This window comes from Arachis hypogaea, chromosome 13, assembly GCF_003086295.3.
Source record: "Arachis hypogaea cultivar Tifrunner chromosome 13, arahy.Tifrunner.gnm2.J5K5, whole genome shotgun sequence".
Classification (NCBI taxonomy): Eukaryota; Viridiplantae; Streptophyta; class Magnoliopsida; order Fabales; family Fabaceae; genus Arachis; species Arachis hypogaea.
Window position 1 is genome coordinate 33,784,924 of NC_092048.1, and position 72,089 is coordinate 33,857,012.

General features: G+C 36.4%; 1 long non-coding RNA gene, 1 other non-coding gene and 1 pseudogene across 2 annotated transcripts; all 3 read left to right on the forward strand.

Annotated features, from left to right (window-relative positions):
- Positions 1 to 13,780: 13,780 nt before the first annotated feature.
- Positions 13,781 to 19,196, forward strand: LOC114925027 (uncharacterized; annotated as a pseudogene).
- A 1,887-nt stretch (positions 19,197 to 21,083) lies between these two features.
- LOC140178132 (uncharacterized) lies at positions 21,084 to 24,018 on the forward strand. The gene is made up of 2 exons (XR_011870377.1): positions 21,084 to 21,371; positions 23,545 to 24,018. It is a non-coding gene; the product is annotated as an uncharacterized lncRNA (long non-coding RNA).
- A 24,050-nt stretch (positions 24,019 to 48,068) lies between these two features.
- LOC112739973 (small nucleolar RNA R71) lies at positions 48,069 to 48,176 on the forward strand. Its single transcript, XR_003170906.1, has one exon. It is a non-coding gene; the product is annotated as a small nucleolar RNA R71 (small nucleolar RNA).
- Positions 48,177 to 72,089: the final 23,913 nt, after the last annotated feature.

Genomic DNA, 72,089 nt, shown 5'->3' on the forward strand with positions numbered 1-72,089 from the left:
TATTACCTCTGCTATGATTATATTTGCTTGGAATGTGAGAGGTGTTGTGAATAAACCTACAACTTGCACACTTAGAGAATTTAATAATATGAATAAGATAGATATAGCCTTACTCTTTGAGACTAGGTATAGTAGAAGTAGAGCTTAGGAAACGATCAGCGCTTTGGGGTACAAATATTCTTACATTGAAGAAACTGTTAGTTTTCAGGAGGAATTTGGGTCATGTGGGATTGTGATGACCTTGGTATTACTGTGTTGGAATCAAACAAGCAATATGTTTTGTTAAATATCAAAACTGTAGGGGAGCAGGATTAGTGGTTAACTACTGTATATGCTAGTCTACAAGAACAAGAAAGAAGAGAAATGTGGAGAAATCTATGCAACATAGCAAATAGAGTTTAGAATCCCTAGATGCTAGTAGGAGACTTCAACGACGTAAAGGAAGAATATGAAAAGAAGGGTGGTGCAAGGACAGATGCGAGAGCTTGCAAAAGATTCTATGATAATATAGAAAGTTGTAATTTGATTGATTTAGGCTTCCTGGGGTCCAGATTCACTTGGAGAGGAGGTGCGATGGATAAGAGGGACAGAGTCTTTAAATAGCTTGATAGGGCTTTGGCCAATGTTGACTGGAGGATGAGGTTTTCAGAGGCTAAAATAGAGGTTCTCACATGAATTCATTCTGATCATCATCCGTTGCTTGCTACTTTGAACCCAAGAAGAGTTGACGGAGGAGAAAAACCTTTCCGTTTTGAAGCAATGTGGGAAACACATCCAAGTTTCAAGGAATTTCTAAATGAATCGTGGAAAAACTAAGAACAATTACCAGAGGCGCTGGAGGATATGGCGCATTGTTTGTGAAAATGAAACAAAGATATCTTTGGAGATGTTCTAAAGAAAAAAAAGGAGACTCATGAACCAGTTAAGAGGAATCCAGGTAGCTCTATCTTATGGTTGGAACAAATTTTTTGAGAGATTGGAAAAGGAGTTGAGTCAAGAATTGGAAATCGTGTTAGATCAAAAAGAAATTCTATGGCTCCAGAAATCCCGACAGCAGTGGCTAATTAAAGGGGACTGAAATACTAGATTTTACCACACAAAAACCTTCATACGAAGAAGAAAATATAAAATTCTGAAGCTGAGGAAAGGAGATGGATCTTGGTGCGGAGAACAAGAGGAACTGAAGATGATGGTTGATGAGAAGACTTTTGCGTGGTCTAGAAATTTACAGATAAATCCTCGTTGCAAGTATAGTTTCTAAACCAACAAAAGTCCTTTCATACAAACGTTTGGTTGTCACAAGTAACAAACCCAATAAAATTTATAAACTGAAGTATTTAAACCTCGGGTCGTCTTCTCAAGGAATTGCAGGAAAGTATAATTTATTATTGGTTATGGAAAACAGTATTTTTGGGTTTTGAAAAGGTTTGAACAAGAGAAATAAATTGCAGGAATTAGTAATTCAATAACTAAGAAAACTCTTGGCAAGGTATGAAAATTAGAAGTCATATCCTAGTTATCCTTATCAATGGTGATGAGAATTATATTTTGCTCCCCACTAAGTCAACCTCTAACTATGAAGGTAAGTCAAGTAGATAAATCAATTTATCACCTAAAGTCCTAGTCAACTCCTAAGGAAAGACTAGAGTTATAGGAATTTAAATCAATCAGCAAAGATAACAATTATCAATCACGATGAGTTTGACAACTCAAGAGTTACCAATTAATCAACCAAAACCAAAAGGGAAAAATCTAAATTATTTATATAAATAAAGGAAAGCAATCATAATTCTGAAATACCTCAAATTATATTAAATAGAAAATCAATCTAAACATAAACAGTTTATAAACTGAATTGAGAAAATAAATAAAAGGAACATTGAATCTGAGAAGAAGTTGAAATCCTAAATCCTTTAAGAGGAATCCTAATCCTAAAACCTAAGAGAGATGAGAGAACCTCTCTCTCTAAAAACTACATCTTAATTATGAAAAGTGAATAATGGAAGACCTCCCTCATCAATGGATGCATTCCCCCACTTTATAGCCTCTAATCTGAGTTTTCTGGGCCGAAAACTGGGTCAAAAACAGCCTAGAAATTGCCTCCAGCAATTTCTGTTACGTTCAGGTCGCGGCAAAGTGACGTGGAGGCATCGTCCACACGTTTGCGTGGATTGTATTTTTGCCAGGTCACGCGTCCGTGTGATCCACGCATTCGTGTCGCCTGGCATTGTGGCAGATATGGAAAATTATACATCGTTGTGAAGCCCCGAACGTTAGCTTTTCAATGCAACTGGAACCACGTCATTTGGACCTCTGTAACTAAAGTTATAACCGTTTGAATGCGAAGAGGTCAGGCTGGACAGCTGTAGCAGTTCCTTCAGTTTCTTGTATTCCTTCCACTTTTGCATGCTTCCTTTCTATCCTCTGAGCCATTCCTGCCCTGTAATCTCTGAAATCACTTAACACACATATCAAGGCATCGAATGGTAATAAGAGAATTAATATTAGCAAATATAAGTCCAAAGAAGCTTGTTTTCAATCATAGCACAAAATCAGGAAGGAGAATGTAAAACATGCATTTTGTATGAACAAGTGTATGAAAGATTGATAAAATCCACTCAATTGAGCATAAGATAAACCATAAAATAGTGGTTTATCAACCTCCCCACACTTAAACAATAGCATGTCCTCATGCTAAGCTCAAGAGAAGCTATAAGGGAGTGAAGAGGAATGGTAGGATGTATGAAATACAACCTATCTATATGAATGCAACTACATGCTAAGATGTTTCTATCTACTTGGTTAAAAGTAAATAAGCTCTTCAAGACAAACATAAATCAGATTTCACTAATTCAAATTATACAATAAAAGACAAGTAAACTTGTAAGAAGATAGCTCATGAAAGCAGGGAACATAGAATCAAGCACTGAACCCTTACTGGTAGTGTATATCACTCTAACTCTCAAGTGTCTAGGGTCAATCACTCTATTCTTCCCTAGTCATGCTTTCTCAACCTTGTTCTTCATCTAACCAATCAACAAATATTTAGTATACCAATGCAAACATCATGAAGTGTTTTCAGGGTTGTAATGGGGCTGAGGTAAAGGTAAGGATATATATATATAAGGCTAAGTGAGCTAACAAAGTGAATCCTTGATTAGTCTAAGATCTCACCTAACATATACATACTTTATATAATTTAAAATACTTTACCTAGCTACCCAAATTTTTCCTACTTTTGTATTACATGCTCATGTATCAAACTTCTTTTTGAATTTTGTCCCATGTGCATTGATCCTTTTTATTTTGCATTTGGGGTAATTCATATATAATTTTTTGTATCCCCTTATTTAATTACTTAAATTTTTTTTCAATGCACATGATAATTTAATTATTTTGATTTCACATGAGCATGCTTCCCAAATTTTCAAATAACTTATTCAATTTAATTCCCCCCTTTTTTCTATCATCCCATGTTTCCATAAAATTCCCCATACTTAAATTATATACAATATCTATCTTAAGCTAACCAAGGATTCAACTTGGGATTTTTAATTTGTTTTTCTGCTTAAGGCTAGTAATGTGGTTATAAAACAGAAGGGGATTAAAAAGCTCGAAGTGGCTAACAAGGGTGACATAAAAGGGTAGGCTTATTTGGGATAAGTGAGTAAAAACAAGTAATGGCCTCAATCATATGTAAGCATGTAAATACACTAAATAATGGACATATAGAGTGGAACAAAGTAAAGATTGTAATTATAGAGAAGAAAACACACAAGAATAAAATATTTATGGTTAACTAATGTAACCATGTAATTAATCTCAAAATTTCACAGGTTGTGTGTTCTTTGGCTCAAAAACCATGTTCCAAATACAACTTCAAACAAATTTAACACATAGAAAATTTTAATTTTTTTTAATTTAAATTAGTGAACTGGTTTTTCAAAAATAGGGTCTTAAAAAGAAACTTATTATTTTTCAATCAAGTAGTACTTAAATGCAAACAATCAACTACACATGCAATCTATTATGCAATGCAACATTGAACAAACAAAGAAAATAGAGTATTGGTGTTGAAAAGAAGGTAACTAACCCCTGGAAGTCGGTATCGACCTCCCCACACTTAAAGATTGCACCGTCCTCGGTGCATGCTAAGATGTACAAGTGGACGGGCTGCTCCAACTGATGCCTTTCTCTATAGATTGTGTAGATTGACTTGTCTGTCTCCCCATATAGAAGTTCTTCCTTTTTCCTTCCTCGGTGGCCATCCTGAAAGAAGAGGAAAAGGGAGAAAAGTAACCCAGAAATAAAGATAAGAAAAATAAATAAAATATGGGTTGGTAATGCCAAATAATAAAGGTCTCAATTACATGGAAGCTACAACATGCAGTGAGAAAATAGTAGAAGCATACGACATATCAATAGTGCAAGAATTGCAACAATGGGAAAGAGGGTGTGGGTAATGCAAAATAGTGTAAGTGCATATCAATGCAAAAGGAATATCAGTATTATAAAAATTAGCATTGACTTATGAATAATAATACCCAATTAGAATAAAACAAGTCATGAAGCACTAGAGTAATTCAAAAAGATGTAACAGTTGAATGAGAAAATTTTAACACCAATGAAAAAAAAATAATTTTAGAAAAGAAAATAAAAATATACCCAAAATTAAAATGCAATGGATGAAAGTATGCAAATAAATTAAATAAAATAGAATGAAAGTGAAGAGGGATGAGAAGTTAAAAAGATGAAGTAAGAAAGAAAGAAGAAAGAAGAAAAGATAGAAAAAAATTAGGATTAGAAAAGAAAAGATAAGATAACTGGCACTGATCAGGATAAGTTGTGCGACGCGGGCGACGCGAGCGCGTGGGTTACGCGTTCGCGCGGATAGCGCCTCTATGAAGTGACGCGGACGCGTGGGTCACGTGTTCGCGTGGAGTGATTTGTGCCATTAGCGCGAGGGCAGCCTCGCGGTCGCGCAACTCTCTGTTTTAAATGCATTTTGCCAAAAATCTGGGTGACGCGGTAGCGTGGTTGACGCGATCGCGTGAATGGCCATACTTTTGAAAAACGACACGGATGCGTGGGGCACACGTTCGCGTGATGGGGCTTGTGCTTCTAGCGCAGTTTCAGGCCCACTCCATCACAACTTGCTGCCATACACCCGTTTTACGTTGATTTTTAGGGTCATGCGTTCGCGTGGGTGACGCAGACGCGTGGGAGGCGTAATTTCCAAATGACGCGGCCGCGTGGTTGATGCAGACGCGTGGGCATGTTTGTGCCAAAGGCACGCCTCCAGCCACGCTCTCGCGTGACTCTCTGTTCAATTCTCTTTTCTTCAAAACGCACTGGTGACGCAAACGCGTCAGCGACGCTGCCGCATTGCGTGCGTGCTTTTTTTTATGCAATTATGTAGTATGCAATATGCATTGCTAATGTAGATGCTATGAATACTTCCAGGTTCAATGAAAATAAAATAAAATAAAAACAAACAACAGGAAATAAAATTGAAAAAGAAACGATCATACCATCGTGGGTTGTCTCCCACCTAGCACTTTTAGTTAGAGTCCTTAAGTTGGACATTTGGTGAGCTCCCTATTATGGTGGCTTATGCTTGTATTCATCTAGGAATCCCCACTAGTGTTTGTACTTCCAGTAACCTCCGGGATCCCAAACTAGGCGCAGAAAGCCTTCAAGTAAGTTAAAGCAAGTGACAAGGTCCCAAGAGTGTTGATTGCCAGAATGAATTCCGGGGTCCCAAATCTTGCTTTTGCACCCGTCTTCTTGTTGAGCAATATTGTTCCAACCGGGTGGCAGGCAATCTGAATTCTCACTAAAGCGGCCAAACAACTTCCTAAACCCATTCAGTTGAGCTTTACACCAACCTTTGTATTTAAACTTTGAGCTTTCCACCATATTGAACCTTTCATGACGACTCATACCACTAACCATCTCTCTCTTACTCTTAAAGCCACAAAGAGCTCTAAGCTGACCATCTGTTTCAAGCAAAGCATATTCAAGTGAGCTAATTAAGCTTAGAGATGAGAGATTTACCCACTTGAATGAAGGGATGGATGGTGATGGCTTTGGGGGAGAGGTCTCCAACAACTTTGGCAAGGTAATTTCCAGCTCCATTCCCTTGAGCTCTTCCTTGACAAATTCCACCTCTTTGCAAGCTTCTTCAATTTCAACCTCTTCCTCTTGGTAGATTTCTTCCAATTCAGTCTCTTCTTCATTACTTACCAAGGGCATAGGAGGTTGTGCTTCGTCTTCTTGAATCTCCATCTCATGTCCAATGGGAGAGGATTCAATTGTAGATAAGAATTCATTAATGATTGAATCCATCTCTTGATCATCCCCTTCAAAGTCTTCAACCATGATATGCTTTGGAGGTTGTACACCCTCCTCAACATCAATTTCAAACTCCTTAGAAGGGGGCTTTATGACTTGAGTTTCCCATGGAGGTTCCGCATCTCCCAAATCTTCAATCATTTCTTCCTCTGCAACTATTATGGCTTCCTCCACTTGTTCCAATACAAAGCCATGTTCCTCATTGTCCACCGAAGTTTCTAGTATCTCCTTCATGCTACGCTCTTCTTTTGATTCTCCACATGCAGCCATGGGAGTACTTTGAGTGCTCATATGTTGAGAAGCTAATTTATTTACTACCTCGATTAAGGCAGTCGCGAGTTCCAGCACGTCCCTTTGCATCTTCGCTTGCCCTTGAAGAAGAACACGAAGTTTGTCACCCATTGGAGATTGGGGTGGATATGAGGGTTCATTATTTTGGAGAAAGGGTTCATAATAGGAAGGTGGTTCTTCTTGATAAGGATATGGAAATGGTGAATATTGAGGTGGTGGTTCTGGGTGTGGTTCATATGGTGGTTGGTGTGGTGGATATAGGTTAGGGTCATATGGTGGTGTTTGGTGGTAAGGGGCTTGTGAGTATGGTGGTCCAGAGTTGTGTTGAGGAGATGGTTCATAAGCATATGGCGGGACTTGTTGGTAACTATAAGGGAGTCCACCATAGTCATCATTTTGGTATGCATCACAGAATGGTTGTTGGTTATAGTGCATTGGAGGGGGTTGTTACCAAGAGGGTTGATCAAATCCTTGTGGCTCCTCCCATCTTTGATTCTTCCAACCTTGATGCCTATTTTCATTATAGTTTCCATTCCTTACAACAACATTGGAACCAAACTTAAAGCAATGGGGGTGAGAACTCATAATAGCAAATAAAAATTAAAAACGAAAATAAAAACAAATTTAAATTAAAAGGTTATTGAAATTTAAATTTTGAATTTGAAAATTAAATTTTGAATTTTGAATTTTTAAATTTTGAATTTTTAAAATTTGAATTTTGAATTTTTGAATTTTGAAATTTAAAATTTGAAATTTAAATATTGAAATTTGAAATTTGATTTTGAAATAAGATAAGGTTTTGAAAAAGATATAATTTTTGAAAAAGATTTGAATTTTGAAATTTAAAACTAAGATAAGATAAGATAAAAATTTTAAAATAGAAATCTGAAATTTTTTTTATGCAAATTTCGAAAATTCAATTAAAATAAAGAGAAAAGATATTTTTGAATTAAATGAGGAAAGAGAAAAACAATAAAATGACACCAAACTTAAAATTTTAAGATCAAAACGAAGAGAACAACTAAGAACAACTTGAAGGTCAAGATGAACACGAAGAACAAATTTTGGAAAATTTTTTTAATAACTAAATAAAAACCAATAACCTCTTAATTTATGAAAAAGTAAAAAATAAAAACAAAAATAAAAACAAATAAACAAGCAAAAAGCAAATATTTACAATAACCAATAATAAGGCACACGTTTGCAATTCCCCAGCAACGGCGCCATTTTGATGAGAAGACTTTTGCGTGGTCTAGAAATTCACAGATAAATCCTCGTTGCAAGTATAGTTTCTAAACCAACAAAAGTCCTTTCATACAAACGTTTGGTTGTCACAAGTAACAAACCCAATAAAATTTATAAACCGATGTATTTAAACATCGGGTCGTCTTCTCAAGGAATTGTAGGGAAGTATAATTTATTATTGGTTATGGAAAACATTATTTTTGGGTTTTGAAAAGGTTTGAATAAGAGAAATAAATTGCAGGAATTAGTAATTCAATAACTAAGAAAACTATTGGCAAGGTATGAAAATTAGAAGTCCTATCCTAGTTATCCTTATCAATGGTGATGAGAATTATATTTTGCTCCCCACTAAGTCAACTTCTAACTATGAAGGTAAGTCAAGTAGATAAATCAATTTATCACCTAAAGTCCTAGTCAACTTCTAAGGAAAGACTAGAGTTATAGGAATTTAAATCAATCAGCAAAGATAACAATTATCAATCACGATGAGTTTGACAACTCAAGAGTTACCAATTAATCAACCAAAGCCAAAAGGAAAAAATCTAAATTATTTATATAAATAAAGGAAAGCAATCATAATTCTGAAACACCTCAAATTATATTAAATAGAAAATCAATCTAAACATAAAGAGTTCATAAACTGAATTGAGAAAATAAATAAAAGGAACATTGAACCTGAGAAGAAGTTGAAATCCTAAATTCTTTAAGAGGAATCCTAATCCTAAAACCTAAGAGAGATGAGAGAACCTCTCTCTCTAAAAACTACATCTAAATTATGAAAAGTGAATAATGGAAGACCTCCCTCATCAATGGATGCATTCCCCCACCTTATAGCCTCTAATATGAGTTTTCTGGGCCGAAAACTGGGTCAAAAACAGCCCAGAAATCGCCTATAACGATTTCTGTTACGTTTAGGTCGCAGCAAAGTGACGCGGAGGCATCGTCCACGCGTTTGCGTGGATTGTATTTTTGCCAGGTCACGCGTCCGCGTGATCTACGCGTTCGCGTCGCTTGGCGTCGAGGCAGCTATGACGAATTATACATCGTTGCGAAGCCCCGGACGTTAGCTTTCCAACGCAACTGGAACCACATCATTTGGATCTTTGTAGCTAAATTTATAACCGTTTGAGTGCGAAGAGGTCAGGCTGGACAACTTTAGCAGTTCCTTCAATTTCTTGTATTCCTTCCAATTTTGCATGCTTCCTTTCCATCCTCTGAGCCATTCCTGCCCTGTAATTTCTGAAATCACTTAACACACATATCAAGGCATCGAATGGCAATAAGAGATGATTAATATTAGCAAATATAAGTGCAAAGAAGCATATTTTCAATAATAGCACAAAATCAGGAAGGAGAATGTAAAATATGCATTTTGTATAAACAAGTGTATGAAAGATTGATAAAATCCACTCAATTGAGTACAAGATAAACCATAAAATAGTGGTTTATCAATGGTACAAAATTTCTTCAAAGAATTGTATGCACAAAATGATTATAATAGGCCGCTTTTAAATTATCCAAGTAATGTACCGATGCTGGAAGAACATATCAGGGAGGACTTGGAAAAGCTTCTCACTAAAGAAGAGGTAAGATATTCTATTTTCACCATAGGATCTTTGAAGGCTCCCGAGGAAGATGGATTCCTAGCTTTCTTTTTTAACGAAAATTAGGGACTAGTAAAAGATTTAGTTTTTTCTTTTATAAAGGAAATCTGGAAGAATTCGAAGATAATAAGAGGAATAAACCAAACTTTGATTGCTTTGATATCTAAGATACAAAACCCAAAATTTATCAACCAGTTCTATCCCATTGCCTTGTGCAATATGATCTACAAATATTTGACAAAGATCCTGGTTGCAACACTTAAGCCACTGCTCCTAGAAAGAATTTTTCCTTTTCAATCTAGTTTCATAACAGGAAGAATCATCCACGATAACATAATAATTGCAAAGGAGATGGTGCATGATATGAGATAGATTAAATGGAAGAAAGGATTCCTTACGATTAAGATCGACTTTAAAATGGCATATAATAGAGAAGTTGGGAGTTTGTTAAACAGAGCCTGCAGGAGTTTGGACTTCCAAATCAGTTGTGTTACTACCGTGTCATATAAAATTCTGTGGAATGGCTGCAAAACTGAAAAATTTGATCCTTCGAGGGGTATATGATAAAGGGACCCTCTCTCTCTCTCTTTATCTTTTTGTCATAGCTATGAACAAACTTTTAAATCTAATTGAACAACAAGTTGAAGGAGGGTAATGGTATCCGATGAGGGTAGGAAGATAGAGGCCTTTGATCTCTTATTTGCTTTTCGCCGATGATCTTCTTCTCTTTGTGGAAGCCACAGTGGGCCAAATCAAGAAGATAAAGATGATCATGGAAGAATTTGGAAAAGCTTCAGGCTTTACTATCAATGCGAAAAAGACCTCAATTTATTTCTCAAAAAATCTCCATAGAAATTTGCGAGATGAGATAACCAACGAGTGTGGATTCAAAGAAGTTCCTTGCATAGGGATATATCTGAGAGCCTACTTTTCCAATAGCTGAAAAGAAAAAGAAATATACAAAGGTGCAATTGACAGAGTTAGAAACAAACTAAAGGGGTGGAAAGCAAAGTGCTTATCATTGGCCGGAAGGATTATACTAGCAAAAATAGTTGTAAGTCTTACACTCAACTTTGACATGATGTATTTCAAAATTCCAAAAAAAAATTGTAATGAAATAGAAAGGATGAAAATGAGCTTTATTTGGGGGTGAGAAAGGAGGAAGCAGAAAAATTCATGCTATCAAATGGGAGGTCATATATAGCCCAAAGAAGGTAGGAGGTCTGGGATTTAGAAGATTGCACACTATGAATGACGCTTTCATCCTCAAGCTTCTGTGGAGGTTAGTCAGTGAAAAAGGAACATTATGGACAAAAATCATAAAGCATAAATATGCAAGACAACAAAATCTATTGCAGGCTATGAATTCAACATCAATTGATACACCCTTTTAGAAAAACTTAAGGAAGATGTGGGACACATTCAAACAAAACATTGCTCTTTCACCTGAAAACAGCACTAGGATACTTCTCTGGAAAAAGTCGTGGTTAAGGGATGAACTACCACTTACAGCAGCTATTATTAAAAGGGGCTGAATTGAACCTGAAAATGAAACTGAAATATACGGTTATGGAGAGTGGAGGATGAGACTTTTCTCTCTCTTCAATGACAATCTCCAAGACAACATAGTCCAAAAAATAAGGGCCTTGCATCCACCATGTGAAGATCTAGGAGAAGATAGATTAATGTGGAAAAGAACACGTGACTTGCTTATCAAGCTTTATGTCATCTATAAGAGGCAAACGATTAGGTTTGGAATATAATATGGAAGTGGCAAGGACCCCAAAAGATCAGAGCTTTCATGTGGCTGCTAGTGCACAAGAAACTTGTAACTTCCCAAAGGCCCAGTACGGCAGTAGGATATTTGGTGCTTCCCCTCACTGTCATATATAGACTAATGTAAAGGAATCCTTGATGCATGTTGTCCGAGACTGTCCGAAGGTAAGCAGAACTTTGCAAAAAATAGTTGCACCAAGTCATCTATCTAACTTTTATAGATCTCTCTTTGATGTATGGATCCGTTGAAATCTTACTACGGAACTTGGAATCACCAAACAAGTACGATAGATCACACAGTTCATAGTCACATGTTGGACTTGGAATTGGAAGAACAGAGAAATATTCTCCCTTTCAAGAGACCAAAAGAGACTAAAGTGGTTATATACTACTATGTAAACTCCATCATCTTAGCTTTTCGAAAAGCGAAGCTGCTGGAATCAGGCCCAAAAAGAAGGGAGGCAAATATCAAATGGAAGTGTCCACTAAAAGAATGGATCAAACTAAATACAGATGGAGCAGTGACAGGAGATATGGAAGCAGCAGGGTACGGCGGCAGGGACGGATGTATGTATATGGGTGTGGGGCAATCGCCCCCACTACGATTTGAAATTTTTTTGAGTAGTATATGATAATAATATTTATTTGCCCCCACTAAATTATTAAATTTGACCACACAATAATTTTTTACTTAACTTTTGGTACTTCATAGTCAATTTAAAAATTTTATATTAGATGTCATTAGAATGATCAATTCTCAATTTAAATAAAATTTGTGTTTTTTCTTAGAAATCAACTCGAAAGAGTGTTATTTATCTTTTTTTTATATTAGTTTTAATTTTTTTTGTAACTACATTAATTGAAAGAACTTTTTTAACTATGAATCTCAATAAGAATTGACTTCTAATTGTATAAGAAGTAATTTTCTAAATAAGTATTTACTTATATATGTAAAAGAAATACTACACATCCAAGTCTTTTTATGAACTAAGTCTAACCAAGTTAAACAATAAAATTTAAAATAATATCAGTCATAACTGATTTTTGTTGTCTTAGATAAATTTGATTGGACTTGGTTAACAAAAAAATATGAATATGTAGCATTATCCTATATAAAAGACAGATATTTATAAGGGTAAAGTATATTTTTTGTCCTTGAAGTTTGGCAAAAGTTTTAAAAATATCCCTAAGTTTTATATTGTTTCAATTTTATTCCAGAAATTTTTTATTTGCATCAAATATACCTTCGAAGGCTAAATTTTCAAAAAATTTAAGACCAATATAACAATAATACATGAAAATTATGCTTGATTTGCTTGTATTGAGGGGTTGTTCTTATGAAATTATTGTTGAATCGATCTTAAATTTTTTGAAAAATTAGCCGTCAGGAGTATATTTGATGCAAATCGAAAACTTCTGAGACAAAATTGAAACAAAATAAAACTTAAGGATATTTTTAAAATTTTTGTCAAACTTTAAGGACAAAAAATATACTTTATCCTATTTATAAATGATTATTTTAGTGTTTTAATTTGTAAAATTAGATATTATAAAAACTAATCATGTTATATATACATCGAAAATAACTACCTGTGTATATATATTGAAATAAAAAATACATATTAAAAATAAATTAAATAATATATATATATTTATATATAAATATATAATGATTAATAAATAATTTGATAACTAATTTTTATGTATACATAATATTTTTATTATAAAAATTATATATATATATATATATATATTTTTTTTTTTTTCCCCACTATCCAAAATTTTTGGATCCGTCGGCGGCCTTTTTAGAACTAAAGATGGAAGATGTATCGCGGGATATATGGTTAATATGGGAAGGTGTATCGCCTTCCAAGCTGAGCTTTGGGGTGTTTTGCATGGTTTAAAGATAGTCTGAGACTTGGGCTTTAAAAGAGTTATTATTGAAGCTGATTTCGAAACGGTTGGACGAGTGATAAATCACGAAAATAAGCTAAAGGCACATTCGGACAATATAGCTAGAGCAATAGCAACACTCAAAGAAAGGAAATGAAAAGTAAAGTTTGTTCACAACTATCGAGAAGAAAATCGGTGCGCGGACTGATTAGCAAAGAAGAGCTTGAGAACCCATCCTGGAGTTCACTTCACAGATTAACCTGCAACAGAACTTAGACAGATTTTGCTTGATGATTGTAGAAGGGCAATCTTACCCCAAAACATTGTAGATGTGTAATCTTAGGCGTTAGCCCCGTTTTCTTACCAATAAAAAATAACGAAATATTTTAAAAGTGTTTGGACTAGAAAAAAAAAATGTTTCAAAACTCAAAATATTTATTAAAACCCAAACCCAAAGCTTATTTAAGATTTTTTTTAATTGATGAAAATGAAGGTAAATGGTCCTATCTATTCCCACCACAACAATAGCTCCAACAATGAAGCCGCTTAAATAGGGTATACTTACTTTTTTGGTTTTCTTCGATTACCTTCCTCCTTTGCTTTCACATTTTACACTTGCATTCCATTTAGAATCTCAATACAGATAACTCATTTCCATCATTGTAACCCACCACAAACGAATCATTTCAACAACAACAAAAAAGTGGCACACCGTTTTTTCTCATTTTTGTCATTAGCACATGATGATAGAATCAAATAGAGTGAGACTAAGATAATATATCCTTGAAAATCTAATCAACATTATTATAGAACATGCATATTGGAGTTACGACAATATAACCCTATAAATGGGAAATGTAGCTTCAAGATTTGCATTTTATCCTCCAACCCCACCAACGTATGAAGTGCTAGAGGAGAAGGATGGGATGAAGCTCATATTCTCGCCGCTTCCCAAAGAGAAGAATGTGGAAGTGCATCGTCTAGAGACGAAGAGTGGGAACAAGATCATTGCTATATTTTGGAAACACCCTTTTGCCAGGTTTACATTCCTATACTCGCATGGCAATGCCGCTGACTTGGGTCAGATGATCGACCTTTTCATGTACCTCAGAGCTCAACTTCGCGTCAATATTATGAGGTTCCTTTCTTATTCTTCTTCTTTTTCTTCTTCTATTCACATCCATATTTATAGCTTGATCTCAATATTGTTATTCTTTGTATTTGCAATTGGTTTTATTTTCTAGAGGGATGAATATATTATACCTATATATAACGTGATCGTTGAAGTGGGAAATTTCATTATATTATTGAATTAGTGGAGATAAAATGGACAACAAAATTTTAATAGATTCATATGTAAAAGAATGCTAAAACCCTTAATTGTTAAAATCAAGTTTCAGACTTATTAATTATTCTTTTATTTTATCGTTATAAATATTATGAATTTTAATTGGTAAATATGATAATTGTGTTTCTAGCATTATATATATATATATATATATATATACACTATTTTAATACCTTATTATTAGGCCAATTATAGTGCCTTAACAGCAACGTCTTAATCTATATAATAACTTCATTATGATATAACACAATATTTGGTTTTAGTTCTTGGAATCTTGACGAATTATTAGTTGTTGAGAGTTAAAAGTACCTTGAATAATAATTAAACCAAACTATCATTATTTTTAATATTGATTTAAAAGAAACATATTAATTTTATATAGTATCCAAATCTAACGAAAAGGTAGTATTTTTAAAATGTTTTTAAAAAATAATGATAACGTACGTTTAGTTTGATTGAACTTCATCCCAATAATAAAATCAATTTTAGTTGTCTTTACCATTAATTTTATATCATCAATAAGTGTTTTTTTTTTTTTAATTTTACTCATTGATATATTATCATCATCTTTACTATCATCCCATCATTTTCCCTCTTTATCATCATCAACAACAACAACAACAACAACAACAACAACAACAACAACAACAACAACAACAACATCATCATCTTTATTATCATCACCATTCCTCTTCCGACTCCAGGATCCCACCTTCACTGTACCCTTATCTCCACCCCACTCCTTTTATTAATTTTTGACTTCGCATTTCGATAGACCATTCGTCTCGTGGCATTAGTGAATATGGTGTTGCTCATTCACCCATTACAAGAATGTTAAGTATTATCGATAGTCTTACGATTTATAGTCCAGGCGCGTAATAAATTTTATAGATGGTCGGGACAATGATAAAAGTGTGACAAGTCATAACCCTATTGATAAAATTTGATGATTTTTACCAATGCCTCGTGGCTGTTAGTAAAACTGTCGCTAAAATATAAAAAATTACTATTAAAATAGCTATACTGATGCGAGGGGCATCTATAAATAATAAAAATGACTATTTTTATCTTTTTCTTAGAAATAGCCTAATGATCAATTAAGGTTTTCTTTTTTCCTTACCTGTTGTATATATAATATAAACAAATAAATTCAATAAAAATATCAATTGTGAATAATGTCATAAAATAATGTTCACAGGTAGTCCTCGATGAGGAATTCGTTGTCATCGGCATCATCGTCAGTGTGGGTGGATCTTCGTTTTAGATCTTGCGTGTGTTACCATTACCGGTCATAAAGGGAGTTGGATGGGTTAGTTGTACACTGTTAGAAGAGCTGCTCTACATTGCGCGACTACATGAGCGTTTACAATTGGCTGACTATGCTTTTCAGGTCAGTCACCTTTGTATCGACTTAATGTGGTGCTCCCAATGGTAGCTAGCATGCCTTTAACTCCATGCACCACATCCTCATTGGTCTTGCTAACCCGTAGTAGTATGGTCCCCTAGCATCTTAGCATCATTAAATCGAGGCGCATTGCTGGTGTTGATGCACCCAATGCCATACCCCTCCCACATTTGCGACCACCAACTGTTTGTGTCCTTCTCATCCTCCAAAGTCAAAAGAGGTTTGGGCTTCTTGCAGCGATTTGGGTAGCATGCTCTTCTTCGACTTTTCTCATGTTTTTTCTCTGTCATAGATTTCATACATAGAATCAATAGATAGAAAATTATATATAAATAATGTCTAATAGGAAAAGAGAAAGTATAAGTAACAATATTTTTTCTGAACAACCTAAATAATAGGTTAAAAGAGAAAAATTAATTTTATAATAATTTTAAATTTTTTTTATTTTTGAATTATTTTTTTTTAAACGATGTGTCTGTTTGCACTGTCCTTCTGTTTTTGCTAACCGTCTGCCGTTCAGACCTCCACTGCTAGGCATCGACAGTGCGTTGTCGATCCGCCTACATAGATCTTTGTCGCCGTCAGAAGGAGAGCCGTCGCGAGGTGCCCGTCTATCCGTGAGTTGCGCACCTGGCCACGAGTGCCGTTGTATTGCATTACACGTGCATCCGCAACCGCTTTCTCGTAATCCTGTTCTACCATCGTTCTGCTGTATCGCGACCTCGGTGCCTGCAGTTACTGTCTCGTTACTTGTTTCTTATCAACTAAGTCGGATGTTCATTTTACTATGTATGCAGATGGTTCTTTTCTTTCTAAAGTGGATGTTTAGTTAGGTATACCATTGATATTTTACTTGATTTGCTTGATTATGCATGCACATGCTCTGCAGGTTTCTTTTGTGATGTGGTTTGGATTAGATTTAGTTAGTTTTTCCTGATTTCAAGTTGGGTTTAAGTTACGCCATTTAAACATGATACACGGGTGGTATTTTAGTCAACATGTTAGTTGTTTCTTATCAACTATGGCGGATGTTTATTTTACTATGTATGTGAATGGTTATTTATACTAAGATGTGGATGTCTATTTGGGTCATACCAATTGGTGAATAAAGCAAAGCGGTATGACGCAGCAGTGTGGAAGCAAGGCCAGAGGTGCAACGTTGAAGTAGCAATAGAACAAGGCCTCTAGCTCAGCAACAGTGTGACATCACTTTGTAGGCTTCAAAATGGGTAGAGCAACGGTGCATGAAGGATGGGGAGAAGACGCGACTGCGCGGTGGTAACATAGCGGCAGTGGTACAGCGTCCTAGCAACAGGAGAACTGCGATTCGTCTCGGCTGGTTAGCGACAGCGGACGAGGGCGGCGTTGGGAAGTTTCGTTTCTGGTGATAGGAGGTGGCAGTAAGGTGATGCGGTGAAAAAATAGGATTGACGTTAGGGCCTAGGGGTAGGTGAAAACAAGATTTAGGTTAATAAAAAAGGTAAAATGGGAAAGTGAAATTAGAAACACGATGGGGTAATTACATTGGATGTTATTTTCATATTTAGTAAGCTTGGAATATAGTCCATTATTTACGTTGTTCATAATTTCTGTTGTCTACCTAGCAGAATTGATAGATTCAGGTTGTGATGATTGTTTAGATCAACCATATTTACACCGTACCAATGAAAGTTGAGATATTAGTAAATCAATAATTTTATTATAGTTCGAAATAAGAAAACCAAACAGAAAAAAGAATCCAGAATTTGTTCAATGAAAAAAAGAGCTAATTTCATTTTCTATTATAATTTAGACTTAAACAATCTTTTTTCACTTCAAATACTCTGAATAATATAAAGAAGAATGCTAGGGAGCAGCAACTTTTGTGATTTGTAGCCATCAAATATCCATCAATGATGGTTTTAATAGTGTGAGATTAGTGTGAGATTTCATCCAATGGTTCACTTTTCTTTGTTGGTTATATGCTGGCCAGAATTTAACAAAGTTGCTGGCCCTCTAGACTTTTTCTAATATAAATTGTTAAAATTCGTGTAAATAATAAAGATGACAAGAAATTTAATTTTTAATTGTTAAATTGAATAAGATTAAATTTCATGAAAAATTTGTAGAGGTGGCATGAAAGTGTCTATTCTTATAATACCGTATAGTGGATGGCTGCTCCTTTTGTTCATATAGATACATCATTTTGAAGTTAAAGAATAATAGGGAAGTCTTTTTTATTTGTTTTCCTAAAATATACTACGTTTTGATTAAATTGCAGTTATGACTACTCAGGATATGGTGCTTCTACAGGTAAGGTAAGTATTATAAGATTTGATCTCTCTCAAATTTTCATTTTTATTTTTTTGTCACTTCATTGGATTATTTTTAAGAGTTTAATTTTTATAACCCTATGAAATGATAAAAAGACAAAAATAAAAATTTGAAAGAGATAACTTTTTATTACAAAGCTATTTTATAGTGATATCTAATTAATTAAATAAATTTTATGAACACCACAAAATGAACCACTATTGGTTGCTCGATATATACATAAGAAATCGACTTACAATATTAAAAAGTACAAATTAGATTTACATTTGTCATAAATTTCATAAATAATAAAATCAAATCAGATATGCAATTATAATCAAATTTTAAGACCATATATAGTCAATCAAATTTACATTTATAATAAATAAAATTTATGATTATGATGAGAATGGATATGTATATTATATACATACATTATATGAATATATACATATTGAAATACAAAATACATATTAAAAATAAATTAAACAATATATATATTTATACAAAAATATTTAATAGTTAATTTTTTATCCGCATAATATTTTTTTAATGTATTTTCATATTTTGTGATTGAATTTTGTATTCACAAAATATTTTTATATCTAATTAAATGTTGTCGTATAGGTAAAAGAAGCTAACTTTCAAATTTTCTATCATCCGAGTTCTTTATCTTTTACCAAACTTTTATATTGGCCTATCTAATTGGACAATCTTTGCATGAACACCTCTCTAACTATAATAGCCAACCGAGTTGAACACATACTATGACGTAGAAGCAGTGTATGATTGTTTGAAGAGTCAATATGGGATTAAGGAAGAAGAACTAATTTTGTATGGTCAATCAGTTGGAAGTGGCCCCACAGTACACTTGGCTTCTAAGTTAGTAAACTTGAGAGCTGTTGTTATCCACAGTGGCATCCTCTCAGGGATAAGGGTCTTATACCCTATCAAGATGACATTTTGGTTTGACATATTCAAAGTATGATTTTCTAATTATTCCTCGATTTTGATTCTAAAATTTGTTGAAATTTTGTTCTTCTTTTATGTTAACAAAACCTTTTTTTTTTGTTTCAGAATATAGACAAAATAAAGCATGTCAACAGCCCAGTGTTAATTCTGCATGTATATATACCTACATCTTTTCATATCATCTATATTTTTTTACTTTAATTCTGTTTTATTTTTCTTTTAGTATCTATCTGTTTTATATATACCTATATATATGCTAAAAGTCAACCACTAATTAGCCATTGCATATAAAAATACGTATTTAGCATCTCACAAATTTTTTTTATTATATTATTTACACAAATTTAATTATTCATTTATAGCAAGTTTGATTATATACTATGGCTTGTTTGATTATTTTGATGGTTGATTATTTAGTTAAAAAATATATAAATTAATATATATAAATATTAATCATATTATGTGTATATTAAAAATCAACTACTAAATCAATTATTGATACAAAATATATGTTAAAATATAAAATACATATTAAAAATAAGTTTAACCACATATAAATATATGTTGGCTGATTTTTGGTGTGAACATTAACATCTTTGTTTAAATATACACAAATATATAGTAGTTGACAATTTGGTGGTTGACTTTTAGTATATATAGAACATTTTTTTATAGTTTTTAATGTGATATTTGTTAGAGATATTTTTTATAATTCCTATTTGTCAATGAGATATTTCATTTTGCGGTTTGGCTGAATGAAAAGCATGGAAACTAAGATTTATTAAAATTTTGAATTGATTATTTTTTAAAATTTAAATTTATATTCATTGCTAAAAAATAGAAAAAAGTGTGTTTATATAAAAAAGTTATATAGTATTTGTCGATTTAAGCATGATATTTTTTGTTAGTTTGTGTGTCACATATAGTTATTATTTGAATAAATATTCTGTTTATTTTATTCATTGCTTGTGAGATATATAAACCCCTTTCGATAAAAAAAATTAAAAAAAATTATATTCAGTCCCTGAAAACGTTATGAATCATTTTGTAATTTTATTTTATACGGGGTTGCAGTACAAAACAAATAAAAATCGATTGGATATTTGTTCTCGTTATTTTCAAGTTATATAATTTCATCTGTTTGAAACAAAAGAATCTTCGCATCTTGTCCGTAAAGTTAAAACTGGAGTTAATCTTTATCTTCTTATGTTTGGAGGAAAAACTAAAATGACAAACTAAACATTGGATAGATACAACTTAAACAACATTTCTTAAGAGTATTTCTCAAACTTTGTTTTCTAAAATGATGTTGTACATAATCTATGATTCAAATTCAAATTTAAAATCTATACTTTGTAACATATAATGAGCTAGTTCATAGGGGTTTGATACTCTAGTTGTTAAAATCTATTCTTAATTGACAGAAAACATAAAAGTGAGGGTGAGAAAGAAGCTAAACGAGCAGAGTTTCATTGAGTTTCAAAAATGAGTTCCAACTTTAGAGTGATGAATCTTAGTGTTCTTGTGATACAATCTACCTTTAAATACTACTTTACACTGAGATCAAGTCTAACTACTTACACAAGTGTCTGACTAACAAATTCTTCTCTCTAACGTCTAACTAACTTGACATACCAACTAGCAGCTAGCTTCCACTCCTTGGCAGCTAAGTTATCCATCAACATTCCTCTTTAAGCTTGGCATCTAGAAATCTACCATACCAAGCTTGGAGTGTAATTGAGAGAACAATCTAGGATCAAGTGACTTTGTGAGGACATCAACCACCTGATTAGAAGGAGCTTTACCTTCCACTATATGACAATTAATGTCTATATCACTACAAGAAATACCCTGCTTACCAATGTCTATACATAAATATGGAGTGTTGTCTGATTGTCATAGTATAGTGTGATAGGTTGTTCCCTCATTATTTTGCTCCACATGTGGTTGAAACAGTTTGTCAACTATTTAACAGTTTAGCAATTACTGGTGGGATCTTTCTTTGGATTTGGAAAAATTTTAAAGAGAATGATACATGAACAGCTACTCTTGTGTCCAGAATCCACTTATTAGAAAAATTTGAGTGTATATAAGTGGAAAGGATTTGGAGTACACATGATGGATGAGTAGGAAACTATGCATGATGGTGGAAAAATGCAACCAAGGCCTTCTTTTGATCTTCTGAAAACAGGTTCTCAAAATCTTGACTTCCCTTTTGCTGAATTAAAATCTTGTTGCAACTAACATTGTTCTCAGCAACCTCAAAGCTATTTATGCTTGCTGTTTTTTGGGCTCTTTCCATATCATGTGTGAACCCATGTTTATGGGAACATGAGTCAGTGAGGTGTCTATTTTTGCTGTAGTGAGCACAAATCTTTGGAGAATTTTGTCCCCTATATCTACCAAATATTCCACGACCTATGCCTCTTCCTTTATTCCCAAAGTTCGAACTCCCAACTGCTCTATCTCTATAGCCAATTCTTGAATTATTTACTACTGCATTGATTAAAACCTTTGAGTTCAGCCCTCCTACTTGGCTCGACTGTCTTTCTTGTTGCAGAAGCAATGAATATGCTGCTACCACTTCAGGAAGAGGTTTTATTAACATTATTTGGTAATTTGGGATTTTACTGTGAAATATTGATCATTGAGTCCCCTTAGAAAGTATACGACGTTTTTTGCTTCTGTATTCTCTAACAACTCCAAGTCCGCAAGAACATTGGACAAAGCAATCACATGCTGGGATCAGTCTAAACTCTTCAATTTCTTCCCGAACTCATTTAAGTTTTACAAAATAAGATGTAATTGACATCTCTCTTTGTCTCGAGAATATTTCTTCCTACAATTCAGTAACTCTAAATACATCTTCTTCAAAATATCTTTGCCCCATCTCCTCCCACTAATCACATGCATTATCATACAACAGCACATTTCATAAGATTTCTTGATTTAGTGAGGCATGTAGCCGAGAAATCACAAGGGTGTTGCATCTATCCCAAGCACTGAATGTGATATAATTCTCGTCTAGTTTCGGTAATGAAGCATAGATAAATTTGAGCTTGTTTTTTAACTTGATGGAAATGCAAGCAGATCTTGCCCTTAGAGTGATAGTTATGAGTTGACAAAGCAATTGTTGTTAACATTGTTCCTGGATTCTCGTTAGGGTGCAAGAAATAGTAATTGAAAGATCTTGGTACAAATTTTGGTTTGCTTTTGGGAGAGCTTCAAATGATGAAATTTGTGAATTCATCTTTGTGAATTTTTGGAGCATGCCATGGAGAACTCTTGGTTCATCGTTCTTTTCTTTGTAACAAAATTGGGCTTAAACCACAAGAATTAGAACTCACAAAACTCGAATTAATCATTTCTTATATAAGGTACTCATAGATCTCTGCAAATACATGCTCATCATACCATGTTAAAATATGTTCTTAGTTGACACAGAATATGAGAGTGGGGGCGAGAGAATAGCTACAGGGGGTAGAGTTTTATTGAGTTTCAAAAATGAGTTTCAAGTTCAGAGTGATGAATCTTAGTTTTTTGTGATACATTCTACCATTAAATACTACTTTACAATGAGCTCAAATTTAACTAACTTTTTACACACATTTATCTGACTAACTAATTCTTCTCTCTAACGTCTAACTAACTTAACATGCCAGTTGGCAACTAGCTTCCTCTCTCTGCTAGATGAGTTATCCACTAATCGCAGTAACATCAATGTGGATTCCTATTCATTTTTAATGGTTATATTTGGTATACAAATTGATATTTCTATTATTTTGCAACTTTGAGTCAATTTTAGCATAGGAATAAAATGTGTCATTTTTCCAAAAGATTTGCCCATTAAGCTTTTTCTATATTAATTTTGATTTTGTAATATCTCAATTATTCTAATAGAGTATATGTTTTACAAATATTTAGTTCCTTTTCTAAGCAGTAACGGAGGAAAGTCCAAATAATTAATAGAGTTGTAACTATAATGGGAATTATGGTTTTGTTTTCTTACTGTAATATCCATAGTTAGAATGCAACAATATAAGTGATGCTTAGATTTAGAAGACTACAAGTGTATACCTATATTTTATTACCCAAATATAAAAAATAAAAAATATCTATTTCAAATATTAGGAATATAGTATAAGTAGCACAATCAAAATATTATTGTGAATTTGGTTTTTTTTTTTTTTTTTTTTTTTTTTTTTTTTTTTTGCAACTGTTTGTGAATTGATGATGACCCCATACAAATACTTTACGACACACATGGATATTTGTCAATGTGGGATATTTCAATCTTTGATAAAGTTGTTTAAAGTCATGTTACTAATGGTAGTTTTGTTTGTGTGCTTATGTATTCTACGTAGGGAACTAGTGATGAAGTCGTTGATTGCACCCATGGAAAGCAATTATGGGAAAATTGTAAGGAAAAATATGAACCTTTGTGGGTTAAGGGTGGGGGACATTGTGACCTTGAAGCTTATCCCGAATACCTCAAGCACATGCGCAAGTTTCTAAATGCCATGGAGAAGCCCACTACCAAAGGAGAGACAAACGAACAAGTTACCCAAAATCCTATTGATAATGAATCTAAACGAAACAAATGTTTAGGATTTGGTTAAAGTTAGCTTGGTTTCTGTGATTTGGATGTGTGAAATGTATGTGAACCAGGTTTAAAAGAAAGTTAGATCCAATGTAGGATTTTTCTTCTTTAGAAAAGGTATAAAACTCTCACTTTTGTATATAATATGTAACTTTAATATACTTTCTAGTATACACTACTATAGAACTATCTTCATGTATGGGTAAGTATTAATATGAAGAATTTACTTTATCTATTATTTTGCCTTCTTATTTTTCTTTCATCAATTCTTTTTTTAATGGTGAATTAAGAAGAAGAACTTCGTTGATTTGTTTTTCATTAAACTAACTTCCATCAAGTTGTTACTTTTAAACAAGGATTAATTACCAATTTGATATTCAAATGATTCAGTCCTTGACAAAATGGTCCCTGAAAAATGTTATCGACAAAACAACCCCTGAATGATTTGAAAATACGACAAAAAGAATTCATAAATATTATATTTTTTGTAAGTAACAAAAAAATCACATTTAGCAAATGGTTTATCCATTAAATCTAAATTTCTATGATAACATTTGAATAAATATTTAGAAGGTGCACAAAAAAAATTGGAAACAAAATTTGATCTCTAGATTTTTCTTTTTATTTTTCAAAAAATGTGGTCATTTATAATAACTTTTTTTTAAAAAAATTTCACTTGACAAAAAATTATCAAATTTTAAGAATGAAAAGATCCTATTTTTCTAATCATGGTTGTAAAAATTTATATCAAAATTTGATCTCTAAAATTATTTTTTAGAATATATATTTAATATCTAGTTCTTTTTGTCGCCTTTTTGAATTTTTCGAGAGCTTATTTGTTGTTGGCATCTTTCGGGATTTGTTTTATTAGCGATGCAAACTTTTGGGTACCATTTTAGTAGTTTACTCTTCAAACAACTATGTAACTTTCTTTTTACTTTATTACTTAATTCAATATTTATTAAACTAATAAAATAAAAAATATCACACATGAGACCGCTAAGTGGAGTGCCCATCTAGGGTTTTCTAGTGCTTTGCTAGGGCTTTCACTGGTGTTTGATTTGGAGTTACATTTCTTTGAAGAAAAAAAAACATAATTTGGTCATTCTGAACTTTCTTTTTTGTGTGCTTCTATCAACTTCTTTATTTCATTTCAACGGATCTAATTCATTGACTATGATCCAGAAGAGGGTGGTGAGGCTAATAGAACAGGGAGAACTGATCAAGATTTGGAAGAATTGGTGCAGTACAAGAATTTACCAAAATAGCGATAGATTTAGCGACTGATTTAGTGATTGATTTTGGTGGTCGCCATATCCTTGGATGCTAAATTAAAAAATAGCGACTGACTTCGATCGATGACTGTTAGCGATCGATTTTCAACCAAGGCCACCAAACTAGAACCAAGCAATATCGGTCACTAACAAAATCAGTTGTTGATTGGCTGATGCATGAGCATCTTTAGTAATTTTCCTTGGCATTTCTTAAAGAGAATTGATAACTTTTGCTTAATAATTATATGCTTTTGTGCCTTATTCAATTGGTACTTTGAGTTATTTGATTTCTTGATATTTGCAGGAGAATAATAGAAAAAGAGAAGCAAAGCATAAGCAAAGAAAATTATGAAGGAAAAGCACTTCCTAAGAGGACGAAAAGTGGGCGTGCAACATGCCAAAGGAAGGCGTGCAACACACCCTCATACCTAAAATAGAGAAGGTGGCATGCAACACGCCAATACAAGGGTGTGGCGTGCTGGACCAACTTTCCAGAGACTCCCAAAATCAAGGTGGTGCGCGGAATTACACTTCGCACAACTGAACCAACAACTGCACTGGGTCATCCAAGTAATACCTGAGTGAGTCAGGGTCGATCCCACGAGGATTGCGATTTGAAGCAAGCTATGGTTATCTTGTAGATCTTAGTCAGGCGGATAGAAAAGTTGGTTGGTTGTTTAAAGCGCATAAAAGGAAAATAAAGAAAACGTTACTCGATTGATGGTGAATGCAATGATAAGAAGATGGTTAAGGCTTGGAGATGCTTTGTTCTTCTGGATCAATTTGGTTTCACTGTCTCCTCCAACTGTGAATAATTTCTTCTATGGCAGGCTGTATGTGATCAACGCCTTTCTTGAGAGGTCGCCAATTCTCCTCCAGAGCTGAACCCCAGGGTTAGTGCGGATCCAGTTTGATTGAGGGTGAAGCTCCTGCAGTTCATTCCCCTTAGTGATCCTACTCAAAATGCCACAGACAAGGTCGAATCTTCTGGATCAGAGAATGCTGCGCCTTTGGTTCTAGCCTCTACCACAAAGACTCTAATCTCCCCATACCTCGGCTGAACTGGTGTCTCGAGAAGTCCCCAACGAAGTCGTGGATTAGCTGTCTAAGAGATGTATAATCAATCTAGTGGTTCATCATTGTCCGATGAAAGACTCACTCTGAACCCATGTAGAATGAGATAACCTTGTGCCAGTTCAACGCTTTCATAAGGATGAAGAACGAAGATACATCTTAGAATAGAGAATCAAACACGAATTGAAGTAGAACAATAATACTTTATTAATCCATAAAACTCAGTAGAGCTCCTCCCCTCAACCTAGGAGGTTTAGAGACTCATACTGATACAAAATACAATGTGAAATACGAAAATATGCTAGAAGTGTTCGGAGAAATTAGTTCCTCCCTAAAAGTATAAAAGTTCTCAAATAAATACTAGACTAATGACTAAGGATTACATAAGAAGGGAAAAACAGTCTTTTAGTGTAAAAATCCACTTCCGGGGCCCACTTGGTGAGTGTTTGGGCTGAGTCTTGAGTGTCTCCACAAGCTAGGGTGGCTCCTTGGTGTTGAACGCCTGCTTGGGGGGGTTCTTTTTGGGCGTTGGAATGCTGGCTACTCCTTTGTGGGCGTTGGATGCCTGAACTGGGGCAGATAGCTGGCGTTGAACGCCAGTTTTGGGCCTTCAATTCTGAAGCAAAGTATGAACTATTATACATTGCTGGAAAGCTCTGTATGTTAGCTTCCCATAGCCATTGAGAACGCTCCATTTAGACTTCTGTAGCTCCAGAAAATCTCCTTCGAGTGTAAGGAGGTCAGATCCTGACAACATCTGCAGTGCTTTCTCTGCCTCTGAATCAGACTTTTGCTCCAGCTCCTCAATTTCAGCCAAAAATACCTGAAATTGCATAAAAGCACACAAACTCAAAGTAGAATCCAAAAATGTGAATTTTACACTAAAACCTATGAAAACTTAATAAAACTTAAATAAAACATACTAAAAACTATATGAAAATGATACCAAAAAGCGTATAAAATATCCGCTCATCACAATACCAAACTTAAACTATTGCTTGTCCCAAAGCAACTAAAAACAAAGTAGGATAAAAAGAAGAATAAGATACAATAAATCTCATAATTTTCAATAAAGCTCAGTGTCAATTAGATGAGCGGAACTTAGTAGCTTTTTGCTTCTGAATAGTTTTGGCATCTCACTATCCATTGAAACTCAGAAGTGTTGGCATCCTTAGGAACTTAGAATCCAGATGATATTATTGACTCTCCTAGTTCAGTTCTTTTTTATTCTTGAACAAAGCTTTTTAGAGTCTTGGCCGTGGCCCTAAGCACTTTGTTTTTCAGTATTACCACCGGATACATAAATGCAACAGACACTTAACTGGGTGAACCCTTTCGGATTGTGATTCAGCTTTGCTAGAATCCCTAGATAGAGGTGTCTAGATTTATTAAGCACACTCTTTTTTGCTTTGGATCAAGACTTTAACTGCTCAGTCTCAAGCTTTTTACTTGACACCTTCACACCACAAGCATATAGTTAGGACACTTTCCATTTGGAGTGCTTAGGCCAAGATTTTATTCTTTTTAGGCCCTTCTAACCATTGATGCTCAAAGCCTTGGATCCTTTTACCCTTGTCTTTTGGTTTAAAGGGTTATTGGCTTTTTGCTCTTGCCTTTTAGTTTAAAGAGCTATTGGCTTTTATTTCATTTTCAGCTTACTTTTTTTTTCTTCGTATAAGCATATATATATTTTTTCTTTTATTGCTTTTTTGCTGCTTTTTCTTGCTTCAAGAATCAATTTTTTTGAATTTTTTAGATTACCAATAATACTTCTCCTTTTTCATCATTCTTTTAAGAGCCAACATTCTTAATTCCAATTTTAAATATGCACTGTTCATTCATACATTCAGAAAACTAAAGCAATGCCACCACATCAAGATAATTGAACTATTTTTAAGATAAACTCGAAATTCATGCAACTTAATCTCTCTATCAAATAAAATTTTCTTTTAAGTAGGTGAGAGATATATGGAACATTTTATAACTTTAAGACATAGATAGAAATGATCATGCAATAAGAACAAGAGAACAGATAATAAAATATAACAGAAAACAGAAAAATAACATAAGAAAAGGGGATTAAGAGAACGAATCCACCTTAGTGATGGCGGCTACTACTCCTCCTTGAGGATCCAATGTAGTGCTTGATCTCTTTAATGTCACGCCCTTGTCTCTGTTGTTCTTTCCTTATAGCTCTTTGATCTTCTTTTACTTTATTGAGGATGGTAGAATGCTCCTGATGCTTTAACCTCAATTGCTCCATATTAGTGTTTAATTCTCCAAAAGAGAATTATGCAATTGGTCCCAATAGCCTTGAGGAGGAAATTGCATCCCTTGAGGTATCCCAGGAATTTCTTGCTGAGGCGGTTGCACAGGCTCATGTGCATGCTCTCTAGTTTGCTCCATCCTCTTCTTAGTAATGGCTTGTCCTCCTCAATGAAGATGTCTCCCTCTATGATAATTCTGGCTGAATTGCATAGGTGACATATGAGGTGAGGGAATGCCAACCTTGTATAATTCTTGAGGTATCACCTCATGTAATTCCATCTCACTCCCAATCATGATGCAATGGATCATGATGGCTCAGTCTATGGTCACTTTTGACCGATCGCTAGTAGCGATGATAGAGCATTGATGCGCGGAAAACTTGTCTGATAACAAATTTCCTTCGGCAAGTGTACCGAATTTGTCGTCAAGTAATAACTCACAAAAGAGTGAGGTCGAATCCCACAGAGATTAACAGATTAAGCAATCAATAGTTGATTGATTATCCTAGTTAGACGATTCAGATTTGGATGATGAGTAAAAAGGGAATGTAAATTGCATGAATGTAAAGAAAGCAATAAAGTGCAGAAAAGTAAAATGGCAAGAAAAGTAAATGTAAGAACTAAAAAATAAAATGAACATTGGGATCAAGAGATATTGCAATCCTCCGGATCAAGTTCATTCTCATCTCTTCCTCAATCAATGCATTCATTGATCTCCTTGGCAATCTTAATTGATCGAATTCCAATTTCTTGGAATTCAATCTCTCAAATCTTGATCAATAGCCAATTCCTTGGTCAATTGCTCATGAGAAGAGATGAAGTATGATCACTGATTATACCACATGCATTTCCCAAATCAAGTGTTGGTAGGATTATAGTCACATATCCTTCCAAACCCAATTTGGTCCAGCATGAGAAAGTATTTCTAGCATGATCTCTTCATTCCTCTTTCAAGGTTCAGAAGAGATCCAAGTATGAATAGCTTCTTTTCCAAGATAACTACCCAATTGGATGAAGATCGAAAGCTTTCAAGCAAAATCAAGAGAAAAGATAGAAGAAGAAGAAGAATAAGAACTACACTTAATCTATTGAATCACAATAGAGCTCTCTAACCCAATGAAAAGAGTTAGTTGATCATTGCTCGACCAAAATAGAAAAGAAAGAAAGTGCAGAAAAATAAAGATGAAAATTGAAACTAAAATTGAAACTTCAAAGTTCATAAATGAAAAATACAAACTAGAATTAAACTACTACTAAGGAAAGAAAAAGAAGAGAAAAGGAAGAAGAGTGTAGGAGGGGAGGGGTCCGAAGACCCACTCCCCTTGGAGTGTGCCAATTCACAGAAGTTCGAATTGGTCTTCACTCTCTCCCCCTTCCTTCAATTTCCAGAATGCTTTCAATGTAAAAACTAAGGCCTTTATATAGGCTCTCCTAAATTACAAAATAAAATTAAAAGCAAATTATAATTAAATGAAAATTCCTATTCTAGATGCTTCTTGTGGTCTTGATTGGTTGATAATTGTGGGCTTGCTTGCTTAAGCTTTGAAGTAGACTTGAGGGAGAAGTGAGTCAAGTTGAGGTCCAGGTGCTAAAGTTAGTGCTAAAGTTAGCCACACTAACGCTACAAGTGTGGCGTTAGTGCTAAAGTTATTGTGGCTAACGTTGCACTTGCTGCCCAGTTGGTGTTTTTGGGGCTTAAAAGATGCCTCTTGTTTGTGCTCCAATTTCATGCCCACTATAGAGTATTATATATCGTTGGAAAGCTCTAAATGTCAGCTTTCTAATGCAACTAGAATCACCTCAATTAGATCTCTATAACTCAAGTTATGCTCCTTTGAAGTGGACATGGTCGCTGGCATAGTCGCTAGCATTAATGGAAAACGTGAGTCCCGATAACGCTAGCGACCAGGGGCTTAATATTTCCAGGTTCTGGAGCTCAAAATCAATGTCCACCCCATACTATTATATATTTTTGGAAAGATCTGGATGTCTACTTTCCAACGCCTTTGGAAGCGCATCATTTGGAGCTCTACAACTCGAGTTACACTTCTTGGAAGGTGAAGAGGTCAGTTGGCCTTAATACAGGTTGATACCATGTTCATCATTGCATTTTCGGGGCAGGTTTTCTCCCTCAAATTTAGTGTCAACCATGTAGTGCCATATATTCTTGGAAAGCTCTAGAATCCTATTTTCCAATGCTACTGGAATCACCTCATTTAGAGCTTTGTGGCTCAAGTTATGCGTGTTTGAAGAATGCATGGTTAGGCTGCCAGGTGGGACTTTTGCCCACGTTAACTACCACGTTAACTTAGTTAACGTGGAAGTTAACGTGGGTCTTTTTGCTTCGCCAATGTTAGTGGAACTCACCTTTTCCACTAACGTTGGCGTTCCCCTTTCCTTCCACGTTAGTTCCCACGTTAATCTCACTAATGTGGGTCTTCTAGCCTTCGCAAACGTTAGTGGCACTCTCTTTTTCCACTAACGTTGGCATATACCCCTTTTGCAAGCGTTATTGGGGCTCACCTTCCCCATTAACGTTGCTTGGTGCCTTTTGTCCCTACGTTAGAGTTCACGTTAGTGTAGCTAACGTGACTCTTAACGTGGGCCTTCCTTGCTATCGTTCCATGCTCTCCTTCTTCAAAGTTAATGCCACTAACTTTTCTCCCTAATGTTGGGGCTTTCCTTCCTTCCACGTTAGTGCCCACGTTAGTGTAACTAACGTAGCCACTAACGTGGCTCTTCTCTTCTTTTTTTGGCCTGAAATCAATCAAACAAAGTGCATCAAAGTCTTTCTCTTAATCATGGGATCATGCATCATCCAATTTATCATATAATTCATGCAAAATTCTCATGAAATCATGTAAAGTGCACAATGTATGCTTGAATCAAGATGTAAGTGAATATCTACCCAAAACTCGCTTATTTTCTAAGAAAATGCATGAAACTACCTTAAAAACAGTAAAGAAAAGGTCAGTGAAACTGGCCAAAATGCCCTGGCATCAAGCGTTGGATGAATTCCAACCATCCTCTAGCTAAGGATTTGAGGTCAAGCCTTCTTAGTTGAATGGGCTTGCCTTGGGAATCCCTTTTCCATTGTGCTCCTTCCACACAGATGTCTGAGAGCACTTGATCCAGTCTTTGATCAAAGTTGACTTTTCTAGTGTAAGGATGTAGGTCTCCTTGCATCAAAGGCAAGTTGAACGCCAACCTCACACTTTCCGGACTAAAGTCCAAGATTCTCCCTCAGACCATGGTGCTCCAATTCTTGGGATTTGGATTCACACTAATGTCATGATTTTTTGTGACCCATGCATTAGCATAGAACTCTTGCACCATTAAGATCCCAACCTTTTGGATGGGATTGGTTAGGACTTCCCAACCTCTTCTCTGAATCTTTCTTTGGATTTCCGGATACTCGTTCTTCTTAAGCCTAAAAGGGATCTCAAGGATCACCTTCTTCTCTGCCACTACTTCATAGAAGTGGTCCCAGTGGGCTTTGGTGATGAATCTCCCCATCTCCCAAGATTTGGAGGTGGCGGCTATGGCCTTTTCTTTCCTCTTTCTAGAGGGTTCTCCAACCTTGGGTCCCATAAGTGGTAATGGAAAGTAAAAAGTAATGCTTTTCCCACACCAAACTTAAAACCTTTGCTCATCCTCGAGCAAAAATAAATAAAAGAGAAGAATGGAGTAAAAGAAGAAGAAAATAGATGGAGATAGAGGGAGAGAAGGAATTCGGCCAAGGGGGCTTTAGAGTGTATGAAGTGTGAGTATGAAGGGTTAGTAAGAGGGGGTATTTATAGAAGTGGGCTAGGTTAGGGTTCAGTCATGGGTGGGGTAATTGGGAGGAAAATTTTATTTTGAAGTGGGTGGGGGTTGGTTAGAGTTATGATGGTTTTGAAAAAGTGATATGGATGTGATTGGGCTAGGGTTTATAGGAAAGAGTGTATGGGGAAGTGTGAAAAAGAAGAGTGAATAAGTGGGGTAGGTAAAGATGCTGTGGGACCCACTGGTCCTGAAAGGCTAGGGAATTCAGATTCCCTGCCCTTCTTCATGGGCGTTGAACGCCCAGCACTATGCTATTGGCTGGTGTTCAACGCCAGCAAGTCTACCAATTTAGGCGTTGAACGCCCAACCAGTGCTCCCAGGCTGGCGTTCAACGCCAGCAAGACACTCTATCCAGAGTGGTCTGTTTTCATTGCTGAACCTTTCTGTCTCTGTTCTAATTGCTTCACATGATCATGAACCTAAAGAAATAACTAAAGAAAAACAAAGTTAAAAAATTAGAGGAAATAACTAAATAGGGTTGGGTTGCCTCCCAACAAGCGCTTCTTTAACGTCACTAGCTTGACGGTTAGCTCCTTACGGAGAATCATATGAGCTCAGAATTTCACCTCTTACAATGAACTTTCTTCCTGTCTTCTCATGAATGAGCTCCACATGCTCTAGAGACAGGACACGACTCACTGTATGTGGTATGACTGATTTTTTGGTGAAGACAACTCTCATGCCAGGTGAGAGGCCTTCAGTGGGGACTTTCTTGTCCGTCCAGCCTTTAGGTACTTTCTTTTTAGTACCTTTGCTCACAGTGCTTGTTGATGGCTGCCCAACTCTAAACTTAGAATTGATGTTTGGGGGATCAGTAAAGCTTTGCACTGAAAGAGAAGGTTGGAACACTAAGTATTGCACAGTTATCTCTCTTTTTTCAGAGGGAGAGTTGGGGTGAGGCATCTTGAATAAGATGTGATCCTCCCCTAGTTGTAAAATCAGTTCTCCCTTAGCTACATCAATGATAGCATTGGCAGTGGCTAGGAAAGGTCTTCCAAGGATGATGGATTCATCCTCATCTTCCCCAGTATCTAGGATTATAAAATTTACAAGGATGTAAAGGTCTTCAACCTTTACCAACACATCCTCTACTAAGCCATATGCTTTCTTCATTGATTTGTCTGCCATCTCCAGTGAGATATTTGCAGCCTGTACCTCAAAGATTCCCAAATTCTCCATCACGGAGAGTGGCATGAGATTTATACTTGACCCTAGGTCACACAGAGCCTTCTCAAAGGTCAGGGTGCCTATGGTGCAAGGAATTAGGAAGCGTCCGGGATCCGGAAGCTTCTGAGGTAGCTTCTGCTGAACCAAAGCATTGAGTTCTTTGGTAAGCACTGGAGGTTCTTTCTCTAAAGATTTTGTGCCAAATAGCTTGGCATTAAGCTTCATGAGAGCTCTTAGGTACCGAGCAACTTGCTCTTCCCTAGTGTTTTCATCCTCATCAGAGGATGAGTATTCATCAGAACTCATGCACTGCAAGAGTGCATGCAAGGGAATCTCTATAGTCTCTACATGAGCCTTGGCTTCCTTTAATTCTTGGATAGGAATTTCTTCAGTGGGTGCTAAACACTCAGTAGGTAAGCCATTACTGGCGTTAAATGCCAGTTCTGGTGGTTGTTTAGGCATTGAACGCCCATCATGCATCCCTTCACTGGCGTTCAACGCCAGTTCCTTTGCCAAGTTGGGCGTTGAACGCGCAATAAGACCTTCCTTACTGGCATTCAACGTTAGATTCCCTGCCAGTTTGGGCGTTGAACGCCCAGTGAGGGATTTCTCACTGGCATTCAATGCCAGCTTTGATGCCCGTTTGGGCGTTGAACGCCCAGTGAGGTATTCCTCACTAGCGTTCAACGCCATCTGAGTTTCTCTAGATTTGGCCTCATCCTCAGTGGTGATGGCCTTGCACTCTTCTCTTGGGTTTACTTCAGTGTTACTAGGAAGAGTATCAGGAGGAGTCTCAGGGATTCTCTTGCTCAGTTGACTAACTTGTACCTCCAAATTTCTAATGGAGGACCTTGTTTCAGTTATGAAACTATGAGTGGTCTTAGAGAGGTTGGAGACTATAGTTACTAAGTCAGAAAGGCTCTGCTTAGGAGTCTCTATATTCCCTTGAGAAGATGGGAATGGTGGCCTGTTGTTGAACCTATTCTGGGTTCTTCCACCTTGATTATTATTGAAGCCTTGCTGAGGCTTCTATTGATCCTTCCATGAAAGGTTAGGATAGTTCCTCTATGAGGGATTGTAGGTGTTTTCATAGGATTTTCCCATGTAATTCACCTCTTCCATGGTGGGTTGGTCAGGATCATAAGCTTCTACTTCAGATGAAGCTTCTTGAGTGCTGTCAGCTGCAGCTTGCATTCCAGTCAAATGCTGAGAGATCATATTGACCTGCTGGGTCAAGATCTTGTTCTGAGCCAATATGGCATTCAGAGTGTCAACTTCAAGAACTCCTTTCTTTTGAGTTGCCCCATTATTCACAGGATTTCTCTCAGAAGTGTACATGAATTGGTTGTTTGTAACCATCTCAATGAGTTTTCTTGCTTCTGCAAGCGTTTTTTTCAAGTGGGATGATCCACCTGCAGAGCTGTCCAATGATATTTTGGACATCTCAGAGAGACCATCATAGAAGATACCTAGGATAGACTATTCTGAAAGCATGTTAGAATGACATCTCCTGATCAGTTGCTTGTATCTTTTCCAAGCTTCATAGAGGGATTCACTTTCTCTTTGTCTGAAGTTTTGAACTTCCACTCTGATTTTGCTCATCTTTTGAGAAGGAAAGAACTTGGCTAAAAAAGCATTGACCAACTTTTTCCAAGAGTCTAAGCTTTCTTTAGATTGAGAATCCAACCATATTTTAGCTTTATCTCTAACAACAAAGGGAAAGAGCATAGGTCTGCAGACCTCAGGATCCACTCCATTGGTCTTGACAATGTCACAGATTTGCAAGAATTCTGATAGGAATTGGTGTGGATCTTCCAGTGGAAGAGAGAGTAATTGAGGCTTAAGCTCAAAGTTGTTAGCTCTAATGAAAGGTATGGAGATACTTCTTCCATAGAAATCAGAGGTTGGTATGGTGTAGTCACTAAGAACCTTTCTTGCATCTCCTCCATTTTTAGCATTGTTTGCCATGTCTTCAGCTTCTTGTTCGAAATTTTCTGAGAGGTTTCTTCTGGAGTGTTGTACTTTAGCTTGTTGTAAATGTCTCCTTAGAGTTTTCTCAGGTTCAGGATCAAGTTTAAAGAGAGTTTCTTTATCTCTATTCCTATTCATAAACAAGAAAAAGAAGATAAGAAAGAAGAAGAATGGGAGCTCTATGTTCAAGAACAGAGGACTCCTTGTGAGATGTGAAGAAGAAAGAAGAATGATGATAGAGAGAAGAGAGAAAGAATTCAGCTTTGAGGAGATAAGAATTCGAAAATTAGAAGTAAAAAGAGAAAATATTTTTGTTCTTATTTTTATTTATTAATTAAATTTGAAAATAAAACTAATTAACTAAAAAGATTTAAAAATTAAATAATGAATTTTCGAAAAAGAAGAGAGAGAAAGAGAGAAGATATTTTCGAAAATTAGAAGAGAGAAGAATTAGTTAGGAAGTTTTGAAAAAGAAGAAAAAGAAAACAAGTAACTAATTAAGAAAAGATTTGAAAACAAGATAGGATATAAGATTAGAAAATATTTGAATTTAAAATTTAAAATTTGAAAAAATCTGAAAAATATTTGATTTTGAAAATTGAAATTGGAAAAGATAAGATAAGAATTTGAAAAGATTTGAAAAAGATAAGATTTAAAATTTGATTTTTGAAAAGATTTGATTTTGAAATAAGATAAGTTAAGATTTTTTAATTTTAAAGAAAGATAGAAAGATAGGACATTAATTTGAAAAAGATATCATTTTTGAAAAGATTTGAATTTGAAATTTAAAACTAAGATAAGATAAGATAATGATTTTGAAATCAAAATTTGAAAAATTTGTTGCTTTTTTCAAAAATTGAGATAAAGATAAGAAAAGATATTTTATTTTTTTGATTTTTGAATTTAATGAAGAAAGAGAAAAATAACAAAAAGACACCAAACTTAAAATTTTTAGATCTAAGACACCTAGAATTCGAAAATTGCAAAGAAAAATACAAAGAGACACCAAACTTAAAAATTTTAAAATCAAAACAAGAAGAAAAACAAGAATACTTTGATGATCAAGAAGAACTCCAAGAACAAAACTTAAAGAATTCAAAGAAAATAAAAAACATGCAAAGGACACCAAACTTAAAAATTTTGAAAACCAAAGACACCAATTTCGAAAATTTTAAAAGAAAAGACACAAGAAGACACCAAACTTAAAGATTGATACAAGATTTAAACAAAAGACACTAATTTTGAAAATTTTTGGAAAGAAAGACAAGAAATTCGAAAATTCAACAAGAACAAGAATAAAAGACTCAAACTCAAGATCAAGATTAATAAAGAAAAGAAAAAAATTTTGATTTTTTCATTTTTTCGAAAAAGAAAAATAAAAGACTCAAACAAAATTAAAAACAGTACCTAATCTAAGCAACAAGACAATCTGTTAGTTGTCCAAACTCAAACAATCCCCGGCAACGGCGCCAAAAACTTGGTGCGCGGAATTACACTTCGCACAACTGAATCAGCAAGTGCACTGAGTCGTCCAAGTAATACCTGAGTGAGTTAGGGTCGATCCCACGAGGATTGTGATTTGAAGCAAGATATTATTATCTTGTAGATCTTAGTTTGGCGGATAGAAAAGTTAGTTGGTTATTTAAAGCGCATACAAGAAAAATAAAGAAAACGTTACTCGGTTGATGGTGAATGCAATGATAAGAAGATGGTTAAGGCTTGGAGATGCTCTGTTCTTCTGGATTAATTCGGTTTCACTGTCTCCTCCAACTGTGAATGATTTTTCTATGGCAGGCTGTATATGATCAACGCCTTTCTTGAGAGGTCGCCAATTCTCCTCTAGAGCTAAACCCCAGGGTTAGTGTTGATCCAGTCTGATTGAGGGTGAAGCTCCTGCAGTTTATTCCCCTTAGTGATCCTACTCAAAACGCAACAGACAAGGTCGAATCTTCTGGATCAAAGAATGCTGCGCCTTTGGTTCTAGCCTCTACCACAAAGACTCTAATCTCCCCATACCTCGGCTGAACTGGTGTCTCGAGAAGTCCCCAACGAAGTCGTGGATTAGCTGTCTAAGAGATGTATAATCAATCTAGTGGTTCATCATTGTCCGATGAAAGACTCACTCTGAACCCATGTAGAATGAGATAACCTTGTGCCAGTTCAACGCTTTCATAAGGATGAAGAACGAAGATACATCTTAGAATAGAGAATCAAACACGAATTGAAGTAGAACAATAATACTTTATTAATCCATAAAACTCAGTAGAGCTCCTCCCCTCAACCTAGGAGGTTTAGAGACTCATACTGATACAAAATACAATGTGAAATACGAAAATATGCTAGAAGTGTTCGGAGAAATTAGTTCCTCCCTAAAAGTATAAAAGTTCTCAAATAAATACTAGACTAATGACTAAGGATTACATAAGAAGGGAAAAACAGTCTTTTAGTGTAAAAATCCACTTCCGGGGCCCACTTGGTGAGTGTTTGGGCTGAGCCTTGAGTGTCTCCACGAGCTAGGGTGGCTCTTTGGCGTTGAACACCTGCTTGGGGGTCCTTTTTGGGCGTTGGAACGCTGGCTACTCCCTTGTGGGCATTGGACGCCTGAACTGGGGCAGATGGCTGGCTTTAAATGCAAGTTTTTGGCCTTCAATTCTGAAGCAAAGTATGGAATATTATATATTTCTAGAAAGCCCTAGATGTTAGCTTTCCATAGCCATTGAGAACGCTCCATTTGGACTTTTGTAGCTCCAGAAAAGCTCCTTCGAGTGCAAGGAGGTCAGATCCTGACAGCATCTGCAGTGCTTTCTCTGCCTCTGGATCAGACTTTTGCTTTAGCTCCTCAATTTCAGCCAGAAAATACCTGAAATTGCATAAAAATATACAAACTCAAAGTAGAATCCAAAAATATGAAATTTACTCTAAAACCTATGAAAACTTAATAAAATGTAAATAAAACATACTAAAAACTATATGAAAATGATGCCAAAAAGCGTATAAAATATCTACTCATCACAAGGCTAGAAGAAGCGTGCAACACGTTAGTGAAGGGCGTGCTGCATGCCAAGGAAGAGCAACCCTAGGTCCAAGCCAAAAGTGGGCATGCAGCATGCCGATGCTGGGCGTGCCACACGCCCAAGAAGGACACTTCCAGGGGCCAACTTTGTAGTGGCGTGCTACACACCAATGCTGGGCATGCCACACGCCAAGGTTGCACACTCTCAGGGATTGAAATTTGGTAGCGTGTCACACGCTAATCTTAAAGGGAGTGCCATTCCTATACACCTTCGAAGCCTCCTCCAAGACATGAATAAAGAGCGTGCAACACGCTAATTCTGGGTGTGCCACATGCCCAAGAAGAATACTCCCAGGGATTAGCTTCAGGGTGGTGTGCAACACGCCAGTGAAGGGCGTGCCAAACGCCTTCGAAGACTCCTCCAAGCTAAAAGTTGGCATGCAACACGCTAGGCTTGGGCATGCCACATGCCAAGATAAAATGCCCCAAGGTTGAAACTTTTGGTGACGTGCCACACGCCCATATCCACAAGCCCAATCACCAAGTGACAAACCCATGATGCTGAAGAAGTGAACCACCAAGTTTTGAACAGGAATTACAAGGAGAATTGAAGATTAATTGAGGAAGTTTTGGTTTGATTTTGTTTTAATGAAGTTTGAATTTAAATTCTAGGTTTTTGTTTTAGGATTTAGTATAAAAGGTTCCTGAAAACACTTGTTCGGGGCTTTCGGTCATTTTTCAATTATTAATTTTGTTTATAGCACATCATGAGCGACTAATCTCTTTTGTTAAGATTAGAAGTTTTGTTGATTCTTATAGATTAATGTTATCGCTTTTCTATTCTTGATTTATGCATTGATGTTTTCTTAAGAAATAAGTTTTCGTTCTTCATCACAAGGATTTGAATATATTGGAAAATAGTTTGAATTTGAATAAAATTCTATATTCATCTTGGAAAAGTTGTTTGTTATAATTAAGCTTGAAAACTTCTTCTCATGATTCTCTGAGTTTTGAAACTAGCTTGATAAGTGACATCAAATCAACTAGGGTTAAGGGTTAAGAATTGTGTGGTTTTTAAATCAGTAAACGGGATTAATCTCATTTCTTAAATAATTGACTAAGAAATTATTAATTAATTAGGTTAAAGATAAATTGAATCACCAAAGAATTAGGATTTGTTAACTAAGATTCACCGTAAAATACATCTTTGCGTAATTAAGGTAGAAAGTGAAAAGTATTTATCTTGAAAGTCTCAGCATCTCTTAAACCTTAACATTTTACTTTTATGACTTTCTCTACTCATTCACCGCTACCTTTATTTATATTTTTGTTTTAGTATTTAATTCATCACAATTCATGCTTTTGATTGTCTAACTAGAATTATTAATTAACCAGTGCTTACTTAGTCCGTTAATCCTCGTGGGAATGATAACCTACTTACTGTGGTATTACTTGATACAATTCGATGCACTTGCCGAGTTGTGGTGTTGAAAAACTCTGCATCATGTTTTTGTGCTGTTGCTGGAGATTATTTAAGATTAATAACAAACTAGTTAATTGCTTACCTAGATTAGACCTTTTTCTTCTTTTTGATATTTACCTCATTGGAAATTCCCTTCACGTTGACATAGGGAATTCCCCTTTGTTCTTGGTGTTTTAGTGTTTATGTAGGACAACCAAGAGCAAGAGCCTCTCCAGTTCGATCCTAAAATTGAACTAACCCTCTGGTGATTGAGAAAGCAAGCTAGAAACAAGAGAGTTGTAGAAGAAATTGAAGAAGATTTAGAGAGAAACATGGTAGACAATAAAAATAACAATTCTAATACCAATTCTAGGAGGACTGTAGGGTATTCACTAAGCCCACTTCTGGGAATTGTGGGAGCAGTATAGTAGCACCCACTATAGAGGCAAACAACTTTGAATTGAACCCTCAACTCATCACCTTAGTGCAATAAAATTGCCTATTCAATAGGAGTCCTCAAGAAGATCCTAATTTGTTCATCTTCAGTTTCTTGCAAATTTATGACACAGTCAAATCTAATAGCATCTCTGCTGAAGCTTATCGATTGAGGTTGTTCCCATTCACTATAAGGGATCGAGCCAAGCAGTGGCTGAAAACTCAACCAAAGGAGAGCATAGCAACATGAGATGATTTAGTCAATAAGTTCTTGACCAAATTTTTTCTACCGTAGAGGTTGGCAAAGCTGAGACATGACATCCAAACTTACGTGCAGAAAGATAGAGAACCCCTTTATGAACCTTGAGAGAGGTATAAAGAGATGTTGAGAAAGTGTTCCTGGATATGTTTGCTAATTGGGTTCAACTCCAAAATTTTTATGATGGGATCACTCTTACTTCAAGGAATTCATTGGACTCCTCATCTAGAGAATCTTTGCACATGAAGACAACTGAAGAAGCCTTGAAATTAATTGAGATAGTGGCCAACAATCAATATTTATATTCCTCTGAAAGAGCCATGAAGAGAGGAGTGATGGAATTCGACACATTGGACACTATTCTAGCACAAAACAAGGCTATGTCTTTGTAAATCAGTACACTCACTAAGCAACTTGGACACATGCAAGTCTTCGTAGTGGGAACACAGGGTATCACCTATAACATGGGAGGAGAAGTCCATCAAAGTAAAGTTTCTGAGTTACTTAATCATGATCAACCCTCTGTTGAACAAGTGAATTACATGGAAAACTCTTCTAGGCTACACAATGACCCATTCTCTAAGACTTACAACCCTGGATGGCAGAACCACCCTAATCTTGGATGAAAAAATCAAAATCAAAGAACCAGTAACTTCAACAACTTCAATAATTCTCACCAACTACAAACACCTCCCACACAACCCTCTCAAAACCCACAAAAGATCACCCTGCTAGAGAATGCCTTAGAAAAACTCACTCAACACACCTCTATATTCATCCAACAAACCTCCAGCTTCATGCAAGAAACTAGAGCCAAATTAAAAAATAAAAAAGCTTCCATCTAAAATTTAGAAGTGCAAGTGGGCCAACTTGCTAAATAATTTGCTGAGAAATCCACAACTTATTTTCCCAGTGACACCATTCTAAATCCAAGAGAAGAATGTAAGGTCATTAACTTGAGAAGTAAAAAGGTGGTGGGTAAAGAAGCCAACAACAGTGACAAGCAAATTGAGAAAGACATGGAGGAATCCCATCATGAGGAAACACATGTCCCTGTCTCTCTAATTCCAACTCCACAAAAAAAGCTCCTAAGAAGCCAAAAGTACAAGAATACAAGCCTAGAATCCAATTTCCTCAAAGGCTACAAAAAAAGACTAAGGACAAGCAATTCTCTAAGTTCTTAGAAGTTTTTAAAAAGTTACAAATCAATATTCCCTTTGCTGAGGAATTTGAACAAATTCCATTGTATGCTAAATTTATAAATGAGTTAATGGCAAAGAAGAGAAACCGGAAAGAGGATGAAATGGTGGTTCTCACAAAAGAATGTAGTGCAATAATACAAAAAAATTTGTCCCAGAAATTGAAAGATCTTGGGAGTTTTTTCATACCTTGCACAATTGGTGAAATAACTATTGAAAGTGCTCCCTATGACTTGGGAGCTAGCATTAATTTGATGCATCTCTCTCTCTCTAATGAAAAAGATGCAAATTGAGGACGTCAAACCCACAAGAATATCACTCCAACTTACTGATCGTTCCATCAAATTTCCACACAGAGTTGTTGAAAACTTGTTGGTTAAAGTGGAAAAATTCATCTTTTCTACTGACTTTATTATTCTTGACATGAAGGAGGATACCAATGCTTCTATAATCTTGGAAAGGCCATTCCTTTCTACTGGGAGATCACTAACTGATGTGGAAAAAGGAGAGCTAACTTTGAGAGTTCATAATGAGCACATGGTGTTTTCAAAGCATACAACATCCTAGTGATTCAGAGAATTGCATGAAGATTGACTTACTTGATCCATTAATACATGAAGTTCTTGAGGAGGAGTGGTGCGCAGAAATTGTGATTACACTTTAATTATGTAAAATTCATCGCTCTTTCTTTCCCTGGTAATGGCGCCAAAAAACATGATGCCAATACCATGGTTCACAACTTCGCACAACTAACCAGCAAGTGCACTGGGTCGTCCAAGTAATACCTTACATGAGTAAGGGTCGAATCCCACGGAGATTGTTGGTATGAAGCAAGCTATGGTCACCTTGTAAATCTCAGTCAGGCAGATATAAATTGATAATGGTGTTTTCGAAAACAATTAATAAAACAGGGATAGAAATACTTATGTAAATCATTGGTGAGAATTTCAGATAAGCGAATAGAGATGCTTTCGTTCCTCTGAACCTCTGCTTTCCTGCTATCTTCATCCAATCAGTCTTACTCCTTTCCATGGCTGGCTTTATGTGATACATCACCACTGTCAATGGCTACTTTCGGTCTTCTCTCGGGAAAATGATCCAAATGCCCTGTCACGGCACGGCTAATTGTCTGGAGGCATCACCCTTGTCAATGGTTTCATCTTATCCTCTCAGTGAAAATGGTCAACGCACCCTGTCACGGCACGGCTATTCATCTGTCGGTTCTCGATCCTGCTGGAATAGGATTTACTATCCTTTTGCGTCTGTCACTACGCCCGGCAATCGTGAGTTTGAAGCTCGTCACAGTCATTCAATCATTGAATCCTACTCGGAATACCACAGAAAAGGTTTAGACCTTCCGGATTCTCTTGAATGCCGCCATCATTCTAGCTTACACCACGAAGATTCCGATTAAGAGATCTAAGAGATACTCATTCAATCTAATGTAGAACGGAAGTGGTTGTCAGGCACGCGTTCATAGGGAATGATGATGATTGTCACGTTCATCACATTCAGGTTGAAGTGCGAATGAATATCTTAGAAGCGAAATAAGATGAATTGAATAGAAAATAGTAGTACTTTGCATTAATCTTTGAGGAACAGCAGAGCTCCACACCTTAATCTATGGAGTGTAGAAACTCTACCGTTAAAATTACATAAGTGAAAAGTCCAGGCATGGCCGAATGGCCAGCCCCTCTGATCTAAGAACCAGGCGTCCAAAGATGACTAATACAATAGTAAAAAGTCATATTTATAATAAACTAGTCACTAGGATTTACAGAAGTAAGTAATTGATGCATAAATCTACTTCCGGGGCCCACTTGGTGTGTGCTTGGGTTGAGCTTTAACTTTCCATGTGCAGAGGCCATTTGTGGATTTGAACGCCAGGTTTTGATCCATTTCTGGCGTTCAACTCTGGTTTTTGATCCCTTTCTGGCGCTGAACTCTAGAATTGGGCAGAGAGCTGGCGTTGAACGCCAGTTTGCGTCATCTAAACTTGGGCAAAGTATAGACTATTATATATTGATGGAAATCCCTGGATGTCTACTTTCCAACGCAATTGGAAGCGCGCCATTTTAAGTTCTGTAGCTCCAGAAAATCCATTTTGAGTGCAGGGAGGTCAGAATCCAACAGCATCAGCAGTCCTTCTTCAACCTTTGAATCTGATTTCTGCTCAAGTCCCTCAATTTCAGCCAGAAAATACCTGAAATCACAGAAAAATACACAAACTCATAGTAAAGTCCAGAAATGTGAATTTAACATAAAAACTAATGAAAACATCCCTAAAAGTAACTAGATTCTACTGAAAACATACTAAAAACAATGCCAAAAAGCGTATAAATTATCCGCTCATCACAACACCAAACTTAAATTGTTGCTTGTCCCCAAGCAACTGAAAATCAAATAGGATAAAAAGAAGAGAATATACTATAAATTCTAAACTATCAATGAAACATAGCTCCAATCAGATGAGCGGGACTTATAGCTTTTTACCTCTTGAATAGTTTTGGCATCTCACTCTATCCATTGAGGTTCAGAATGATTGGCTTCTATAGGAACTCAGAGTTCAGATAGTGTTATTGGTTCTCCTAGTTCAGTATGATGATTCTTGAAAACAGCTTCTTTATGAGTCTTGGCCGTGGCCCTAAGCACTTTGTTTTCCAGTATTACCACCGGATACATAAATGCCACAGACACATAACTGGGTGAACCTTTTCAGATTGTGACTCAGCTTTGCTAAAGTCCCCAATTAGAGGTGTCCAGGGTTCTTAAGCACACTCTTTTTTTGCTTTGGACCTTGACTTTAACTGCTCAGTCTCAAGTTTTCACTTGACACCTACACGCCACAAGCACATGGTTAGGGACAGCTTGGTTTAGCCGCTTAGACCAGGATTTTATTCCTTTAGGCCCTCCTATCCACTGATGCTCAAAGCCTTGGGATCCTTTTTATTTGCCCTTGCCTTTTGGTTTTAAGGGTTATTGGCTTTTTGCTCTTGCCTCTTGGTTTTAAGAGCTTTTGGCTTTTTCTGCTTGCTTTTTCTTTTTCTTTCTATTTTTTTTCGCTATTTTTTTCTGCAAGCTTTGTTCTTTGCTGCTTTTTCTTGCTTCAAGAATCATTTTTATGATTTTTCAGATTATCAAATAACATGTCTCCTAGTCATCATTCTTTCAAGAGCCAACATATTTAACATTCTTAAACAACAACTTCAAAAGACATATGCACTGTTCAAGCATTCATTCAGAAAACAAGAAGCATTGTCACCACATCAATATAATTAAACTAAGTTCAAGGATAAATTCGAAACTCATGTACTTCTTGTTCTTTTGAATTAAAACATTTTTCATTTAAGAGAGGTGATGGATTCATAGGACATTCATAACTTTAAGGCATAGTTTCTAACTACTAATGATCATGTAATGAAGACACAAACATAGATAAGCACATCACATAGAAAACGAAAAACAAAAGAAATAAGAACAAGGAATGAATCTACCTTAGTGATGGTAGCGTTTCCTTCTTGAGGAACCAATGATGTCCTTGAGCTCTTCTATGTCTCTTCCTTGTCTTTGTTGCTCCTCCCTCATTGCTTTTTGATCTTCTCTTATTTCATGAAGGATGATGGAGTGCTCTTGATGTTCTACCCTTAGTTGTCCCATGTTGGGACTTAATTCTCCTAGGGAGGTGTTGATTTGCTCCCAATATTTATGTGGAGGGAAGTCCATCCCCTGAGGTATCTCAGGGATCTCTTGATTTGCAGCCACATATTCTACCACTGAGCTATAGTCCCTTGAGATGAATCTTTCCATCTCCCATGACTCAGAGGTGGAAGCAATTGTCTTCTCTTTCCTCTTTCTTGAGGTTTCTCTGGCCTTAGGTGCCATTAATGGTTATGAAAAAACAAAAAAGCTATGCTTTTACCACACCAAACTTAGAATGTTGCTCGCCCTCGAGCAAAAGAAGAAAGAATAGAAGAAGAAGAAGAAGATATGGAGGAGATGGAGGGATGTGTATATTCGGCCATATGGGTGGGATTGGGTGGGAAAGAGATGTTTAATTTTGAAGATAAGTGGGTGTATGGATGTGAGTGGTAAATGGAAAACAGAAGGGATGACCATGAATGGAGAGAGAGAGGGTGAGAAGAAGTGAGTGGAAGTAGGTGGGGATCCTGTGGGGTCCACAGATCCTGAGGTGATCCTGTGAGGTCCACAGATCTTGAGGTGTCAAGGCATTTACATCCCTGCACCAATTTAGGCATGCAAAATGCCCTTGCACACAACTCTGGGCGTTCAGCGCCAGGTTGGTACCCATTTTGGGCGTTCAACGCCCATTTGTTGCCATTTCTGGCGTTGAACGCCAGAACCATGCTTGTTCTGGGCGTTCAGCGCCAGGATGCTGCCCATTTTGGGCGTTCAGCGCCAGAACCATGCTCTATTCTGGCGTTGAACGCCAGACAGATGCTCCTCCAGGGTGTGATTTTTCTTCTGCTGTTTTTGATTCCGTTTTTGATTTTTTTGTTTATTTTGTGACTCCACATGATCATGAACCTATAAAGACATATAACTAAGAAAAATATAGTTAGATAAATAGAAATTGGGTTGCCTCCCAACAAGCGCTTCTTTAATGTCAATAGCTTGACAGTGGGCTCTCATGGAGCCTCACAGATGTTCAGAGCATTGTTGAGACTCTCCAACACCAAACTTAGAGTTTGGATATGGGAGTTCAACACCAAACTTAGAGTTTGGTTGTGGCCTCCCAACACCAAACTTAGAGTTTGACTGTGGGGGCTTTGTTTGACTCTGCTTTGAGAGAAGCTTTTTCTGCTTCCTCTCCATGGATGCAGAGAGAGATCCTTGAGTTGTAAACACAAGGTTGTCCTCATTCAATTGAAGGATTAATTCTCCTCTGTCCACATCAATCACAGCTCTTGCTGTGGCTAGGAAAGGTCTTCCTAGGATGATGGATTCATCCTCTTCCTTCCCAGTATCCAGGACTATGAAATCAACAGGGATGTAAAGGTCTTCAACCTTTACTAACACGTCCTCTACTTGTCCATATGCCTGTTTTCTTGAATTGTCTGCCATCTCTAATGAGATTTTAGCAGCTTGCACCCCATAGATTCCCAGTTTTTCTATTACAGAGAGGGGCATGAGGTTTATTCCTGAACCAAGGTCACACAGAGCCTTAAAGATCATGGTGCCTATGGTACAAGGTATTATGAACTTTCCAGGATCCTGTCTCTTCTGAGGCAATGTCAGTTGATTCAGATCACTTAGTTCATTGATGAACAAGGGAGGTTCATCTTCCCAAGTCTCATTACCAAATAATTTGGCATTCAGCTTCATGATTGCACCAAGAAACTTGGCAGTTTGCTCTTCAGTAACATCCTCATTCTCTTCAGAAGAGGAATACTCATCAGAGCTCATGAAGGGCATAAGGAGGTTCAATGGAATCTCTATGGTCTCTAGATGAGCCTCAGAGTCCTTTGGTTCCTCAGAGGGAAGCTCCTTATTGGTCACTAGACGTCCCAGGAGGTCTTCCTCCTTGGGATTCATGTCCTCTCCTTCCCTTACAGGTTCGGCCATGGTGCTTATGTCAATGGCCTTGCACTCTCCTTTTGGATTCTCTTTTGTATTGCTTGGGAGAGTACTAGGAGGGATTTCAGTGATCCTTTTACTCAGCTGGCCCACTTGTGCTTCTAAATTTCTAATGGAAGACCTTGTTTTATTCATGAAACTCACAGTGGCCTTAGATAGATCAGAGACTAAGTTTGCTAAGCTAGATGGATTCTGCTCAGCATTCTCTGTCTGTTGCTGAGTGGATGATGGAAAAGGCTTGCTATTGCTAAACCTGTTTCTTCCACCATTATTAAAGCCTTGTTGAGGCTTTTGATCCTTCCATGAGAAATTTGGATGATTTCTCCATGATGAGTTATAGGTGTTTCCATAAGGTTCACCTAAGTAATTCACCTCTGCTATTGCAGGGTTCTCAGGATCATAAGCTTCTCCTTCAGAAGATGCCTCTTGAGTACTGTTGGATGCAGCTTGCATTCCATTCAGACTCTGAGAAATCATATTGACTTGCTGAGTCAATATTTTGTTCTGAGCCAATATGGCATTCAGAGTATCAATCTCAAGAACTCCCTTTTTCATAGGCGTCCCATTATTCACAGGATTTCTTTCAGAAGTGTACATGAACTGGTTATTTGCAACCATGTCAATGAGTTCTTGAGCTTCTGCAGGCGTTTTCTTTAGGTAAATGGATCCACCTGTAGAGGTATCCAATGACATCTTAGATAACTCAGACAGATCATCATAGAATATTTCTAGGATGGTCCATTCTAAAAGCATGTCAGAAGGACACTTTTTTGTCAGTCCTTTGTATCTCTCCCAAGCTTCATAGAGGGATTCACCTTCTTTCTGTCTGAAGGTTTGAACATCCACTCTAAGCTTGCTCAGCTTTTGAGGAGGAAAGAACTTGGCTAGGAAAGCCTTGACCAGCTTATCCCAAGAGTTCAGGCTATCCTTAGGTTGAGAGTCCAACCATACTCTAGCTCTGTCTCTTACAGCAAAAGGGAAAAGCATGAGCCTGTAGACTTCAGGATCTACTCCATTAGTCTTAACAGTATCACATATCTGCAAGAATTCAGTTAAGAACTGAAAAGGATCTTCAGATGGAAGTCCATGAAACTTGCAGTTCTGTTGCATCAGAGAAACTAGCTGAGGTTTTAGCTCAAAATTGTTTGCTCCAATGGTAGGGATGGAGATGCTTCTTCCATGTAAATTGGAATTAGGTGCAGTAAAGTCACCAAGCATCCTCCTTGCATTATTATTATTTTCGGCTGCAATCTCCTCTTCTTGTTTGAAAATTCCTAACAGGTGCTTACTGGTTTGTTGTAATTCAGAGTCCTTTCAGGTTTTGGATCTGCTTCAACAAGAATATTCTTGTCTTTGCTCCTGCTCATATGAAAAAGAGGAAACAGAAAATAATAATAATAATAATAATAATAGGGATCCTTTTTACCACAGTATAGATGTCCCTGTGTGAGTAGAAGAAAAGAAGGAGATGAGAGAGAAAGAGAATTTTCGAAAATGATTTTTGAAAAAGAGTTAGTGATTTTCGAAAATAGTTTTTGAAAAGTGTTAGAAATTTTTCGAAAATTAAAATAAAAAATAATTAGTTAATAAAAAAAAGAATTTTTGAAAAAGGGGGAGATATTTTTTCGAAAATTAGAGAGATAGAGAGTTAGTTAGGTAGTTTTGAAAAAGATAAGAAACAAACAAAAAGTTAGTTAGTTAGTTGAAACAAATTTTGAAAATCAATTTTGAAAAGATAAGGAGTTAGGAAGTTAGAAAAGATATTTTGAAATCATATTTTTGAAAATGATAAGATAAGAAGATATTTTTGAAAAGATATGATTGAAATTAGTTTTTGAAAAAGATTTGATTTTTAAAATCACAATTAATGACTTGATTCACAAGAAATCACAAGATATGATTCTAGAACTTAAAGTTTGAAACTTTCTTAACAAGTAAGTAACAAACTTGAAATTTTTGAATCAAAACATTAATTGGTTTTCGAAAATTTGATATAAAAATAAGAAAAAAATTTTTTAAAAAATATTTTTATAATTTTTGAAAATAACTAAGAAAAATGAAAAAAGATTTGATTTTTGAAAAAGATTTTGAAAAAGATAAGATTTTCAAATTGAAAATTTGATTTGACTCATAAGAAACAACTTGATTTTAAAAATTTTGAAAAAGTCAATCCAAATTTTCGAATTTGATGAGAGAAAAAGGGAAAGATATTTTTTTGATTTTTGAATTTTTTTTATGAGAGAGAGAAACATGAAAATGATGCAATGCATGAGAATTTTAGATCAAAACATGTGATGCATGCAAGAATGCTATGAATGTCAAGATGAACACCAAGAACACTATGAAGATCATGATGAACATCAAGAACACATTTTTGAAAAATTTTTTTAATGCAAAGAAAACATGCAAGACACCAAACTTAGAATTCTTTAATGCTTAGACATAAAGAATTCAGGAATGCATATGAAAAACAAGAAAAGACACAAAACATGCAAATGCAAAGATCAAACAAGAAGACTTACCAAGAACAACTTGAAGATCATGAAGAACACTATGAATGCATGAATTTTCGAAAAAAATGCAAGATGCACATGCAATTGACACCAAACTTATAATATAACTCAAGACTCAAACAAGAAACAGAAAAATATTTTTGATTTTTATGATTTTCTAATTTTTTTTGGATTTTTTTTTCGAAAATTATTTGTAAAAGAAAAAATAAGGATTCCAAAATTTTTAATATGAATTCCAGGAATCTTGCCATGTTAGTCTAAAGCTTCAGTCCAGGAATTAGACATGGCTCACTAGCCACCCAAGCTTTCAATGAAAGCTCCGGTCCAAAACACTAGACATGGCCAATGGCCAGCCAAGCTTTAGCATGTAAATCAGGAACAACAGCAGGTGGATTAACAACAACTAGCTTGCTCTTGATAACAAATTGCAAACCTCAGTCCAAATGAATTTAGACATGGCTTTACAGCCAGCCAGGCTTCGCATGCTTCGTGAAACACTAGAATTCATTCTTAAAAATTTTGAATAAAAATATATATATTTTTTTGAAAACATTTTTATTTTTTTCGAAAACAGGTGAGAAAATTATGAAATATTTTTGAAAAATTTTTGAAAAGAAAACAAAAAGAAAATTACCTAATCTGAGCAACAAGATGAACCGTCAGTTGTCCAAACTCGAACAATCCCCGGCAACGGCGCCAAAAACTTGGTGCGCAGAAATTGTGATTACACTTTAATTATGTAAAATTCATCGCTCTTTCTTTCCCTGGTAATGGCGCCAAAAAACATGATGCCAATACCATGGTTCACAACTTCGCACAACTAACCAGCAAGTGCACTGGGTCGTCCAAGTAATACCTTACGTGAGTAAGGGTCGAATCCCACGGAGATTGTTGGTATGAAGCAAGCTATGGTCACCTTGTAAATCTCAGTCAGGCAGATATAAATTGATAATGGTGTTTTCGAAAACAATTAATAAAACAGGGATAGAAATACTTATGTAAATCATTGGTGAGAATTTCAGATAAGCGAATAGAGATGCTTTTGTTCCTCTGAACCTCTGCTTTCCTGCTATCTTCATCCAATCAGTCTTACTCCTTTCCATGGCTGGCTTTATGTGATATATCACCACTGTCAATGGCTACTTTCGGTCTTCTCTCAGGAAAATGATCCAAATGCCTTGTCACGGCACGGCTAATCGTCTGGAGGCATCACCCTTGTCAATGGTTTCATCTTATCCTCTCAGTGAAAATGGTCAACGCACCCTGTCACGGCACGGCTATTCATCTGTCGGTTCTCGATCCTGCTGGAATAGGATTTACTATCCTTTTGCGTCTGTCACTACGCCCGGCAATCGCGAGTTTGAAGCTCGTCACAGTCATTCAATCATTGAATTCTACTCGGAATACCACAGACAAGGTTTAGACCTTCCGGATTCTCTTGAATGCCGCCATCATTCTAGCTTATACCACGAAGATTCCGATTAAGAGATCTAAGAGATACTCATTCAATCTAATGTAGAACGGAAGTGGTTGTCAGGCACGCGTTCATAGGGAATGATGATGATTGTCACGTTCATCACATTTAGGTTGAAGTGCGAATGAATATCTTAGAAGTGAAATAAGATGAGTTGAATAGAAAACAGTAGTACTTTGCGTTAATCTTTGAGGAACAGCAGAGCTCCACACCTTAATCTATGGAGTGTAGAAACTCTACCGTTAAAATTACATAAGTAAAAGGTCCAGGCATGGCCAAATGGCCAGCCCCTCTGATCTAAGAACCAGGCGTCCAAAGATGACTAATACAATAGTAAAAAGTCCTATTTATAATAAACTAGTCACTAGGGTTTACAGAAGTAAGTAATTGATGCATAAATCTACTTCCGGGGCCCATTTGGTGTGTGCTTGGACTGAGCTTTAACTTTCCATGTGCAGAGGCCATTTGTGGAGTTGAACGCCAGGTTTTGATCCATTTCTGGCGTTCAACTCTGGTTTTTGATCCCTTTCTGGCGCTGAACTCCAGAATTGGGCAGAGAGCTGGCGTTGAATGCCAGTTTGCGTCATCTAAACTTGAGCAAAGTATGGACTATTATATATTGATGGAAATCCCTGGATGTCTACTTTCCAATGCAATTGGAAGCGCACCATTTTGAGTTCTGTAGCTCCAGAAAATCCATTTTGAGTGCAGGGAGGTCAGAATCCAACAGCATCAGCAGTCCTTCTTCAACCTCTGAATCTGATTTCTGCTCAAGTCCCTCAATTTCAGCCAGAAAATACCTGAAATCATAGAAAAATACACAAACTCATAGTAAAGTCCAGAAATGTGAATTTAACATAAAAATTAATGAAAACATCCCTAAAAGTAACTAGATTCTACTGAAAACATACTAAAAATAATGCCAAAAAGCGTATAAATTATCCGCTCATCAAGGAGCCACTTGACAATGTATTAGATAGCTCTCAACCTCCACACATGGAAGGGAGAGGAGACCTAACAACTTGCATGCACGTCATAGAGGAGGAGGGAATTAATCACCCTCCAACACCTCCATGCATGCAAGTTTCTTCACCTGAGAAGGAGGCAAAGGACGAATCACCAAAAGTTTGAATTAAATCCCTTGCCTCCAACCCTCAAAGATGCATTCTTTGGTCCCAAGGACACACTTTCAGTGATCATTAGTGCCTCTTTAAGTAAGTTGAAAGAGGAGGAATTGATCAAAGTGCTACAAGCTCATAAGACAGCCTTAGGATAGACCATCCATGATCTTAAGGGGATAATTCCTACTATGTGCATGCATAAAATCTTGCTTGAAGAAGGCTCTAAACTAGTGGTGCAAGCACAGAAGGGGCTTAATCCTGTCATAAAGGAGGTGGTTTAAAAAGAAGTCATGAAGTTGTGGGAAGCGGAAATATTTTATCCAATTTCCGATAATCCATGGGTAAGTCCAGTTTAAGTTGTTCCCAAGAAAGATGGAGTTACAATGATCACCAATGAAAAGAATGAGCTCATCCCCACAAGAACAGTCACAGGATGGTGCATGTGCATTGACTATAGGAAGCTCAACACCGCCACTAGGAAAGATCATTTCTCCTTGCCTTTCATTGATCAGATGCTTGAGAGATTGGTGGGACATGCACTCTATTATTTTTTGGATGGCTATTTGGGGTACAATCAAATTGCGGTAGACCCTGCGAATCAAGAGAAGATGGCATTCACTTGTCCGTTTGGTGTCTTTGCCTACCGTCGCATGCCTTTTGGACTTTGCAATGCTCCTGCCACTTTTCAAAGGTGCATGCTTTCTATTTTTTTAACATGGATGAGAAATTTATTGAGGTATTTATGGATGACTTCTCTATTTTTGGTGATTCTTTTTATGCATGTTTACAACATCTCGCCTTAGTTTTGAAACGGTGTCAAGAAATAAACCTTATTTTGAATTGGGAGAAATGTCATTTTATGGTTACCGAAGGTATTATTCTTGGGAACCAGATTTCAAACAAAGGCATAGAAGTTAACAAAGTTAAAGTGGAGGTAATTGATAAGTTACCACCACCAGTGAGTATGAAAGCCATAAGAAGTTTTCTAGGTCATGCTGGATTTTATAAAAGATTAATAAATGACTTCTCAAAGATTGCAAAGCCTCTGAGCAATCTCTTAGTTAGTGATATTCCTTTTGTTTTTGATAAAGCTTGTATGCATGCCTTTGAAACTCTTAAGTCTAAGCTTGTCTCTACACTAATCATTACTCCACCCAATTGGACCTTATCTTTTGAACTTATGTGTGATGCAAGTGATTTTACAATAGGTGCAGTGTTAGGAAAAGACAAGATAAGGTCTTACATGTTATTTACTATGCTAGCTGTTTCCTAAATGGTGCACAAAAGAATTACATCACCGCAGAAAAGGAACTTTTAGCGGCAGTTTTCGCTTTTAATAAATTTAGATACTATTTAATTGGTTCAAAAGTAATTATCTACACTGAACACTCTGCTCTTAAGTTTCCTTTGACCAAACAAGATGCTAAACCAAGGCTTATTAGGTAGGTACTCCTCCTACAAGAATTTGACATTGAAATAAGAGACAGGAAGGGTTCTAAGAATCAAGTGGCTAACCACCTTTCAAGGATTGAGCCTTTAGAAGTCCTAGATGAACAAATCCCAGGGAATGAAAGCTTCTTTGATGAGCAATTACTTGTCATACACAAGGCACCTTGGTTTGCGGATATAGCAAACTATAAGGCCGGAAAGATCACTTCCGAGGAATTCAATTGGCACTAAAGGAAGAAGCTGCAGCATGGTGCTTGTTACTTCTTATGGGATAATCCTTATTTGTTCAAGTGGTGCCCGGACGGCATAATCCGGAGGTGCTTCCTAGATGAAGAGACTCAAGAGGTCCTTTGGTACTATCATGGCTCCAAATATGGTGGCCACTTTGGTGGAAATAGAACTGCAGTAAAGGTTCTCCAATGTGGCTTAAATTGGCTAACCATCTTCAAGGATGCAAGAGAATTTGTTGAGAAGTGCGATCATTGTCAAAGAACAGGGACCCTCTCCAAGCGAAATGAAATGCCACAAGACTTTATTCTAGAGGTGGAATTGTTTGATGTATGGAGGATTGACTTCATGGGACTTTTCCAACCCTCATACTCAAATAATTACATCTTAGTGGCTGTGGATTATGTTTCTAATTGGGTGGAGACCATGGCATTACCAACTAATGATGCTAAAGTGGTTCTTAACTTTCTCAAGAAAAATATATTCAACAGGTTTGGTGTTCCTAGAACCTTGATCAGTGATGGAGGAAATCACTTTTGCAATAAGCAGCTAAATACTCTTTTCCTAAAATATGGAGTGGAGCACAAGGTGGCTACTCCATACCATTCTCAGACAAGTGGCCAAGTGGAAATCTCCAACAGAGAGCTTAAGAGAATTCTGGAGAAAACTGTGGGAGTTTCAAGGAAACACTAGGCCAAAAAGTTAGATGATGCCCTATGGGCATATAGAACGGCTGTCAAAACCCCCATTGGCATGTCACCTTACCAGCTTGTTTATGGAAAATCTTGTCACCTGCCCGTTAAATTGGAACATAAAGCATATTGGGACCAAGTTCCTGAATTTTCATGCTAAAGCTGTGGGAGAGAAGAGGTTGCTTCAGCTTAATGAACTTGATGAGTTTAAAGTTGAAGCTTATGAGAATGCTAAACTCTACAAGGAGAAAACAAAGAGGTGGCATGATAAGAGGATCTCAGTAAGAACCTTTGAACATGGCCAAAGAGTCGTTCTATTTAATTCAAGACTCAAGCTTTTCCCAAGAAAGCTCAAATCTAGATGGTCTGGACCGTTGACTATCACCACAGTCTCTTCCTATGGTCACCTTGAAATCATGGAAGAAAATTCCGAGAGAACATTCACTGTCAATAGACAAAGGTTGAAGCATTACTTTGGAGGTGAGATTGATCACCAAAGAATAGTTCACTGCCTCACTTAAAAGGAGTCGTGCCGTCAAGCTAATGACGTTAAAGAAGTTCTTGTTGGGAGGCAACCCAACGTTAGGTAACTTCTCTTTTCATGTTTTTTTTTGCTTAGATTAATTTTTTGTATATATTTTATGGATTAAGTTTGGTGTTGCTACACCATAATTGAGCCTACATATCACTGAAAATTTGGCCCAGTGATGCGGATTTTGAATACCACAAACTAACCGGCAAGTACACTGGGTCGTACCAAGTAATAACTCAAGTGAGTGAGTGTCGATCCCACGAGGATTAATGGATTAAGCAACAATAGCTGAGTGATTAGGCTAGTTAGACAAGCTAAATTGAGTGGTTTCGGGTTCAAATTGCAAAAAAATAGTAAATCAATGAGTTCAAGAGAGCAAATAGTAAATCATTGGTGAAAATAGTATGAGAAAACGATTAAGGCTTTGGAGATGTTTAGATTTTCGGATTAACAATTCTTATTAACTACTTTAATCGAACAAAGATTCAATTCATGGCAAACCTTAAGTGATTAACCCCTAATTCCTTAGTAATTTAATCTCATCTAACTCAATCAATCGCCAATTCCTTTGTCACTTAATTTAAATTAGAAGATGAAGTCAAATTCTAGTTTATGAGCCACACAAACCTTATACGTCACGTATCCCGTTAATTCTAGTGATATAACTTTTAAATCCAGATAATTAGAGAGTTGTGAGGAATTGATTCCAAGCTTTAATTCTAGTGATATAACTTTTCCAAGATTCAATAAGAATTCAAATAGAAAAAGAGTTATCTTCTAATATACTCTAATTTCTAGGATGAAGAATGAAATCAATCCTTGAATTTAAAAATAGTGCATAGATTAAGAATAGAATGACAATATGTTAATCCATTAAAATAAATAGAGATCCTAACCTTAACAAGGGAGATTTAGTTGCTCATGACTCGGAGAAAAACCTTGAGTTCTCAAAGTATAAATTGCGAAATGAGGAAGAAGAAGAAGAAGAGAAGAGAGCCCCGAAGGGCTAAATCTTTTCTCCTAATTGATATAAAATAAAAATTATACAAACTCTAAAAATTCTAAAATTCCTTGGGACACCAAACCGAGTGAAAATATATCTCTGAAGAAAGCTCATCACCACCTTGGCATCATTAGAGGGCAAAGCCACTACTTCCACCCACTTGGACACGTAATCCACTACCATTGGAATGTAGTTATTTGAGTATGAGGGAGGAAAAGGTCCCATGAAGTCAATGCCCTACACATCAAACAACTCAATCTCTAATATTCCCTGTTGTGGCATCCTATTATGGTTGGGAATATTTCTAGCTCTCTGGCACTTTCCACAATTCCTCACAAAATCTCGAGCATCTCTAAAGAGAGTTGGCCAATAAAAAATGCTCTAGAGGACCTTAGTTGCTATCCTCTCACCACCAAAGTGGCCACCGTACTCGGAACCATGACAATGCCAAAAGATCTACTGTGCCTCCTCATCCGGAATACATCATCAGATGATACCATCTGAGTATCTCTTGGAAAGATAAGGCTCCTCCCATAAGAAATACTTGGCATCATTGAACAGCTTGTTCACCTGCTGTTTAGTATATTCTTTTAAGATGAACCTCATAGCCTTGTAATTTGTAATATCTACAAACTACAGGGATCTCTGTATAGCAAAGAGTTGCTCATCAGGAAAAATCTCATTCACAGGAATAGGATGTTGCACGACATCTTCAGGCTCAATCCTGAAAAGGTGGTCAGCCACTTGATTCTCTGACCCTTTCCCGTCTCTAATCTCAATATCAAACTCCTAAAGAAGGAGCACCTACCTGATCAATCTTGATTTAGCATCATGTTCGGTTAGAAGGTACTTAAGAGCAGCATGGTCAGTATAAACAATAACTTTAGAACCGATAAAATAGGACCTAAACTTATCAAAAGTAAAAACTAAAGCTAATAATTCTTTTTTTGTAGTTGTGTAATTCTTTTGTGCGTTATTTAACACACGGCTAGTATAGTAAATGACGTGCATAAGCTTGTCTTGTCTCTATCCCAAGACAACCCTTATAACATGGTCACTAGTATCACACATCAATTCAAATGGTAAATCTCAGTTAGGAGGAGCTATGATGGGTGCGGAGATAACCTGAGCTTTCAGAGTCTCAAAAGCATGCAAACAATCATCATTAAAGCAAAAAGGAATGTCTACAACTGAGAGGTTGCTCAAAGGTTTAATAATTTTAGAAAAATTCTTTATAAACCTTCTATAAAAACCTGCATGTCCTAAGAAACTCTGGATTGCCTTTACATTAGTGGGTGGTGGTAATTTTTCAATCATCTCCACCTTAGCTTTATCAACCTCTATTCCTTTACTTGAAATTTGGTGCCCAATAACAATACCTTCAGTCACCATAAAATGGTATTTTTTTCAGCTCAAAACAAGGTTTATTTTTTGACATTGCTTCAAGACTAAGGAAAGATGTCTCAGGAAAGAATAAAAAGAATTACGAAATACAGAAAAATTATCCATAAATATCTCAATGAACTTTTCAACTATGTCAGAAAATATGAAAAGCATACATCTCTAAAATGTTGCTGGGGCATTGCATAATCCAAGTGGCATCCTCCAGTAAGCAAATACACCAAAAGGACAAGTGAATGTCATCTTCTCCTGATCTTGAGGCTCCACTACAATCTGATTATATCCAGAATAACTATCTAGAAAATAATAAAATGCATGTCCAGCTAACCTCTCAAGTATCTGATCAATAAAAAGTAAGGGAAAGTAGTCCTTCCTAGTTGCAGTGTTGAGCCTCCTATAGTTAATGCACACACGTCATCCGGTAATTATCTGTGTAGGAATCAGCTCATTCTTCTCATTTTTGACCACTATCACACCTCCCTTCTTGGGAACAACTTGCACGGGACTCACCTATGGACTGTCAGAAATTGGGTAAATTATTCCGGCTTCCTAGAGCTTCATAACCTTTTTCTGAACCACACTTTCATAGTTAGATTTAGCCGCCTTTGTGGTTACACTACGGGTTTAGTATCATCCTCAAGTAGAATCTTGTGCATACACATAGTCAGACTTATCCCTTTCAAGTCACTAATGTTCCACCCAAGAGCTGTTTGGTGACTTCTAAGCACCTGTATCAATGCCTCCTCTTCATCATGACTCAGAGAGGAGCTAATAATCACTGATTAGAAATCCTTCTTGCCTAGAAAGGCATACTTAAGAGAGGGAGATAAGGGCTTCAACTCAAGCTTGGGTGGCCCCTCCTCCTTAGTATGTGTGTTTAGTTCCCCCTTTTGTGGTGGTGAATCATCAATCTCTAGCAAACCATCCTCTGAAGGGGGTTTCAAAACACTATCAAGCTCTTCTGCTTCAAGGACCTCTTAAATCAATGGCTTAATTAAGTCAATTCTCATACATCCTTTAGAATCACTAAGATGAAAAGCCTCAAGCACATTAAGAATGACTTCTTCATCATTGACTCTCAGAGTCAACTTACTCTTTTGCACATCAATAAGGGCTCTTTCTGTAGCTAGAAAAGGTCTTTCCAAAATAATAGAAGCATTCATATCTTCTTCCATATCTAGTATCACAAAAGCAGTAGAAAAAATAAAGGGTCCTACTTTCACTAGTAAATTCTCAACAACTCCAAGATGAAATTTAATTGAACGGTCAGCAAGTTGAAGAGATATTCTAGTGGGTTTTACCTCATCAATTTGGAGCTTTCTCATCAAGGAAATGGCATGAGATTGATGCTTGATCTAAGATCACATAATGCCCTTTGAATAGTAATGTCTCTAATGGTGCAATAAATTAAAAAGCTTCCCGGATCTTGCATCTTCTCAGGGAGATCCTGTTGGATAATTGCACTGCATTTCTTGGTGAGCACCACGGTTTCACTCTCTTTTCAATTCCTCTTGTTGGTCAATAATTCCTTCGTAAATTTAGCTTAGAGAGTCATTTGCTCCAAAGCCTCTACAAAGAAAATGTTGATCTGAAGCTTCCTAAAGTCTTCTAGGAATCTTAAAAAGTGCTTGTCTTTGGATGCCTTCTGAAGCCTCTAAGGATATGAGATTTTTGGCTTGTACTCAGGCACTAGAGATTTTACCTTGTATTGCTCAACATCAATCGAGAAAAGGTTGTTTGGATGCCTCTCAGGGGCGTGTGATGAGCGGATAATTTATACTCTTTTTGGCATTGTTTTTAGGTAGTTTTTAGTATGTTTTAGTTACTTTTTATTATATTTTTATTAGTTTTTATGCAAAAATCATATTTCTGGACTTTAATATGAGTTTGTGTATTTTTCTGTAATTTCAGGTATTTTCTGGCTGAAATTGAGGGACCTAAGCAAAAATCTGATTCAGAGGCTGAGAAAGGACTGCAGATGCTGTTGGATTCTAACCCTCCTGCACTCTAAGCGGCTTTTCTGGAGCTACAGAAGCCCAATTGGCGCGCTCTTAATTGCGTTGGAAAGTAGACATTTTGGGCTTTCCAACAATATATAATAGTCTATACTTTTCTCGATATTTGATGGCCCAAACTGGCGTTTAACGCCAGCCAAAGACCCTTTTCTGGCGTAAAACGCCCAAACTGGCACCAGAACTGGAGTTATACACCCAAACTGGCATCTAAGCTAGCGTTTAACTCCAGAAAAGGCCTATGCACGTGTAAAGATCAATGCTCAGCCCAAGCACACACCAAGTGGGCCCCGAAAATGCTGCACTCTCTGCACTTAGTTACTCAATTTCTGTAATCCTTAGTAACTAGTTTAGAATAAATACTAGTCTTTCCTATTGTATTCACATCTTTTGGACTTTTAGGCTTATGCCATTTTTCACATTTGGGAGGCTGGCCATTCGGCTATGCCTAGACCTTTTTCTCTTATGTATTTTTCAACGGTGGAGTTTCTATACCTCATAGATTAAGGTGCGGAGCTCTGCTGTTCTTCATGAATTAATGTAAGTACTATTGTTTTTCTTTCAATTCACGCTTACTTCTTCTCCAAGATATACTCTTGTACTTAATTCAGTTATGTCAGAATGAAGGGGTGACCCGTGACAATCACCCACTATCTTCGTTACTCGCTTAGCCAAGATCCGCGTGCCTGACAACCACAAGCGGTCTACATGATGTTCAACGTAGTCATTGGACGATAGCCGGAGTATAGTCTCTTGGATCTCTGATCCACGGATTTGACTTGCCTCTCCTGACAATAGAGCATTCGAATCCGTGAGATTAGAACCTTTGTGGTAGAGGCTAGAACTAATTGGCAGAATTCCTGAGATCCGAAAAGTCTAAACCTTGTCTGTGGTATTCCGAGTAGGATCTGGGACGGGATGACTGTGACAAGCTTCAAACTCACGAATGTTGGGCGCAGTGACAGTGTGCAAAAGGATAGAGAGATCCTATTCCGACACAAGTGAGAACCGACAGATGATTAGCCGTGCGGTAGCTGTGCCTGGTATTTTTCATCCGAGACGAGAGATCTGACAGTTGATTATCCATACAGAAATCGTGCCTGGACCATTTTCACTGAGAGGACAGATGGTAGCCATTGACAACGGTGATCCACCAACATACAGCTTGCCATGGAAGGGAGCACGCATGATTGGATGAAGACAATAGGAAAGCAGAGGTTCAGAAGCAACAAAGCATCTCCAAACGCTTATCTGAAATTCCCACCAATGAATTACATAAGTATCTTTATTTTATTTTATGTTTTATTTATCTTTCAATTATCAAAACTCATAACCAATTGAATCCGCCTGACAAAGATTTACAGGATGACCATAGCTTGCTTCAAGCCGGCAATCTTTGTGGGATCGACCCTTACTTGCGTAAGGTTTTATTACTTGGACGACTCAGTGCACTTGCTGGTTAGTTGTACCGGAGTTGTGAAAAGTGTGATCACAATTCCGTGCACCAAGTTTTTGGTGCCGTTGCCGGGGATTGTTCGAGTTTGGACAACTGACGGTTCATCTTGTTGCTTAGATTAGGTAACCTTCTTTCTTGTTTCAACCTTTATTTTCTTTTCAAAAAGTTTTTAAAAATATTTCAAAAAAAAAAAAGAGTTTTCGAAAAAAATGTTCTTCAGAATCTTTAAGAATGAATTCCACCTTAAAGCTCCATGATAATATGTTGAAGCTTGGCTGGCTATTAAGCTATGTCTAATCTTTTGGACTGAAGTTTCCACTTATCATTGCAGCTATTGGAGGAGCCTTTGGATTCTCATTTATAATTCTGTGCTAAAGCTTGGCTGGCCATTTGGTCATGTCTAATTCTTTTGGACCAAAGCTTTAGACTAACATTGCATGAATCTTGGACTTCTTATTAAAAATTTTGAATTCCTTTATTTTCTTTTTCCAAAATAATTTCGAAAAAAATACAAAACAAAAATTTAATAAAGTCATAAAAACCAAAAAAAAATTGTGTTTCTTGTTTGAGTCTTGTGTCAAATTTTAAGTTTGGTGTCAATTGCATTTTTTTAATTTTCTTAAAATTTTTGAAAATTCATGCATTATGTTCTTCATGATCTTCAAGTTGTTCTTGATGATTTTCTTTGTTTGATTTTTACATTTTCTTGTTTTGTGTCTTTTCTTGTTTTTCATATGCATTTTCGAATTATTAGTGTCTAAAGTTTAAAATTTTTTTAAGTTTGGTGTCTTGCATGCCTTTCTTTTGTTAAAAATTTTCAAAAATATGTTCTTGATGTTCATCTTGATCTTCAAAGTATTCTTGGTGTTTATCTTGACATTCAAAGTATTCTTGCATGCATTATTTGTTTTGATCTTAAATTTTTATGTTTTGTTTCATTTTGTTGTTTTTCTCTCTCCTCATTAAAAATTCAAAAGTCAAAAAAATATCTTTTCCTTATTCTTCTCATAATTTTTGAAATTTTGAGTTGACTTGGTCAAAAATTTTTAAAAATTTAGTTGTTTCTTGTTAGTCAAGTCAAAATTTCAATTTAAAAACTTTATCTTTTTTAATCTTTTTCAAAATCAATTCTTTTTCATTTTTTTATGATTTTCGAATTTCATTCTTAAAATTTTTCAAAATCTTTTTCACTTTTCTTTTAATGTTTTCGAAAATTTTAAAACTAATTTTTCAAAATCTTTTTCTTAATTTCATTTCATATTTTCGAAAATCCTTGCTAACAATTAATGTTTTGATTCAGAAATTTCACGTTTGTTACTTTCTTGTTAAGAAAGGTTCAATCTTTAAATTCTAGAATCATATCTTTTAGTTTCTTGTTAGTCAAGTCATCAACTTTAATTTTAAAAATCACATCTTTTTAATTCCTTTTTCAATTCTTTTTCAAAATAAATTTCAATCATATCTTTTGAAAATTTTAATTTCAAAATCTTTTTCTAACTTCTTATCTTTTCAAAATTTATTTTCAAACCTCTTTCAACTAACTACTTGACTTGTTTATTTTAATTTTAAAAATTTACTATTTCTTATCTTTTTCAAAACCACCTAACTACTTTTTCACTTCTCATTTTTGAAAATCACTAACCACTTTTTAAAAATTCTTTTTAATTAACTAATTATTTTAAATTCTAATTTTATTTTATTTCTTTTAATATTTTCAAACACTAACTAAATAATTAAAATAAAAACAAAAATATTTTTCTTTTATTTTACTTAAAAAAATTTGAATACTCTCTCTCATCTCTTTCTATTTATTTTATTTAATTACTAACACTTCTCTTCTACTTATAATTCGAACCCCTCTCTTCTCTCTGTTCGAATTACTCATCTCCTCTCTTTTCTCATTCTTCTATTCTTCTATTCTTATACTCACATAAAGGAATCTCTATATTGTGACATAGAGGATTCCCATTCTCTCGTTGTTCTCTTCTTTTTCATATGAGCAGGAACAATGATAATGACATTCTTGTTGAAGCTGATCCTGAACCTGAAAGGACTCTGAAGAGGAAGCTAAAAGAAGCTAAAGCACAACACTCCGGAGAGGACCTTACAGAAAATTTTGAAAAAGAAGCAGACATGGTAGCCGAACCCAACAACAATGCTAGAGATGCAAGGAAGATGCTTGGTGACTTTACTGCACCAACTTCCAACTTCTATGGAAGAAGCATCTCAATTCCTGCAATTGGAGCAAACAACTTTGAGCTTAAGCCTCAATTAGTTTCTCTAATGCAGCAGACTTACAAGTTTTATGGACTTCCATTAGAAGATCCTCATCAGTTCTTAGCTGAATTCTCGCAAATCTGTGACACTGTTGAGACCAATAGGGTTGATCCCGAGGTCTATAGACTTATGCTTTTCCCCTTTGTTGTAAGAGACAGAGCTAGGATATGGTTGGACTCACAACCTAGAGAAAGCCTAAACTCTTGGAAAAAGTTGGTCAATGCTTTCTTGGCTAAATTTTTTCCACCTCAAAAGATGAGCAAGCTTAGAGTGAAAGTCCAAACCTTCAGACAGAATGAAGATGAATCCCTCTATGAAGCTTGGAAAAGATACAAGCAATTGATTAGAAGGTGTCCTTCTGACATGCTTTCAGAATGGAGCATCTTAGGTATATTCTATGATGGTCTGTCTGAATTGTCCAAGATATCATTGGACCACTCTGCTGGTGGATCTCTTCGTCTGAAGAAAACACCTGTAGAAGCCCAGGAACTCATTAAAATGGTTGCAAATAACCAGTTCATGTATACTTCTGAAAGAAATCCTATGAATAATGGGATGACTCAGAAGAAAGGAGTTCTTGAGATTGATACTCTGAGTGCCATATTGGCTCAGAATAAAATATTAACTCAGCAAGTCAATATAATTTCTCAGAATCTGATTGGAATGCAAGCTGCATCCGGCAGTACTAAAGAAGCTTCCTCTGAAGGAGAAGCTTATGACCCTGAGAATCCTGCAATGGAAGAGGTGAATTACATGGGAGAATCCCATGGAAACACCTATAATCCTTCATGGAGAAATCATCCAAATTTCTCATAGAAGGATCAACAGAAGCCTCAACAGGGCTGCAATAATAATAATGGTGGGAGAAATAGGTTTGGCAATAGCAAGCCTTTTCCATCATCTTCTCAGCAACAGACAGAGAATTCTAAGCAGAGCCTCTCTGACTTAACAACCATAGTCTCTAATCTATCTAAGACCACTATCATTTTCATGACTGAAACAAGGTCCTCCATCAGAAATTTGGAGGCACAAGTGGGTCAGCTGAGTAAAAGAGTTACTGAAACTCCTCCTCGTACTCTCCCAAGCAGTACAGAAGAGAATCCTAAAAGAGAGTTGATAAACCACTATTTCATGGTTTATCTTGTGCTTAATTGAGTGGTCTTTATCAACTCTTTACCTACTTATTCATACTATTTGCATGGTTTTACTTTTTCCTTCCTGATTTTGTGCTATGATTGAAATTGTGCTTCTTTGGCCTTATATTTGCTAATATTAATCCTCTCTTATTACCATTCGATACCGTGATATGTGCGTTAAGTGATTTCAGGGATTACAGAGCAGGAATGGCTTAGAGGATAGAAAGGAAGCATGCAAAAGTGGAAGGAATACAAGAAGTTGAAGAAATTGCTAAGTTGTCCAGCCTGACCTCTTCGCATTCAAACGCTCATAACTTGAGCTACAGAGGTCCAATTAACGCGGTTTTAGTTGCGTTGGAAAGCTAACGTCCGGGGCTTCGATTTGATACATAATTTGCCATAGTATCCGTACATCTAGGCGATGCGAATGCGTAATCTACACGGACGCGTCGCAGTGACGAAAATCAGCGTGGCAGATTTCGCCCCCAGCGATTTCTGGGCTGTTTCTGGCCCAGTTTTCGGCCCAGAAAACACATATTAGAGGCTATAAAGTGGGGGAATGCATCCATTCATTCATACAACATTCATAATTCATAATTTTAGGTTTTAGATGTAGTTTTTAGAGAGAGAGGTTCTCTCCTCTCTCTTAGGATTTAGGATTAGGATTCCTCTTAAAGGTTAGGTTTATTTCTTCTTCAATCACAGGTTCAATATTTCTTTAATTTATTTTCTACTTTTATTTATTCCATTACTTTAATTGTCATTTATCTTTTCATTATTGATTTACAAACTTTCCATGTTAGGATTTGAATTTATGTTTAAATGCAATTTGAGGTATTTCAGATTAATGATTGTTCTATTTATGATGCTTTCAATTCAAATTAGAATTATTTTCCCCTTTTGGCTTTGGTTAAGTAATTAGCAACACTTGAGTTATCAAACTTAGCTGTTGATTGAAATTGGAATTCTCTGTTGGTTAATTGGTACTCCAATAACTCTAGTCTTTCCATTGGAGTTGACTAGGACTTGAGGATCAAATTAATTAGTCCACTTGACTCTCCTTCGTTTAGCAAGGGTTAATTTAAGTGGAAAAAAAATCCAATTCTCATCACACCTGATAAGGATAACGAGGATAGGACTTCAATTTCTCATACCTTTTCAAGAGATTTTATTATTATTAATTTATTTTTCTTGTCATTTAAATTATTTGTTCCTTATTTTAAAAAACCCAAAAACATATCTTTTTACATAACCAATAATAAATCATACCTCCCTGCAATTCCTTGAGAAGACGGCCCGAGGTTTAAATACTTCGGTTATAAATTTTATTGGGTTTTTTTACTTGTGACAATTAAACTTTTGTAAGAAAGGAATTCTTGTCGGTCTAGAAGCTATACTTACAATGCGAATTTATTTGTGAAAATTCTAGATCGCGCGAGAGTTTCGTTCTTCAAGAGTGCAAGGCCATAACTATATCCAAAGTGGCCGAACCTGGAGAGAGTAAAAAGGTAGTGATTTCCAGTAGGAAGACCTTGCTGGACGTCCACTGACTAATAAGGAGCTCCCTATTGAGGAACCAAAGGAATCTGAGGCTCATATAGAGGCCATAGAGATTCCATGGAACTTAATGCTGCAGTTCATGAGATCTGATGAAGATTCTTCCTCTGATGAGGATGAAGATCTTGTTGAAGAGTAAGTTGCTCGGTATCTTGGAGCAATCATGAAGCTGAATGCCAAGCTATTTGGTAATGAGACTTGGGAGGATGGACCTCCATTGCTCATTAAGGAACTGAATACCTTGGTTCAGCAGAAATTACCTCAAAAGAAATCGGATCCCGAAAGGTTCTTAATTCCTTGCACCATATGCACCATGACCTTTGAGAAGGCTCTGTGTGACCTTGGTTCAATTATTAACCTCATACCACTCTCTGTAATGGAGAAACTGGAGATCTTTGAGGTACAAGCTGCAAAAATCTCACTAAAGATGGCAGACAAATCAATGAAACAGGCTTATGGACTTGTAGAGGATGTCTTAGTGAAGGTTGAAGGCCTTTACATCCCTGCTGACTTCATAATCCTAGACACTGGGAAGGATGAGGATGAATGCATCATCCTGGAAGGCCCTTTCTAGCCACAGCAAGAGCTGTGATTGATGTGGACAAAGGAGAGTTAGTCCTGTAACTGAATGAGGACTACCTTATGTTTAAGGCTCAAGGATCTTCCTCTGTAAACATGGAGAGGAAGCATGAAAAGCTTCTCTCAATACAGAGTCAAGCAGAGCCCCCACATTCAAACTCTAAGTTTGGTGTTGGGAGGCCACCATCATACTCTGAGAGTCTATGAAGCTCTATAAGAGCTCACTATCAAGCTATTGACATTAAAGAAGCGCTTATTGAGAGGCAACCCAATCTTATTTATCTATGTTAATTACTTTTTCATTTCATTTCATTTTCCATTGTTATTTTATGTTTTCTTTAGGTTGATGATCATGTGGAGTTATAAAAACAGCTGCAGAATTAAAGCAGAATCAAAAACAGCATCAAAAATAGCACACCCTGGAGGACAAGCTTACTGGCATTTAAACGCCAGTAAGGATAGCAGAATGGGCGTTTAACACCCAGTCTGGCAGCATTCTGGGCGTTAAACGCCAGAATTGGCAGACAGACTAGCATTTAACGCCAGAAAAGGGTGTCTGGCTAGCGTTAAATGCCAGAAAGGGGCATCAGTCTGGCGTTTAACGCCAGGAAAGGTAGCAGACTGGCGTTTAAACGCCAGAAAGGGCTGTCCAGGGGCGTTTAAATGCCAGAAAGGTGCAGGGACCGGAATTCCTTGACACCTCAGGATCTGTGACCCCACAGGATCCCCACCTACCCCAACTCTTTTTTTCTCCTTTCATACCTTTCCATAACACTCTTCCCCAAAATAACTTCCACCAATCACCTCCATTTCTCCTCCAAAACCATCATACAACCCACCTACCTCCACCCATTCAAATTCAAACCATCTCCCTCCCAAACCCAACCCCTATTACAAGAATTCCCTATCTACTCCACTCCTATATAAGCCCCTCATCACTCCTTCATTTTCACACATCATAACCACCTAAACCCCCCTTGGCCGAACCATTCACAAACCTCCATCTCCTCCATCTATTCTTCTTCTAATCCTTTCTTTCTTCTTTTGCTCGAGGACGAGCAAACCTTTTAAGTTTGGTGTGAAAAAATGCTCTACTTTTTGTTTTTTCCATAATCATTAATGGCACCTAAGGCCGGAGAAACCTCTAGGAAGAGGAAAGGGAAGGCAGTTGCTTTCAACTTTGAGTCATGGGAGATAGAGATATTCATCTCAAAAGCCCATCACTAGAAAGAGGATGGAGCAAACAAGAGAGTCCACTCATGGACCTCAACAAGAGCATGAGGAAGTCCCTCATCAAGAAATCCCTGAGATGTCTCAAGGGATGCATTTCCCTCTACACAACTATTGGGAGCAACTCAACACCTCTTTAGGAGAATTGAGTTCCAACATGGAGCAACTAAGAGTGGAGTACCAAGAGCACTCCATCATCCTCCATGAAATCAGAGAGGACCAAAAGGCCATGAGAGAGGAGCAACAAAGGCAAGGAAGAGACATAGAGGAGCTCAAGAACTCCATTGGCTCTTTAAGAGGAAGAAGAAGCCACCATCACTAAGGTGGACCCGTTCTTTAATCTCCTTGTTTATTTTCTTTTCTGTTTTCGGTTTTTATGCTTTATGTTTTGACTATATTTGTGTCTTCATTACATGATCATTAGTGTTTAGTGTCTATGTCTTAAAGCTATGAATGTTCCATGAATCTTTCACCTTTCTTAAATGAAAAATGTTTTCTAAAAAAGAAAAAGAAGTACATGAATTTTGAATTCTATCTTGAAAATAGTTTAATTATTTTGATGTGGTGGCAATACTTTTTGTTTTCTGAATGAATGCTTGAACAGTGCATATTTCTGATAGTGAAGTTTATGAATGTTAAAATTGTTGGCTCTTGAAAGAATAATGAAAAAGGAGACATGTTATTGATAATCTGAAAAATCATAAAATTGATTCTTGAAGCAAGAAAAAGCAGTGAAAAACACAAAGCTTGCGAAAAAAAATGGCGAAAAATAAAGAAAAAGAAAGAAAAAGAAAAAGCAAGTAGAAAAAGCCAATAATCCTTTAAACTAAAAGGCAAGGGTAAAAAGGATCCAAGGCTTTGAGCATTAATGGATAGGAGGGTCCAAAGAAATAAAATCCTGGCCTAAGCGGCTAAATCAAGCTGTCTCTAACCATGTGCTTGTGGCATGAAGGTCCAAGTGAAAAGCTTGGGATTGAGTGGTTAAAGTCGTGATCCAAAGCAAAAGAGTGTGCTTAAGAACTCTGGGCACCTCTAACTGGGGACTCTAGCAAAGCTAAGTCACAATCTGAAAAGGTTCACCCAGTTATGTGTCTGTGGCATTTATGTATCCGGTGGTAATACGGGAGAACAAAATGCTTAGGGTCACGGCAAATACTCATAAATTAGCTGTGTTCAAGAATCAACATACTAAACTAGGAGAATCAATAACACTATCTGAATTTTGAGTTCCTATGGATGCCAATCATTCTGAACTTCAAAGGATAAAGTGAGATGCCAAAACTGTTCAGAAACAAAAAGCTACTAGTCCCGCTCATCTAATTGGAACTAAGCTTCATTGATATTTTGAAATTTATTATATTTTCTCTTCTTTTTATCCTATTTTGTTTTTAGTTGCTTGTGGACAAGCAACAATTTAAGTTTGGTGTTGTGATGAGCGGATAATTTATACTCTTTTTGGCATTATTTTTAGGTAGTTTTTAGTATGTTTTAGTTACTTTTTATTATATTTTTATTAGTTTTTATGCAAAAATCATATTTCTGGACTTTACTATGAGTTTGTGTATTTTTCTGTAATTTCATGTATTTTCTGGCTGAAATTGAGGGACCTGAGCAAAAATCTTATTCAGAGGCTAAGAAAAGACTGCAGATGCTATTGGATTCTGACCCTCCTGCACTCGAAGTGGATTTTCTTGAGCTATAGAAGCTCAATTGGCGCGCTCTCAATTGCGTTGGAACGTAGACATCTTGGGCTTTCCAAAAATATATAATAGTTCATACTTTGCCCGAGATTTGATGGCCCAAACTAGCGTTCAACGCCAGCCAAATACTCTTTTCTGGCATAAAACGCCCAAACTGGCACCAGAACTGGAGTTAAACGCCAAAACTGGCATCCAAGCTGGCGTTTAACTCCAAAAAAGGCCTATGCACGTGTAAATCTCAATGCTCAGCCCAAGCACACACCAAGTGGGCCCCAGAAATGGATTTATGCACTCTCTGCACTTAGTTACTCATTTTCTGTAATCCTTAGTAACTAGTTTAGTATAAATACTAGTCTTTCCTATTGTATTTGCATCTTTTGGACTTTTAGGCTTATGCCATTTTTCACATTTGGGAGGCTGGCCATTCGGCCATGCCTAGACCTTTTTCTCTTATGTATTTTCCAACGGTGGAGTTTCTACACCTCATAGATTAAGGTGCAGAGCTTTGCTGTTCTTCATGAATTAATGCAAGTACTATTGTTTCTCTTTCAATTCACGCTTACTTCTTCTCCAAGATATACTCTCGTACTTAATTTAGTTAAGTCAGAATGAAGGGGTGACCCGTGACAATCACCCATTATCTTTGTTACTCGCTTAGCCAAGATCCGCGTGCCTGACAACCACAAGTGGTCTACATGATGTTCAACGTAGTCATTGGATGACAGACGGAGTATAGTCTCTTGGGTCTCTGATTCACGGATTTGACTTGCCTCTTCTGACAACAGAGCATTCGAATCCGTGAGATTAGAACATTCGTGGTAGAGGCTAGAACCAATTGGCAGAATTCCTGAAATTTGGAAAGTCTAAACCTTGTCTGTGGTATTCCGAGTAGGATCTGGGATGGGATGACTGTGACGAGCTTCAAACTCACGAATGTTGGGCGCAGTGACAGTGTGCAAAAGGATAGACAGATCCTATTCCGACACAAGTAAGAATCGACAGATGATTAGCCGTGCGGTAGCTGTGCCTGGTATTTTTCATCCGAGGCGAGAGATCTGACAGTTGATTAGCCGTACAGAAACCGTGCCTAGACCATTTTCACTGAGAGGACAGATGGTAGCCATTGACAACGGTGATCCACGAACATACAGCTTGCCATGGAAGGGAGCACGCATGATTGGATAAAGACAATAGGAAAGCAGAGGTTCAGAAGCAACAAAGCATCTCCAAACGCTTATCTGAAATTCCCACCAATGAATTACATAAGTATCTTTATTTTATTTTATGTTTTATTTATCTTTCAATTATCAAAACTCATAACCAATTGAATCCGCCTGACAAAGATTTACAGGATGACCATAGCTTGCTTCAAGCCGGCAATCTCTGTGGGATCGACCCTTACTTGCGTAAGGTTTTATTACTTGGACGAATCAGTGCACTTGCTGGTTAGTTGTACCGGAGTTGTGAAAAGTATGATCACAATTCCGTGCACCAGCATGCTCTACTTTGTTTTGAGCCTCTTCCGGAGCTTCCTTTTAAATCGGCTCCTCACTAACCTGTGCCTCTGTACCGGCTACCTTACCACTTCTCAAATGTATGGCCTTACACTCTTCCCTTGGGTTGGGCACTATATAACTGGGGAAGGTGTGAGGAGTCTTCAAAGCTACGTTTTTGTTTAACTGACCCATTTGAACCTCCAAGTTTCTAATTAAAGCTTTGATTTCCTGCATGAAACTATTAATATTCTTGGAGAGTTCTGCAACTAAAGATTTTAAGTCAGAAGGTTTTAGAGAATGAGAAGGTGCATGGTATGATTGAGAGGACTGAAACTGACGGTTGTTGTTGAAATTACTCTGATGGAAATTACCCTGATTGATTTTCTGATCCAAAATTTTGGTGATTTCTCCACCTCAGATTGTAAGTCTTGGAAAAAGGATAATTATTGGGAGGTCTGGAGGAATTATCCATGTAATTAACCTGTTTAGAGAGAAATTGACCATAATCATAATTCTCACCTTGAAAAAATCCGCCACTCATGTCATAAGGAGCATCTTAGGTATTAATAGCTGAAACTTGTAATCTAGCCAAGTGTTGAGTAATGGCATTTATTTGTTGAGGCATGGCTTTATTTTGAGTAAGAATAGTATCCAAAGCATCTAGTTTCATGACTCCCTTTCTCATGGCGGTTCTCTCAGAAGAGTATAAATATTGGTTATTAGCAACCATCTCAATCAACTCTAGAGCCTCTTCAGTGGTCTTTTTCATGTGAAGAGATCCTCCTACAGAATTATTCAAAGAAGTCCTAGCGGCCTGAGTAATCCCATCATAAAAGATTTGCAATTGTATCCAGTCCAGAAACATATCGAGAGGGCACTTTTTGAGCATAACCTTATATCTCTCCCAAGCAT